Source organism: Phyllobates terribilis, unplaced genomic scaffold (genome assembly GCF_046119375.1).
Source record: "Phyllobates terribilis strain yellow unplaced genomic scaffold, ASM4611937v1 Scaffold_49__1_contigs__length_9717188, whole genome shotgun sequence".
Taxonomy (NCBI): Eukaryota; Metazoa; Chordata; class Amphibia; order Anura; family Dendrobatidae; genus Phyllobates; species Phyllobates terribilis.
Genome location: NW_027362809.1, coordinates 7,533,134 through 7,598,665, shown reverse-complemented (window position 1 = coordinate 7,598,665; position 65,532 = coordinate 7,533,134). Strand labels below are relative to the sequence as shown.

Below are 65,532 nucleotides of genomic sequence, written 5' to 3'. Positions count from 1 at the left end.
CGCTTCTGTTGATGAGAGACTTCTTCCGGAGACCATCTTACTCGTCACAGAGCCTGTAACCCTTCAGGTGGGAATGCTGCACTCGGAGAAGATCTCCTTTCATGTGCTGTCCAGTCTTTCTCACTCCCTCTTGCTTGGTCTTCCTTGGTTACGGAGACATGAACCCGTCCTGAATTGGAGTTCAGGTGAAGTGCTCCGTTGGAGGCAGGAATGCCATGAGTCCTGCCTGGTTCCGGTTCGTCCAGTTCGACCCCCATCTACCCCGGCTAATCTACCTGGTCTGCCGGCACCTTACTGGTCCTATGCGGACGTCTTCAACAAGAAGGAAGCAGAGACTCTACCACCTCATAGGCCATATGATTGCCCCATCGACCTGGTACCTGGTGCTTCTCCTCTCCATGGGCGAATCTACCCCTTGTCGCTGGATGAGACCCGGGCCATGTCTGTGTACATAGAGGAGAATCTTGCTAGGGGATTCACCCAGAAATCTACCTCCCCGGCTGGAGCAGGATTCTTCTTTGTTAAAGTGGCTCTGACCGGAGGGGTTGAAGGCGATTCAGCGATTCCTGGGCTTCGCAAATTATTACCGCCTCTTCATCCCACATTTCTCCTCCCAGACCGCTCCCATGTCCACGCTCACCCATAAGGGAGCAAACCCCAGGGAGTGGACTTCCGAAGCGGAGGAGGCCTTCGTCTCCCTGTTTCTGCCGGTTGTACTGTCATTTGGGTGGTCGCTGACCGCTTTTCTAAAATGGCCCACTTCATCCCTCTGCCTGGTCTCCCGTCTGCATCTGTGCTCGCTAAGGACTTCATCCATCATATCTTTCGTCTCCACGGCCTACCCCTCCACATTGTGTCTGATCGCGGGGTCCAGTTCACTTCGCACTTCTGGAGAGCTACGTGCAAGCTTCTGGATGTCTCCTTGGATTTTTCCTCTGCTTATCACCCTCAATCCAGTGGTCAAGTGGAACGTATCAACCAGGTCCTTACCAGCTTTTCTCGGCACTTCGTCAGCGCTCACCATAACGATTCCGTTGAGCCCCTACCCTGGGCCGAGTTCTCCTATAACAATCATGAGAGCGAGTCTTCTTCCAAATCCCCGTTCTTTGTGGTCTACGGTCAACACCCCGAGATTCCGTTTCCCATCTCTTCTTCAGTGGACAATCATGCTGCGGAGTCTCTGGTCAGTGAATTTTCTGCTATTTGGGAGGACACTAGATCTGCACTTCTTCAGTCCTCTGAGTGGATGAAGAGACATGCTGATAACAGACGTCTGGATCCGCCCCAATTCCGTCCGGGAGACAAGGTCTGGCTCTCCTCTAAATATGTTCGTCTCAAAATACCATCGTACAAGTTGGGTCCGCGGTTCATCGGCCCGGTCGAGGTTTTGAACCAAATCAATCCCGTGGCTTACAAGCTAAAACTCCCGGCCACCCTACGGATTCCCAACTCCTTCCACGTATCTCTCCTCAAACCAGTTGTCCTTAATTCTTTCTCTGACGATCCAGGTACCACCCCAGCCCTGGTCTCCGCTGACTATGTCTGTGAGGTAGAGAACATTTTGGCCACCAAAAGGGTAAGAAGAAAAACCTTTTTTCCGGTGGATTGGAAGGGGTTTGGCCCAGAGGAGAGGTCTTGGGAACCCAGGGAGAACATCCATGCCCCTCACCCTCATCTTCTTAAAGAATTTCTTGCGGGCCTAAAGAAGAGGGGGCGTAAAAGGGGGTACTGTAGCATCGGCGTCTCTACCCCCTGCCAGGCAGAGATGCCATCCTCCTTACCGCCGCGGTCCTGGTCCGGCGTCTTCTGGTCTCCCTGCTGCTGCTGGTGCACGCAGCTTCCTGGGCACGGTGCATTGGCCGGGGACTCTTTAGGATGGCGCATGCGGCCGTCCTAAAGAGTCCCCGGCCAATGGCCGGAGGACTTCCCATATATAAGGCACCTCCTCCAAAATGGAGGTGCCTGTGCAATGGTTGGTCCGTATGCTAACACTTGCTTCAGCCCTCAGGTCCCGCTGCCTGTCAGTCCTGCCCACCTGTCAGTCCTGCCCACCTGTCCTGCTAGCCTGTCTGTCCTGCTCGCCAGTCTGCCCGCTAGTTACCTGTTGTGCCCGCCTGCCTGCCTACCTGGAAGCACCTGGCAGTTCCCTGTCGTGCCCACCAGCCTGCTTACCTGGAAGCACTTGCCTGTTACCTGTCGTGCCCGCTAGGTTGTCCACCCGTACCACCCGTCAGCCTTCCTGCCGTGCTCATCTGCTGTACCAGTCAGTTCCTGCCATCTGACCCGTGGGAGTCACCTGCTCTCATACAAGGTCGGTCCCAGAGTGGCACCTGGCCCCCCAGCTTGGTCCCTCCCCGGTTCACAGGAGTCGATTGAGCCGCCGTGCAACCTTGGTCAGGCAGAGTAGGTACTTAGTCACGCCCCTCTGGTCCCTCCTTGCACAGAGGTTCCACCACCCGGACCCGCAACATTAACATAATGTGCATACAATTATTTAAATTAGAGTCCCATTCAAGCGTAAACGTATTTTCATTAGGAAATGTTTGTAGAACTGTTCATGTCCATAATGGATCCTTCTGTTTGTCTAATAGTTTGTAACATGAGCCGTTCCCTTGATGATAGTCGATTGTAAAAGTATTCCATGATGTAGATATATAGACAATTCCCTCTGCAGCCGGGATCTCCTTTGACAATTGCCAGACCGGGAGCCGATTCCAATGTACTGCTGCTGTATCCAAGATAAAACACTAGGGAGAAAGTAGCGCAAATAGGGTCTTACCCAACAAACATTTAAGAGTATTTGTATCAGATTGTGCTAACCTGATCCGTATTCTTTTCTTTGGCGTTTTAAGTTTGATGTTCAGCTGCTGCAGATCCATGGGTTTGTCAAAAACCGATGAATATCAGGATGTGGAGAAATTTGTGGATAATTCCTGTGCGGATGGTTTATTGAAGACGTCAATTCAGAAAAGTTTATTAAATATAATAATTGAATATGGAACGTGCAGATCTCTCAGATGTTTTTTTATATCAATTAATCTGTCTCTTTGTTTCTGCACTTCTATAGAATAATCTGGAAAGATCTAGATTTTGGACCCATTGATTGTTACATCTGGGTGATCCCTTGCCTGTTGCAGGATAATATCTCTGTCCAGGTAGTGTAAAACTTTAGCCAGCACAGGTCTTTGTGGAAGCCCAGGAGGAAGATGAGCACCCTATGAGCTCGTTCTACAGCTTATAGGAGGATTAAGGTTTCAAGCCTGATTATTAATTTCAGCCAGTTTTCAAAGAATTCAGTAGGAAAGGAGCCTTCTATATTTTCAGGTACACCAATAAGTGGTATATCATTGAGCCTTGACCTATTTTCAAGATCATCTGTTTCTGCCAGCTGTGCTGATATTTGCTATTCTGCAAGCCTGTTCTCCTTGCTTGCATTGGCTATCTGGTCCTCAATGGCGCTGAATCTGCCTTCCACTGCCCCTGCTCTATTTTCTGCAGTTTGTGTCGCATACCTGCTATCTCATCTTTAAGACCACCAAAATGTACATTGAAAGCAGATGGAGAGAATTTACAATGTACCACTGCAATGAAAACGTCTTTTAAAGTAGGTTCCTCAGGTACATGTATGTCCCATTGGTGCAGATTAGGCCATCGGGGATGAAAAGACCACATGCAATTTTGTGGTCTTTTCATCCCCTTCAATGTGGCTGCCTCTCCCATCTCCTGCACACCCAACTCCTCTACTTGGAGCCCGTGCACAGGTGTGGGGTAGCTGCTATAAGAAGGCCACTGTCACCTGATGAGACCTGTGTTTCTGTTCAGGAAAATTGCTACAGCCTGGCCACCACTTCCCTCTGCCTCGTCTCCCCTGCTCAATCTGTCTCCAGCGTGACAACCGTGGTGTCATCTTTGAGCGGAGAGCCTGCTTGTCCCACAGTCTTTATGTGGCTTTTCCTGGTCATTTTTTTCCCCTGTAGCAAAGTACCTCCACACTCAGAAAGTTAACTGGTAGATGTATGACGATTTTCAGGATGGTCGTCAGGTCTTATATAGGATAAATAGCTAGATGCTCATCAGGAGCTCTGTCTGTGAGGAGCTGCCCACTTTCTAAAGACTAATACTTTTCCAGCAATGAACCACCATTTTTGTTAATATTATTATTGTGTATTAGTGATTTTCTTGTTATATTTTATATAGTTCTGCTGACTTGTCAGTATGTGCACTAGATTCACTTGTAAAATGTCCAGCATTCCACTAATCTCATCTTTATCTCAGGAGTCCATTGTCTCAACAGCCAATAATCTGATTAGGTGAGTGTAGATTGAGACACAGTGGAGTAGTCATCACAGGGGGTCTTACATGCAGTCTCAGATGAAGGCTTCTAGACTATTCTTCAATGTTTTTAGCTAACAGTGAATGTTTAAGGGGGAGGGTGTGATCACTTCTGACCTGGGAGGGGACTGAGCCCAGTGGAAGAAAGGACATTTTTTAGGGAGAGTTGTGTGGAAGAATTGAAAGGAAGAGGATGGAGACCGTGGACTTGGAAGGATGAATGGATAAACATGTTACCATTATGGATTATGTCGTTTGGATTTACACTTTCTTACAAGGACTGCTGCTACGAGATACGCGTGCTTTCATCGTTTTATCTGCCGTCTAGAGGATCATGAACTGTGGCTACAGACTATAGTGGCTGGAGATACGAAATCTGTGGGCCAACCAAAAGTTGGGAGACAGTGAGTATGGCCTTATACAAAGGCAGTGGAACTACTGAACCCAGATTGGGAATTTGAGGACTGAGAGAACGGTACTTTGGCAATTTACTTGGAATTGCTTTGTTACCGTGGCTGTGATCCATAAAATATTGTTGCATCGTTAACATGTCAAGGTGATTACTTACAACCAACAAACTCAGATCTTTACAAGCTCCTACATCTGCTTGTCCACATATGTCATCAGGGTTGTTGCATGAAAGTACTGCTGCTTTCCGTGTAAGTGGGATAGTCATGCAAGAGAATATTGCTACAAAAAAAAGGGACTGGCCTCTCTGACATTCACTTCAGAAAGGGAGTAAACTGTCCTGCATCCAGAAATTGAGGACCCACCTAGGCAATGGTGGTAACAAAATCTTATTAAGGTGGGCCTAATGAAGAACTTTGAAAAGGCTATGGATAAAAATGTAAAAGCATTCATGCATCTGATTGATAACTTTCCAAGGTTAAGTGAAGCAAATATAAAAGGAGTCTTTATTGGACTTCAGATTTGTAAGTTTTTTCAAGATGAGGAGTTTCTTCAGTTGTTGCAGGGCAAGGAAAAGGCTGTATGGTCTAGATTTGCATTTGTGGTAACTAACGTTTTGGGAAACTCAAGGGCAGATACAGAAACTATGAAGAGTTAGTGTTATTTCTCCTCAAAACATATAAGGATCTTGGCTGTAACATGTCCTTAATGATTAATTTCTTACATTCTAGACCTTTCTTACACCAAACTGTGGAGTAGTGAGAGACAAGGATGGTGAGAGATGTAACCAAGATATTGCAGCTATGGAGAAGAGATATCAAGGAAAAAGGAAATCCATCAATGCTTGCAGATTACATAATTTTAATAGATGATCCAATACAGGAGTACAAGAAACAAGCAAAAAACAGTTGTCACTGAATGAGGACTAATTTTGTAGTGCAATTTCTGTAACTGTTCAAAATTCGCAATAAGGTTTAGACAGGTTTTAGTTATTTGAATTTTTCTAAGTTTTCTCTAAATAAATATCAGAAAAGTGGCATAACAAAATATTCTGCATCTCTATATTTACAAGAATAATAATGTTTCAAAGTACTGAAACTTTTATCATTAATTATATGTAGCAGTAAAAGGAAAACTCAATTGTTCAATTTGAATTCAGGAGGTCAAACTCATTAAGAAATGGCTCAGTTCATAGCGGAACCTGACAACTTTTAAAAATATGTAAAACAGTGTTACATAATCTGAAAGGTCATTGAGCTAGGTTCTTCAGCTGCTCAGTCAGGATGTGCAGCCTCTGTACAGGTCCTGGTACCTTCCTCTCCTATGCACCAGTCAGATAAGTGTGGGGCTGGAGGAGAGAGCAGTTCTCTCACTGATCAGGAAGGACACCGTCTCATTGTTCTCGGTCACAGGAAGCTACCTCCAGTCTATAGGACGCACTCATTTATTAGCAAGATTTTTTCTGGCTAAAAGTGTGTCTTTTCAAGTAAAACATTTTCCACATTAAGGATATAAAAAAAGGCTTCTCCCCTCTGTGACTTCTCTGATGTCCATCAAGATGCGCTTTCCGGTTAAAACATTTCCCACATTCTGAACAGGAAAAAGGCTTTTCCCCTGTGTGAGTTCTCTGGTGACTAAGAAGATTTGATTTCTGGTTAAAACATTTCTCACATTCTGTACATGAAAAAGCCTTTTCTCCTGTGTGAATTATCTGATGTCTAGCAAGAGCCGATTTGTTGTTAAAACATTTCCCATATTCTGAACATGAAAAAGGCATCTTCCCGGTGTAAGTTCTGTGATGTGTAACAAATGCGCTTTCCAGAAAAATCATTTCCCACATTCTGAACATGAAAAAGCCTTCTCCCCTGTGTAAATTCTCTGATGTGTAACAAGATCTGATTTCGGGTTAAAACATTTCCCACATTCTGAACATGAAAAAGGCTTCTCTCCTGTGTGAGTTCTCTGGTGCTTAACAAGATTTGATTTCACTGTAAAATATTTCCCACATTCTGAACAGGAAAAAGGCTTCTCCCCTGTGTGAGTTCTCTGATGTGTAACAAGATCTGATTTCTGGTTAAAACATTTCCCACATTCAGAACATGAAAAAGCCTTCTACCCTGTGTGAGTTTTCTGATGTCTATCAAGATGCGCTTTCTGGGAAAAACATTTCCCACATTCTGAACAGGAAAAAGCCTTCTCCCCAGTGTGAATTCTCTGATGTCTATCAAGATGCGCTTTCTGGAAAAAACATTTCCCACATTCTGAACATGAAAAAGGCTTCTCCCCTGTGTGAGTTCTCTGATGTGTAACAAGTTCTGATTTCTGGTTAAAACATTTCCCACATTCTGAACAGGAAAAAGGCTTCTCCCCTGTGTGAGTTCTCCGATGTGTAACAAGATCTGATTTCTGGTTAAAACATTTCCCACATTCTGAACATGAAAAAGCCTTCTCCCCTGTGTGAGTTCTCTGATGTCTATCAAGATTCGCTTTCTGGAAAAAACATTTCCCACATCCTGAACAGGAAAAAGCCTTCTCCCCTGTGTGAATTCTCTGATGTCTATCAAGATGTGCTTTCCGGAAAAAACATTTCCCACATTCTGAACATGAAAAAGGCTTCTCCCCTGTGTGATTTCTCTGATGTGTAACAAGATCTGATTTCTGGTTAAAACATTTCCCACATTCTGAACATGAAAATGGCTTCTCCCCTGTGTGAATTCTCTGATGTTTGATAAGACTTGATTTCTCTGTAAAATATTTCCCACATTCTGAACATGAAAAAGGCTTCTCCCCTGTGTGAATTCTCTGATGTTTGATAAGGCTTGATTTCTCTGTAAAATATTTCCCACATTCTGAACATGAAAAAGGCTTCTCTCCTGTGTGAGTTCTCTGGTGAGTAACAAAATTTGGTTTCAGTGTAAAACATTTCCCACATTCTGAACATGAAAAAGGCTTCTCTCCTGTGTGAGTTCTTTGGTGACTAAGAAGACTTGCTTTCTTGTTAAAACATTTCATACACTTGAAACAAGAAAATCTATTCTTTGCTGTGTGAATTTTTTGATGTTTAAGAAAAAACTTTTTGAGGGGAAAACTATTTCCATATTCAGACCGTGCAAATCGCTTCTTAGCTTTGGGAGCAGTTAGTTTTTTAATGCTTATTTTGTGACTTTGATTTTCCTTAGTAGTTGGTAATGAATCAGAAGATAGGACCTGTTTCAAAGGATCAGATGACACATCTTTGCTGTAAAGGGATGATGGTATATTTGGAGTAATAGCATTCCCTTCAATTGTATCCTGTGAGATCTCCAGCTCATCTGTTTTGAAAATTGAAGATGTCAGCTGTCCCTCTGATCTCCTAGTACAGTCATCTGCTAAGTAAAAAAAAATATATTTGAATAAAATATTCTTGAAATTTATATTTTTGAACATTTCTACTTAAACTGTTGGTACAAATGGCAAGTTATGTAAAAATATTAAATTATTCACCAAGACAATGACAGTTGACAGTCTAATAGAAAACCTCATAGCATGAACCATTAGAGTTTGGTGTTCAACTGTTTGTTCATTCTGCCTCCCAAATATGAAATATGTGAAAATTATACCAATAAAAATTTCTACTCATATCACAAAAAAACAAGCCTCCTCTCAGGTCCATCGTCTGTCAATGGAAAAACAGAGGTTTCCACATCATTAGTGGCTCAAAAACTCTTGAAAAGCAACATGGCTTCCATAAACCAATCCAGAAATATCCGCTCTTCTAAAATGAAATATACTCCCTACTTAACTCAAATGGAAAGCACCACACCCTACTAAAGCTCATGCATAATGCCGGAAGCTGCCGATATAGCCTTGTTCTCCGCTGGTTAAGTCCTCTGTGTTCAGCTATCGTGTTGTGTATTTTCTTCTTAGTTTCTTCTTGTGATCCCTGCCAGTTTACTGACTACTATTGTGTCTTCTGATTTTGTATTTTCTCTGCCCTCCTGGCTCTGATCCGGCTACCTGACTATTCTTCTTGTCATCTCACACCACAGAACAGCAGGCAACACTAAGTCCAATCCTAGGGGTCTTTGTGTACGTACAGATCCATGTAGAGGGGTTAAAGGGTGATGGGCAAAACTTTGACTATAAACAATAACACATCTAATGAAAAGATCAAAAAACAAAAGAGAGAGAGAGTAACTAGTGGTGAAACCTCTCTGGGCTAAATAGAGTATGCTTCTTGGTAGCTCCTGGCAATTTAAACTATAGTAAGGGCCAATATTTTCTGTCAAATAAGTCTCAAGAAGAAATATACATTTAATAAGAACATTTTATAATAGTGCAGAGCTGAGATGTCTTAAATTTAGAACTCGGGCATTTGGAAGAGACAATGGAGACCTTTTTTGAAAGAGTACCAGGGAATTACAGAGTTAAGTGAGGCAAGCCGATCCCACCACAATCAAACTATCATACAGAATTAACCTGTAAAAAAAAAAAAAGACAATAGAAAAACACGTTATATCCTCAACAAGAATGTATGTTTGGGGAGGGGGGGGGAGGGGAGAACTCCAACACTAAACCAGAGTTGCACTTATTTATGGTAGACCGTTGGAGCTACTATGAGTCCTGACCAGAAGAGTAGAGAAAGTATTAGTGCCCCCATTTCAGGATAAATTGTATCTAAATTCTTTACGATCGATAATATAATTTATGACGTGGAGTGAATCCATGAAACCAGGGCTTGAGTCATGCCAACATATCTCCTGCAGCCGTGAATAAATGTATATTACAGCCATCAGCCACTCACAGCTTAGAGATATATCATGGCACAGGTGTAATGTTTTTTGTATACTTTATCTATTTGAAGTTATTTGGTTTAAAAAGAAATTGAAAAGTCAGGGTAAAGGGAAACTCCGTTGTTATTATACAGATATTCACACTAGGCCCTCACTGCACGTTTAATGTTGCCGATCATAAAAGCGAGTTTTGGTCATAAAGACTGGACCTGGTCTTGTAGGAATCATATGAGCACATTCAGTAGCACAGAAGGGAGAGAAGGTAGATTCATCTAATAAGATATCAGGGATCTAGGAAGCCAATAGCATCATTACCCTCCGCTTTCTCTTACAGATCCATCATAATATTTTTCTTCAAGTGATTTTTTAACTTGTCAGCACTTTCTACATGTGCTGTCATTTGGATTGGTAGTTTACAGATCTGGACAGGTAAGAGTCAGGATCTTCTAATTTCAGTTGGTAGTTGGATCTTCCAGGTTGTAAGTTCTATAGAAAAGGAGTTTCAATGTCCAAAGTCATTTGAACAGTTTTTGGTGGAGGACAATGTTTTGGTCTAGATGCAAAATGGTGATCACACGATCGTGATACAGCTGGACTACTTGACCGGTAAACCAGCCACAGCCTGTGACTGAGAAGAATCTGTGACTTCTCTGCATTTAGTGGTTACTACTCACCTGGACGGTTATCTTTAGGAATCTCCTCTTTACACCGCTCATCACCCCTCACATATGTCTCTGTAGTATTAATATGGGTCAGATCTTCACCCTGAAAGAAATATTGTACAAGTCACAGACAAATGGAGAAGTCACATCTATGATCAGTAGTGATGAGCGAGTACCGTAATATTCGTAATCGCTATACTCGTAAAGAGTACTTTGTAATATTCGCGTATTCGTTCCGAATAGCGAGTACAATGTAAGTCAATGGGAAATGCGAGTTACTTTCTGCTGGACCCTAAAAAGAGGTCTGGGGGCCTGAGGAAAAGGCTCAAATGGATGGGAAAGTGATGAAACAGAATGGGAAGAGCCTGGAGAATGAGCCTGCATGCATTTCTGACTCACATATGGTTTCTGGGAATAAGTTTGTCGCAGTATTACGCCACTTTTACAGACACACAAGAACAACTACCAAACCTAACCTAAATTGCATTTATCAGGCCAAAAAGGTTAAGAAACAGTTTTTCCTGCACAATCACTTGTATATAAGGCTAAATAAACCAGAGAAACCAAACAATATCCATTTTAGCCTTTGTTCACACATACTGCTGTGGCTTTTTTTTGTCACTTTTTACAATTGGGAAGGCCTTGACTTATTCATTTTGAAGGTCCCTCTGTCATACATCATTTTTCAGTTCGCTATTCCCCAGCACTTTACAAGCACATCTAGAACGTACTAACAAAAGACAGGAATGGAGCTTTACAAAATGCAAATAGAAAATAAATTTTATTATTGGTATAAATACATTAAAAGATACATATAGGATCCATAAGAGGGAATATGAATCATGATGTGTGCAAAAGGAGCAGAAAACCCCCCCAAAACAACAGGCCTCAGGTAGGCATCATAAAATGCAAGATATGATGTACAGCAAGTAGTAGACATTAAGCACACCCAACCACTCAAGACATGAACAGGGGAGCAAAGAATATTGCTACAGTACCCCATAATCTATACAAAATCTAGAAGCAATAGTGGGCAAAAGGCTTTCTCTTGAAAGCAACGCATTGTCCACGCGAAACGCGCGTTGGGTAGGTGTTTTTTGCACTTTTTGTACTCTCCCTTTCCCCATTCGGGGAACTTTCAGCCCTTGGGTTAGTGCCTTGACTACTTTTTTGATGTTTCATTATTCAGCCTTATGTGTATCCACTTGTATTGCCTTTTGCCCACTATTGCTTCTAGATTTTGTATAGATTATGGGGTACTGTAGCAATATTCTTTGCTCCCCTGTTCATGTCTTGAGTGGTTGGGTGTGCTTAGTGTCTACTACTTGCTGTACATCATATCTTGCATTTTATGATGCCTACCTGAGGCCTGTTGTTTTGGGGGGGTTTTCTGCTCCTTTTGCACACATCATGATTCATATTCCCTCGTATGGATCCTATATGTATCTTTTAATGTATTTATACCAATAATAAAATTTATTTTCTATTTGCATTTTGTAAAGCTCCATTCCTGTCTTTTGTTGTCCATGTGTTCTGGAGCTATGTTGCTGGTTTGACACGTGTGTGCTTGTGGATTTCCATGGGCACTGGCGTGCCTCCAGCAATAATGTTTTTGGGTTTGATTTTGCATCTAGAATGTACTAGTAGGTATGTTGATCCTTTGAGAGGCCTCAGGTGGCTCTGTAACATGCGTTTTGGAGGGACAGCTGTTCCTTAGACATTTGGGCGGTCCCTCCATCATTGACACTCAGATAGTGGAATACATATTCAATAGCAGTTTACAATGTGGCCATTGCAGCGTTGGGCTTGACCCTCCTCCTCCACCACCATGTGATACTGCGACCCTAAATTCAAATGTTCAGAGGTCTTGCAGTAGGCAAGGAAAGCTGAGTTTTGTGAGAGCCCTCGTGTGGCCCTGTAACATACATTTTGAAGTGCCCTACTCTAGAGATTTTGGAGGTCCCTCGTGTACATCTGAGAGTGCCCTCACTTACTCATATTGTAGGGCCCTCACTGTATTATTTAACTCATTTAGGGGCAGAGACTACAGAGAAAAAAGCCAAGAGACATGGAGTACTAGAAGGTAGCAGTGAGTACGGCCTCCAATCCTCAGGTATGGCTGAACTCCGTGAACCGGAAAAACAAAGCTGCACAGGTATGGCTGAACTCAGTGAACCGGAAAAATAAAGCTGCACTAGTCAACTGGATGATGAGCTCAAATATATCACTTGTGCAAGTCAATGGTCAAAGGATTTATGGTGCTCCCCTCCAGGATGGGTTGGTGAAGCTTCCCCAAATGGCTCCGAGGTTTTGATTGTCAATATTCCCCAGATTATATAGGAAGAGAAGACTTCTTGATATTGTACTACTTGGTCCAGTGCAGAATGTGCATCGTACTTCCAAAAATTACTCCTGGGGGCTGTGTCATAAGTGCAGGGAGATTCCTTGACAAGGGCCTCCCGTGTCAAACATTATCTACGATGGAGTACTGTAGTAGTTGTGGCCCTCAATTCAAATTTTCAGAGGGCCATCAGTCGGTCATCAACAGTCAGTGTAAATTTCTATTGAATATGTATCCCCTATCTCAGTCAAAATGTGGCACAACCTGTGACAAGGGCCTCCAACGATAAATATTAGTTTGGTAGGACCACTGTACATTACAGATTTGTCCACTGCACAATGTGCATAGGGTTTGTAAAAATTAGCCCAATGGGCTGAGTCATGGTTGACACAGGAAGCCACCATCCCAAGGGTCTCCAATCACAAATAGTAGTTAGGCTGGAGTAGGAATACTGTCCTGGTTTGTCCACTGTACAATGTGCATAGGGTTTGAAAAGATTAGCCATATGGGCTGAGTCATGGTTGACACAGGAAGGAATCTTGTTTTAATGGAAGGGGGTGACTTTAACAGCAGTAGCATGAATCTGCATTTTTGGTGAATTTAGGTTGGCTTGCTTTCATCTAGAGGGATTGCGAACTGTGGATATATCCAGTCCTTGTTGAATTTAATCAGAGTAAGTCTCTCTGTATTTTCCGTGGAGAGGCGTGTGCGCCTATCAGTGATGATTGCCCCAGCGCAAATGAAAACACGCTCTGACACCACACTAGCAGTCAGGCAGGCCAGCACCTCCAAGGCATATAAAGAGAGGTCGGGCCAAGTGTTCAGCTTAGACACCCAATAATTAAAGGGAACTGAAGTGTCAGAAAGGACACACGTATGGTCACTTAAAGTAACCCTTGACCATGTTCTGCAACTTATCCCTCCTGGGCATTTTTAAAGGCACAGATAGCCCTTGCTGTTTTGCTGGTTTATTGAAAATTGCCCAATTTGGGCACATTTTCCCCCCACCTCCATTGGAGCTGGTGTTCGTGTCTCTCCCCATTATCCCTTGGTGTTGAAAAGAGCTGGTACCTCTGCCACCAGCATTATCTGAGGGTGATGTTTTCAGCAACTGATCTACAACGGCCCTCTTAAACGATTCCATTGTACAACCCCTGGCAAAAATTATGGAACCACTGGGCTCAGAGGATGTTCATTCAGTTGTTTAATGTTGTTGAAAAAAAGCAGATCACAGACATGGCACAAAACTAAAGTCATTTCAAATGGCAAATTTAGGGCTTTAAGAAATACTAAAGGAAATCAAGATGAAAAATGTGGTACCCAGTAAGAGTAATTTTTTTCAGACCAAGCAGAGGGAATCACTCAATTCTGAGGAAGAAAAAATGGAATCACCCTGTAAATTTTCATTTCCAAAACTAACACCTGCATCAAATTAGATCTGCTCGTTAGTCTGGATCTAAAAAGGTGTGATCACACCTTGGAGAGCTGTTGCACCAAGTCAAGTCAAGTCAAGTCAATGGAAACAAATAGGTGGATTGGACAACCTTTCAGAGTAGGATCTGGTGTCCGACATGGCTGTCCTCTTAGCCCTTTGCTTTATGCCTTTGCAATTGATCCCTTCCTCAGAAGGATCGATTGTGGATCGTTGGCAGGGGTGCGGATGGGCAGGGTGGCGCCGGAGGCTATCCTGAGGGTAGTGGCCTGCCTACGTGGATGATGTCACCGTCTTTATTTATTCGCAAGAGGAGGCAATGGTGGTGATATCAGAAGAGGAGCGCTACTCGGAGGCATCGGGGTCCAAGGTCAACCAGGATAAGTGTGAAAGTCTCTGGCTGGGAGGCGGAGATCCCGGGTTTGATCTTCCAGACACCCTCCCCGAACCCCAAGAACACGCCAAAGTCCTGGGCACTGAATTCGGCCAGGGTGATTACCCCATGAAAAACTGGGAAGGCAGAATCAAAGGTGTCGCCCAAAGAGTGGACCAATGGAAGGGTTGGTCTTTGAGTCTGAGGGAAAGGGTTGGCCTGTGCAAAGCTTTCCTGCTCCCCTTGCTAATCTACCTGGGCAGCGTCTGTGTCTTTCCAAAGCCTCTCTGGACACGGGTCTACAGTCTGTTCTTCCAGATGTTATGGGGGAATAGACTGAACCTAGTCAAGCCGGAGGTCAATTACCACATGAGGAGCCTAGGGTGGTTGGATATGGTGAACCCCGTCGTGTTCCTAGTGAACACCTTCTTGAAAGTTAACGTGGCAAACCTCTGGAAGGAGAGGGCTCCTCAATGGGTATTATCCTGCAAGGGATGGTTTCAGCCATCAATCTTCAGGGGGAAGATTGAAAGATCTTCGCACACTGTATGGGCATCTCCCTGCTTATGTTACCCCGGTTCTGAAAATGATCCACCGGTGGGATCTGGGAATGTGGGAGGTGAGGTCCCTCCCGAGGAAACTCCTCGATAGGAGGGTCTTGCTTTCTCATTTTCAGAGTCCATTGGTCCTCAAGGACTGCCCACGGCGGGATCTGGAGGTTGGGGTGAGTTTGTTAAATTCTAGCAGGATCCCCAAGAAGTACTGGGACTTGACTTGGCGCTGCTTCCAAGGTAAGCTGTGTGTAAGGGGCAATTTGAAGTACAGGAGCTCCGAGGACAGGATTTGCTCCCCGTGAGGCTTGCGCTAACATGCTGGAAAGCATGGAACACTTCCTTCTTCATTGTCCCTTTAATACAGAGGTGTACAACAGGGTGGGAGCTTCCATTGGTTGGCCATGGCTGGCTACTCTATCCTATGCCGGGTGGGCCTATGGAGCGTTCGGAGACCTTGGGAGAAGGGACCGAACCACTTTATTCATACTAAGTGTAGTGGTCAGGTATTTCACGTGGAATGCACGAGTTTTAGTTTCGATGCAGAGCAAAATCCTAAGTGCAGATGAAGTTTGTAGGAACATCCTAGGTGACCTGGTGAAGGCACGTTCTCTGGAGTATGAAAGCCTGTCTCTGGAGGGGTTTTCCTTCTGGGTGCCTTAGTCCGGTAGTACTCCTATATCCTGGTGGTGGGCTGATGTCTTTTGTTTTGTATTTATGTCTCCTGAATAGGTTTGCAAGCATCGAACTTGAGCCTTGGATGGTGAGCATGTAGGTTGCCTTTGCCCTGGCTCCAGATGCTACAGACTACAATGTTTTTCTCTGAAGGACTTTCTGAAAAAAAATAAAATTCCACACAGCAGCTGAAAGCTCCCTTCCCCTTACTTGGCGCACAGCGGGGGTGCTCTTGGGAACAGTTGACCCAGTTCTCACTCTGGGCAAACCACGACTCCTTGGTGCCTGTTTTGGTGTTACACATCCATCTTCCTCTGTGTTGATGTCATGGCTATGCATGCCAACAGTCCAGGTCGGATCAGTGGACTCATCATTGACTACCTCGTCTTCCATCTCATCCTCCTTCCCAGGTGACATTGTAGGCTGACCTGATTGCAAACGTGTCTCATCATCATCAGCCTCCACCTCTGGAGACAAAAAATTATGTTCTGCCAAGTGTCTTTCTTCTGGCCATAGGTCCTCAAATACATAAGTATCAATGCACGCCACCTCCTCTTGTCCCTCTTCAATGCTGCACAGTGATAGTCCAGAGCCAACCAAAGGATACGTACTAAACAGATCCTCAGAGTGGCCAAGCTTCAGGTCATATGTCTCCTATGACTGATAATGGTTGCAGGAAGGAGAACCAGCTTCAGGATTGGATGGGCCAGCCTTCTGTGTATCCACAGTAGACTGTGTGGTGGAAGATTTGTTGCTGCTTGACAAATGCGTAGAGGCCTTGTCTGCTATCCAAGACAGAATCTGCTCTCGCTCTTGTGGTTTCCACACACGTTTAAATTCCAGACCGGGAAATTTTTCCAGGAATATAGTGGATGCATCAAGCTTCTTCTGACCTGACACAGACTGAGTGCCTTCTCGCGCACCACTGACACGTCCCTTAACAACAGTCTTTTTTGACATTTTGGGTTTTGTTGACAGAATTTCAGATGTTGATGGCACAAGTCAAGCTAGCTGTCACAGCCAAAATAGTGGTTAAAATGGCCTGGTGCGTGCTTTGTACCAGGCAGTAGGAAATGATTGGACTACTGCTTTGTGTAGGGCACTCAATGATTTTTTAAGCGGACTAATATGGACAGAAGGCAGGCTCTGACCCCTAAAACAGCAGGGAAAATAGAACGGTGCTAAAAAAAAAAAGGCAGCACAAAATGCTACTTCTGTGTGTGCTGGAAAAATATTGCTTTGCCTCTGACAAGAGCTGTTTTAATATGGACACTGGAAGAACACACAATCTCTCCCTCCTTGTACTATGACTTTGTTGTGTGTCTTCAGCTCTGAAAAGAGCTATTTTTTTAAGGTATTATGGAGCTAGTGAGCGGCTCCTTTAAACACAGAACTAGTATACACGGCAGGTAGCCCTTAAAAGGGCTTTTGTTTTATCAAGAGGCCTAAACACTCTCCCTAGCAGCTCAGAAATCTCTCCCTATGCTTATAGAATGCAGGCTCCAGAAGCAATGTGCACAAAATGGCGACGACAGGGCTTAAATAGACCCTATGAAGCTGGGTGGCCAGTCAATCACAGTAATGCCACAACCAAGATGTCTGAAGCATTACTGCGTTTGGTTAAGAAGCCCAGCATGTTTAGTGGCTGCAAAGGAGGCGCCAAAACTGCAGGGCGGGACATTCGAATATAGCGAGGCGAGTACACAAACACTAGCAATATAAAAAGTAACCCGAATACCGTACTATCCGTGCGAATAGTAACGAATACACTCGCTCATCACTAATGATCAGCTCTAATCCTGCCATCTCCACCATTCTCATTATATAAGTATAAACCATATAATTCTGGTGGGTAAAACAAGACTGAACACAAGACCTTCACAGCCGTATACACATCACAGGAGACATCTCATGACACCTTCTCTCCATCTACCTGATGATCCTGAGGAATATTGGGATCTTCTTGTTTACAGTCCTGTGGAAGAAGAGGACGGGGACATCTCTCTGGTGTTGTCCTCTTACTGGATAGATCTGGAGGAAACACATACAGGGACTGAATTCATTCTTTACATACAGATAATTATAGGCCGTGTGTATTTAGTCTTGTCTATTACCTGGTGATGTGAGGGACTGGGGAACCTCCATCATGACCTTCTTATACAGATCTTTGTGTCCTTCTAAATACTCCCACTCCTCCATGGAGAAATAGACAGCGACATCCTGACATCTTATAGGAACCTGACACATACAATGATACAGTCACCCCCCTGATCCCTTCATAGCTTTACTATAAAATGTTGCAGCATTCCTCATTCCTAGCAGTGTCACCTCTCCAGTCAGCAGCTCAATCATCTTGTAGGTGAGATCTAGGATCTTCTGGTCATTGTTGTCCTCATGTATCAGGGGGTGAGGTGGAGGCCCTGTGATTGGGCTTAGGGGTCTTCCCCATCCCTCAGGCACAGGGTCCTGACAGCGCTCACTAGAGGTTTTCTTCACTACTGTGTAATCCTGGTTATGGAGAGACACATTCATAAACCTTACTACAGACATTTTCAGAGTCCTCACCTCTCCAGTTCAGTCCATCCGTTATTTCCATACATAAGAATGATGTAATGTGACGTCATCAGAATCTCTCACCTCTCCAGTAAGCCGGAAGAGGATCTCTAGGGTGAGGTGTAATATCCTCTCCGCCATCTTGTCTCTGTCCATATCCATCTTTGATGCGTAATTCAGGAAAATTCTCTTATATAGAAGATCTTCACTGAGAGGATTCGATATTGTAGAGACCTGAATGTGAAGTTGAGCAGATGTAACGTCATAAAAATCCTGTGTAATAATACAATTACTGGAGATAATAAGGAAACATTTGAGGAGATTTAGGTTTTACAGTATCTAGTTTTCTTCTTTACATCTAGTAATAAAACCTATATATTTTAGGCCACAGACAACAAGCAGTTTCTTCCTCAGAATCTGCAAGTGAATACGTTTCTCATAGACTCATCTTCCTTATTGCTAATTCTAATCTCATTTACCAACACTGGAATCGCTATTATCAATACTGCAGGAGATATTGATTACATGTGACATGAGAAATAACAACTTCATGATGAGGACAACATCTTCATCTACTACGGCTCTAGAAACATATTTGGCCAGAGTCCGTCACTGACTACATCACCACCGGCCGTCTATATGTTTCTTGTCTTCACCGGACTGTCATCTTCTATCACGTTAGAGCTCAGGTCTGATTCACACTCAGAAGTTTGAGGCATTTATAAAAGCTTGTTTGTAAGAACACCAAGACGGAGTTATTTGATACCAAAATTTCCATGTACAGTGTTTTATGGGGTTTCAAAACAAAGTGTGAATCTCAAATTGAAATCATTGTTGTTGAGATTTTGTGCAAATTTCAACGCCTCCTCCTGTGTGTCTCCCCACATCAGGAGGAGGTCGTCGATAAATCGACCTTACGATATGATTTTTTGGGCTATAAATATTGCTCTCATGGTAAATGTGTTGCTCCTCCCATTGGACGAGAAAATTTGCTGCCCATACTTACTCCCTTACTTTGTAAAAAAAAAAAATAAAATTGATTGTCAAAGCAGAAATAATTATGATCCAGAAGAAATTTAACTGACATGATAATGAAATCTTATTTCTACTGTATACGTGCTATAGGTATCCAAGTAATAGCTCAGGCTAGTTAATGCTACACTGTGTGGTATGGATGAATATAGAGCTACACATGTGGTCAAAATTGTTAGTACCCCTCGTTTAACCCCTTACTGGCCTGGGGCATATTAGTACGCCCCAGGCCATCACCCCCGGTTCAGCACAGGCTTCGGCGCTGAGCTCGCACTGAACCGGGCACATGTCAGCTGATTCTTACAGCTGACATGTGCCCGCAACAGCCTCGGGTGGAATCGCGATCCACCCGCGGCTGTTAACCAGTTAAATGCCTCTGTCAATCTCTGACAGTTGCATTTAACAGGGCCGCGCCGGAAGTGTGTCACTTACCCCGCCCATCAGTGACCCCGTCATGTGATCGCGGGTCACTGATGGGTGGGCATGGCAACCCAGGGTCTGCAGCAGACCCCAGTGGTTGTCATGAAAAGATTGCTATGAGCGCCACCTAGTGGTCAGCGCTAATAGCAAAGGAGCATTTCTGCTACATAGAGGGGGATCTGCTCATCGCCTCTATGTAGCAGAGGCAATCAGACAGTTGCTGCTTCTAGTCTCCTATGGAGACTATAGAAGCAAGCAAAAAGTGTAAAAAAAAAGTTAAAAAAAAAAAAAAAATTAAAAGTATAAAAGTTTAAATCACCCCCCCTTTTGCCCCATTCAAAATAAAATAATAAAAAATAAACCCCACACACACATTTGGTATCGCCGCGTTCATAATCAAATAATTAATCCGATCGGTAAACGGCGTAACAAGAAAAAAATTCCAAACACCAGAATTATGTTTTTTTTGGTCGCTGCAACATTGCAATAAAATGCAATTATGGGCGATCAAAACATCAGATCGACTCCAAAATGGTATCAATAAAAACGTCAGGCAAAAAATAAGACCTCGCCCGGACCCAGATCCCGAAAAATGGAGATGCTACGGGTCTCAGAAATTACGCCATTTTTTTGGGAATTTTTTTTCACCACTTAAATAAAAAGAACCTATAAATGTTTAGTGTCTACAAACTCATAATGACCAGTTTTAGCATTTAGTGAACGTGGAAAAACAAACAAAACATAATTGTGGAATTGCATTTTTTTTACAATTTCACCGCACTTGGAATTTTTTTCCCTGTTTTCCAGTACACGATAGGGTCAAACTAGTAATGAAGTTTAAAAGTACAACTCGTCCCCCAAAAAATAAGCCCTCGCATGGCCATATTGACCAGTCATGAAGGGGTTAATGAAAGAAAAACCCACAATGGTCACAGAAATACCTTGAATCTGACAAAAGTAATAAATTAAAAATCTCTGAAAATTAACAAATGAAAGTCAGGCATTGCTTTTCAACCCTGCTACCACAGAATTTAAAAAAAAATTAAACTTATGAAATCGGCCGGGACAGAAATGATGGTTCTTCTTCTTAACTTAATATTTTGTTGAACCTTTTGAGGCAATCACTGCAATCAAACGATTTCTGTAACTGTCAATGAGACTCCTGCACCTTTCGACAGGTATTTTGGCCCACTCCTCATGAGCAAACTGCTTCAGTTGTCCCGTGTATGAAGATTGCCTTTTCCAGACGGCATGTTTCAGCTCTTTCCAAAGATGCTCAATAGGATTTAGGTCAGGGCTCATAGAAGGCCACTTCAGAACAGTCCAATGTTTTCCTCTTAGCCATTCTTGGGTGCTTTTAGCTGTGTATTTTGGGTCATTATCCTGTTGCAAGACCCATAACCTGGACTGAGACCAAGCTTTCTGACACTGGGCAGCACATTTCTCTCTAAAATCCCTTGATAGTCTTGAGATTTCATTGTACCCTACACATATTCAAGACACCATGTGCCAGATGCAGCAAAGCAGCCCCAGAACATAACAGAGCCTCCTTCATGTTTCACAGTAGGGACAGTGTTCTTTTCTTGATATGCTTCATTTTTCCGTCTATGAACATAGAGCTGATGTGCCTTGCCAAAAACTTCCATTTTTGTCTCATCTGTCCATAGGACATTCTCCCAGAGGCTTTGTGGCTTGTCAACATGTAGTTTGGCAAATTCCAGTCTGACTTTTTTGTGATTTTCTTTTTCAACAATGGTGTCCTCCTTGATTGTCTCCCATGAAGTCCACTTTGGATCAAACAACGACGGATGGTCCGATCTGACACTGATGTTCCTTGAGCTTGAAGTTCACCTTTAATCTCTTTTTAAAAGTTATCCTGGGCTATTTTGTTACCATTTGTATTATCCGTCTCTTTGATTTGTCATCAATTTTCCTTTGCTTGTCAAATCTGTCCTTTGCTTTCTCTAGTCCATGTTGAGTGTGGTGCACAGCATGTCACCAAGCAGCACAGTGAGTATCTGTAGCCCTATATACAGGCCCACTGACTGATTACAAGATTGTAGACACCTGTGATGCTAATTAGTGGACACAACTTAATTTAACACGTCTCTTTTGTCACATTATTTTCAGGGGTACCATCATTTCTGTCCAGGCCTCCAGGCTTCATTTTCATAGATTTTTAATTTATTATTACTTTTGTCAAATTCAAGTTATTTCTGTGACCATTGTGGGTTTTTCTTTCATTAAACGAGGGGTACCAACAATTTTGACCACGTGTGTATAACATCGCATGATAGCCAGTGATAATTTTCTTGCTATAGAAAAATCTTCAAATACAGTAGCCACAAATTTAGAATCCCTAATGTAGCTGGGAATTTCATGTACTAGTGGTTGAAGATAGAAATCTATCCACACACCCAGTCTCTCTCCCATGGAACCTAAGCCCGCTACTATTGGTCTGAGTGGTGGTGGAAATATGTTTTTGTGGATCTTAGGAAATTAATGATATATACAGTACAGGCCAAAAGTTTGGACACACCTTCTCATTTAAAGATTTTTCTGTATTTTCATGACTATGAAAATTGTACATTCACACTGAAGGCATCAAAACTATTAATTAACACATGTGGAATTAGATACTTAACAAAAAAGTGTGAAACAACTGAAAATATGTCTTATATTCTAGGTTCTTCAAAGTAGCCACCTTTTGCTTTGATGACTGCTTTGCACACTCTTGGCATTCTCTTGATGAGCTTCAAGAGGTAGTCACCGGAAATGGTCTTCCAACAATCTTGAAGGAGTTCCCAGAGATGCTTAGCACTTGTTGGCCCTTTTGCCTTCACTCTGCGGTCCAGCTCACCCCAAACCATCTCGATTGGGTTCAGGTCTGGTGACTGTGGAGGCCAGGTCATCTGGCGTAGCACCCCATCACTCTCCTTCTTGGTCAAATAGCCCTTACACAGCCTGGAGTGTGTTGGGGGTCATTGTGCTGTTGAAAAATAAATGATGGTCCAACTAAACGCAAACCGGACGGAATAGCATGCCGCTGCAAGATGCTATGGTAGCCATGCTGGTTCAGTATGCCTTCAATTTTGAATAAATCCCCAACAGTGTCACCAGCAAAGCCCCTCCACACCATCACACCTCCTCCTCCATGCTTCACGGTGGGAACCAAGCATGTAGAGTCCATCCGTTCACCTTTTCTGCGTCGCACAAAGACACGGTGGTTGGAACCAAAGATCTCAAATTTGGACTCATCAGACCAAAGCACAGATTTCCACTAGTCTAATGTGCATTCCATGTGTTCTTTAGCCCAAACAAGTCTCTTCTGCTTGTTGCCTGTCCTTAGCAGTGGTTTCCTAGCAGCTATTTTACCATGAAGGCCTGCTGCACAAAGTCTCCTCTTAACAGTTGTTGTAGAGATGTGTCTGCTGCTAGAACTCTGTGTGGCATTGACCTGGTCTCTAATCTGAGCTGCTGTTAACCTGCGATTTCTGAGGCTGGTGACTCGGATAAACTTATCCTCAGAAGTAGAGGTGACTCTTGGTCTTCCTTTCCTGGGGTGGTCCTCATGTGAGCCAGTTTCTTTGTAGCGCTTGATGGTTTTTGCAACTGCACTTGGGGACACATTCAAAGTTTGCCCAATTTTTCGGACTGACTGACCTTCATTTCTTAAAGTAATGATGGACACTCGTTTTTCTTTACTTAGCTGCTTTTTTCTTGTCATAATACAAATTCTAACAGTCTATTCAGTAGGACTATCAGCAGTGTATCCACCAGACTTCTGCACAACACAACTGATGGTCCCAACCCCATTTATAAGGCAAGAAATCCCACTTATTAAACCTGACAGGGCACACCTGTGAAGTGAAAACCATTTCCGGTGACTACCTCTTGAAGCTCATCAAGAGAATGCCAAGAGTGTGCAAAGCAGTCATCAAAGCAAAAGGCGGCTACTTTGAAGAACCTAGAATATAAGACGTATTTTCAGTTGTTTCACACTTTTTTGTGAAGTATATAATTCCACATGTGTTAATTCATAGTTTTGATGCCTTCAGTGTGAATGTACAATTTTCATAGTCATGAAAATACAGAAAAATCTTTAAATGAGGTGTGTCCAAACTTTTGGTCTGTACTGTAGGTATGAAAGGATGTTCCACATAGAGCTGTTCTGCCAGTTTTTTTTATCCAAGGCTCCTGTACTCAAACCTTTTTGTAGCAATATATATAATTCCATATTGAAATAATTGGTGGGGTCTCAGGTTAGTTCCAAATACACATCCGTGTTTCTTGTTTCTTAAATCCATCAAATTGAGCTTGAGCTAAATAGAATGTAATTCCACTATTGTGCCCCACTTGTCTGCTTGTCGCACTGTCAAATTCATATTAGTTTTGAGTTCCCTCAGGGCAATTTTTTCTTTTCTAGTTACTTTGTTATTTTTATTTCCTTTATGAGTGATTTCATTTGTTTAGAGAAACCAAATCCTTTTCAATAAGATCCTGAAACTGGTCTAAAAAGATGGAACGTGATTGAAGTGGCTTAAAGGATGGATTTCCCCTATGAAACAGACCATTCAGAGAGGTATCAGATTTCATAGATTCCCTCTCCAATGATTTCAATTGTAATAAAACCTTTTGTTCTGGAAAAGATTTGTTAGGAGTAATATCAGAACTAACTGTTGCAACATCAGTAATATTTTCAACATCATTATCAGAGCTATCAAAATGATATTTCACAGTAAGGGTCCGCGCCAGTATATTAACATCCAAAATTGCTCTAAATACAGCAAACTCGTTGGTAGGGGCAAAACTTAGGCTTTTCGCTAAAAGTGATAATTGTTCCTCTGATAACACAAAACTGGTCAAATTCCAAAATCGATAGCTCTAATAGCGGCGGTTTCTGTTCCGGGTGGTATATCTGTTTCCGCTTGTGTTTGTGGCCCCCCTTCCTCTGTTTTTTGGCATGCTAGTAGATGTATTTTGTGGATGTTCAGAATAAAATCTTCCATCTTCCCTAAGTTAGCTTTCAGTTTCTCATTATGGCTAGTGAAATCCTTGTTGTGCACAAATGTTTCCAATGAGGATTGGATACAAAAACTAAAACAGAAATAGTAAGTTCCAGCTCCTCATATTTCAGGATTAACCCATCAACTTCAATGAACAATCGTTAAGGATCCAGTTCCACTGTTTGAAATCTCATTATACAGGGCTGTGGCCATTTTTTTTAGCCTTAATCCCATTGGTATCATCTCCTTTTTCACATACATTTCTAATCTTCTAATAAGAAAAAAACATGAAAAAAAGCACAAGACACATGTTAAACATTTGTTTTAAAAGAAATTAACTCTTTTGAGCACCAGAACAGATGTCCACAGTAGGGATGGCACAGGTACGGCTGCTACATAAACCCTGGCAGTCTAACCACTTGCTGCTGTCAAATGCAAACATGGCATCTAAGAATGTTTGACAGAGTTCAGCTCAATGCCCCTCCTCCCCAAGTACTCAATAGTATAGGGCTGCCTAGTTACTAGGATACTTAAATGCCTAATAATGGTGTCTGGGCCTGCAATGTACAAAAGTCTATTAACACATTAACACGCCTCCAAACACATTAGACTAAAACACACACCCCCAGGAAGAAGCAGGTGCAAAACGTGCGTCGGGGCTTCCGCCTACTCAGTGGCTGAGACTATCCTAGGTACTAATCCTATACATGTATCTATGCTCTTATATTTTTATATGGTAGTTCTTTTAACCCCTTCAGCTTTTTAGCTGGTATGTCTATTGCACGCAAGGCACTTTATGCATTTATTTATATGCTGTATTATAAGCATTTACTTATTAATATATACATATTCCTTTATAGATTTAATTCTGTTTTTTGTTACTTAAACTACTCTAGTAGTGCATGATCTATTGAACTGGTACCATTGTGGGTCTGATTCATTTTTATATATTTCATTGCACTAGGAATATGTTGTAATAGAACCACATATTATATACTATCCACTTGGTGGCTACGATATAAATTATTTATTATTTTTATATCACATAAATTTTTGTTATTGTGACATACTCAGGGGTACCATTTCTAATTTATACTGGGTGAGGTGTCACACTGTCTTGTATCCCCTCCTCTTGAATTTTAATATATTTTTGTCTTTGTAAAGTTCTATTAATAAAAATTTACGTTTTACTCTATTGGGTTTATATAAGCTCTGTCTTTTTGGATGTCTATGTAATTTGGCAGTACCCATTTAATGTACCGGTATGTGGTCAAATATAAGCACATAGACTGAAGTTGAATGAAAGCACTGATTTCGGGGGTTTGGTTGACTATATAATGTATTTGGGGGCCTCCTGACAGATGATGTCAGGGCAGAGAAGGATCTGGCATCCTGAATTTCACATGTTAATCTGTTTGTTCTTCCTGTAGAAAATCCTCCACTAGAGGAGTCTTGAGGCGACCCTCATACAGATCACATAAAAGCTGGAATATTTGTGTGTATGGAGGAGTCTGGAGAGATAGCCGTCTGCCAAATGACCATTCAGCCAACACTTATGTGTATGGGGCCGTTAGTATTACATGACAGGCAGTGATAGTATACAGCACTACAGTAGTACAGTGCATTATCTGAGCAATCAGAGGCTTGTATGTTGTATGATCGCACTAAAGAGAGTTGTTTAACCCCTTAGAGCCAATTTTGACCTTATTGACCAAGCCAAAGTTTACAATTCTGACCAGTGTCACTTTATGAGGCAATATCTCTGGAACGCTTCAATGGATCTTACTAATTCAAAGATTGTTTTTAGTGACATATTGTACTTCACGATAGTGGTAAAATTTATTTGATATGACTTACATTTATTTGTAAAAAAATGTAAATTTGGTGAAAATTTTGCAATTTTCAAACTTTGAATTCTTATGCCTTTAAATCAGAGTTATGTCACATGCTTCACAGGAACTGAAGCAACGTGGAAGGAAAAAATAAACATTTAACTTTTTTCACAAAAATTTTACTTCAGACCCAATTTTTTTTTATTTTCACAAGGCTAATAATAGAAAATGGACCACAAAATGTGTTGTGCAATTTCTGCTGAGCATGCAGATATCTTATATGTGGGGGAAAACCACTGTTTAAGCGCACAGCAGGGTTCGGATGGGAAGGAGCATTGTTTGACTTTTTGAAAGCAAAAATGGCTGGAAATAAGACCGGAATCCATGTTGCGTTTGGAGAGCCCTTGATGTGTCTAAAAATAGTTGAAACCCCCCATAAGTCCCCCCATTTTGGAAACTACACCCCTCATGGAATGCATCTAGATATGTGGTGATCACATTGAACCCCCAGGTGCTTCACAGAAGTTTAGAGCGTAGTGCAGTGAAGATAAAAAATTCAACTTTTTCAACAAAAATGTAATTTTAGCCCCAAATTTCTTTGTTTTCACAAAGGTAACAGAAGAAATTGAAGCCCAAAATTTGTTGTTCAATCTCTCGAGTACGCTGATACCCCATATATAGAGGAAAACTATTGTTTGGGCGCATGGCAGGGCTCAGAAAGGAAGGAGTGACGTTTTGGAATGCAGACTTTGATGAAATAGCCTGCGGGTGTCATTTCACGTTTGGAGAGCCCCTGATGTGCCTAAACAGTGGAAAAGCCCAACAAGTGACCCCATTTTGGAAACTACACCCCTCAAGGATTTTATCCATGGGTACAGTGAGCATTTTGAACACACAGGTACTACACATAATTTGATAACATTAGGTCGTCATATGGAAAATTTTAATTTTTTTCACGAAAATATTGTTTTAGCCCCAAATCTGTAATTTTCACGATGGATAATAGTTGAAAATGGATCCCATAATTTGTTACATAATTTATTCTGAACGTGATGATACCGTATATGTGGTCAAAAACTTCTCTTTGGGCACACGGCAGGGCTAGGAAAGGAAAAAGTGCTATTTATCCGGAATAAATTGTGAATGCCACGTCGCATTTGGAGAGCCCCTGACATGCGAAAGCAGCAGAAACCCCCTGAGGTGACCACATATTTGAAAATTTACTGCCTAAGGAATTAATCTAGGGGTGTAGTGAGTGTTTTGAACTCATAGGTGCCTCACAGAATTTTATAACACTGAAACATGGAAATGACATTAGTGGTAAAAATATAATTATTGTATTTGCTGCAAATTTTCAGGTACACAAGGGTTAATAGGTGAAAATGGACCCCATAATTTATCGCACAATTTCTTCCGAACACGGTGAGCCCCATATGTCATCAGAAATTGTTTTTAGGCCACACGTCAGGGCTGAGAAGAAAGGAGAGCTATTTGGCTTTTGGAGCACAGATTTTGCTAGAATAGTTTGCGGGCGACATTTGCGGAACCCTGAATGTGTCAGAACAGCAGAAAAACCCCAAAAGTAACCCCAATGTAGAAATTGCACCTCTCAATGAATTCATCTACAGCTACAGTGACTATTTTGTAACATCCACTTCAGGCTTTTTCTGGAGAATTACAAATCTGCCAGTTTAATGCCCACACATTATGTCCCCATACAGTGTAGTGCCCCCATATATTGTAGCGTCCTCATGTAGCATCGGAGTCTCTGCCCCCTGCCAGGCAGAGACGCCGTCCCCCTTATCGCCGCGGTCCTGCTCCAACGTCTTCCGGCCTCCCTGCAGCTGCTGCTGGTGCACGCAGCTTCCCTGGCTCTGTGCTTAGGGCGCGCGCGCACGCTCCCTCCCGGTTTGCACGGGCCATGGAACCCGGTGGCCCCCAGGCTCCTTCGCTTGCTGACCTGTACCAGGAGGTTTCTCGTCAGAGATGCCAACAGGAAACCATCCTGACCTACCTGCGGTCTGTCAACTCCCGCCTGGACATGCTGTCCGTCCCACCTGTGTCCGCCTCGAGCCGAGCGGCACCAGCTCTGGCGGCGCCTCAGCCTACTGGTGCCATGGCATCCAGCTCTGGACCACGGCTCTCTGCGCCTTGTTTTGGGGGTGACCCCGTCTTATGTCGGGGTTTTCTGAACCAGTGCACGCTGCACTTTAAACTCCTGGCACATCAGTTTCCCTCCGACTGGGCCAAGGTGGCGTTCATCATGTCTCACCTCACTGGGGAAGCATTGGAATGGCTAAACCCTTTATGGGAGAGAGGGGATCCCCTGGTGTCAGATCTTCCGGCTTTCCTCAATGCCTTCAGGAAGGTCTTCGATGAGCCTGGACGAAGGACTTCTACTGCCTCCTCATTGCTCTGTCTCCGCCAAGGGAGTCTCACCGTGGGCCAGTATGCCATACAGTTCCGTACCCTCACATCTGTACGGAAGTGATTAACCAGAGCAGAGTCAGCATGGGTTTGAAACTAACAAGTCATGTCAGACTAACTTAATTTCCTTCTATGACAGAATCACTGACTGGGTGGATCAGGGAAATGCTGTAGATATAGTATATCTTGACTTCAGCAAAGCATTTGACAAAGTATCTCACACCTTCCTTATTGAAAAAATGACCAAGTATGCAATGGACCAGGCAACTGTTAGGTGAATTCATAACTGGCTTAGTGATCGGACTCAAAGGGTGGTTGTAAATGGCTTCACATCCAGCTGGATGAATGTCTCAAGTGGGGTACCACAGGGCTCCGTCCTGGGACCTGTATTGTTCAACATCTTTATCAATGATTTAGATAAAGGAATTGAGGGTAAACTGATTAAATTTGCTGATGACACAAAGCTAGGAGGGATAGCTAATACTAGAGAAGAGAGAGAGAGGATTCAAAAAGACCTAAATAAACTGGAGAAGTGGGCAGCAACCAACAGAATGGTTTTTAACAGGGAAAAATGCAAAGTACTACATCTGGGCAATAAAAATGAAAAAAGCATATACAGAATGGGAGGAATAGAGCTAAGCAACAGTACATGTGAAAAAGACTTAGGTATACTAATAGATCATAGACTGAACATGAGTCAACAGTGTGATGCAGCAGCAAAAAAGGCAAATACAATTCTGGGATGTATTAACAGAAGCATACAGTCTAGATCACGTGAAGTCATTATCGGTCTTTACTCTTTGGTCAGACCTCATCTGGAATACTGTGTACAGTTTTGGGCACCACATGTTAAAAAACACATAGACAAACTGGAGCAAGTTCAGAGAAGAACGACCAGAATGGTGACTGGTCTGCAAACCATGTCCTATGAGGAACGGTTGCAGGATTTGGGAATGTTTAGCTTGCAAAAAAGAAGACCGAGAGGAGACTTAATAGCTGTATACAAATATGTCAAGGGCTGTCACATTGTAGAAGGATCATCTTTATTCTCATTTGCACAAGGAAAGACTAGAAGCAATGGGATGAAACTAAATGGGAGGAGACACAGATTAGATATTAGAAAAAACTTTTTGACAGTTAGGGTGATTAATGAGTGGAACAGGCTGCCACGAGAGGTGGTGAGTTCCCCTTCAATGGACGTCTTCAAACAGAGGCTGGACAGACATCTGTCTGAGATGATTTAGTGAATCCTGCTTTGAGCAGGGGGTTGGACCAGATGACCCAGGAGGTCCCTTTCAACTCTACCATTCTATGATTCTATGATTCTATGATTCTATGATCTGAGCTTGCCTGGAACAACAAGGCCCTGGTGTCCACCTTCTGGGAGGGTCTTTCCGGACGGAGCAAGGTACGAGCTAGCTGGCCGGGACATTCCTACCACCCTGCATGACCTGGTGTCACAAGCTACCTGGATTGACATCCGTTTCCTGGAACGAGCTAAGGAGACTACCCGGGAGAGAAGATTTCCCCATCTTGCTTCTGTTTTCCAGAAACCTGCCTCCCAACCAGCAACTCCCCGGGCACGCTCGCCCGAACCCATGCAGATCGACCAGACCAAGATGGTCAAGTCTCGCCAAGAAGCACGCCGAGCCGAGGGGAGTTGTTTTTACTGTGGTAGTAAGGAGCATCTGATTCGTTCCTGTCCGGTGAAGGCGGGAAACTCCAGCGTCTAGGACCGCTCGGAGAGGTCGTCCTAGGCAAGAGTAAATCCACTCTGCATTTTCCGTGGAGAGGCGTGTGCGCCTATCAGTGATGATTGCCCCAGCGGAACTGAAAACACGCTCAGACACCACACTAGCAGCCGGGCAGGCCAACACCTCCAAGGCATATAAGGAGAGGTCGGGCCAAGTGTTCAGTTTAGACACCCAATAATTAAAGGAAACTGAAGGGTCAGAAAGGATGCACGAATGGTCACTTAAGTAACCCTAGAGCATCTTCTGCAACTTATCCCTCCTTGGCATTGTTACAGGCACAGATAGCCCTTGCTGTTGTGCTGGTTTACTGAAAATAGCCCAATTTGTGCACATTTTCCTCCACCTCCATTGGAGCTGATGTTCGTGTCTCTCCCCATTATCCCTTGGCGTAGAAAAGAGCTGGTACCTCTGCCACCAGCATTGTATGAGGGTGACGTTTTCAGCAACTGATCTACAACGGCCCTCTTGAACGATTCCATTGTAAAACTCTTTGGTGACTCCAAAAGGAGAGAAGGAAATTTCTCCTTGTACCGTAGATCGAGAAAGGTGGCCAAGCAGTATAGGTTGTTGGATAAAATGTGAATCATGTGAGGGTCTTGCCACAGACACTTACGCATGAACTGTGCCATGTGGGCCAAGCTGCAAAAAGGCAAATGTTCTGTGTCCCCAAAAGTACCCATCCTCTCCTCACGCTGACTCGCCTTCTACTCCACCTCCTCGTTCTCCTCTCCAGCCCATCCAGCCTGGACAGACATGAAGCTTGTGTTGGGTGTCCACTCTGTAGCATTACAAGTCCCCTCGGTAGCACAGAAAAACAAAGTCCTCTCCCTCCTCATCTTCCTCCTCATCACCCATTGTTGCCTCAGAATATTGAGTGGGCTGGGTAGTAACACCCATTGGGAAATCTGGCATCCCATAGCACTTCTCAATGTGAACAGGAAGATTTTGGCTAAGATACTTTTCAACAGGCTGGTGAAGTTTGCACCCTGGCTCCTTTCGAAGGCTCAGCACTGTTGCGTTCCTGGCCGTAGAACTTTTACTGCTGTTGTTGTTGTCCAAGAGGCCATGGAGCAAGGTAGGGCAGGCCTTTGGAAGGGGTTCTTGCTGACCCTGGATGAGGCAAAAGCCTTTGATAGGGCTAACCATGAGTACCTCTGGTTCACTCTTGAGGTATGGTCAGCCTGGAGGGTTTGTGGACTGGCTTAAGACATTGTATGCAGGGGCTGAGACTTTCCCTCTGGTAAATGTGTGGATTGGACAAACTTTCAGGGTAGGATCTGGTGTCCGTCAGGGCTGTCCTCTTAACCCTTTGCTTTACGCCTTTGCAGTTGATCCCATTCTCAGAAGGATCGATTGTGGATCGTTGGCAGGGGTGCGGATGGGCAGGGCGGCGCCGGAGTCTATCCTGAGGGGTGGCCTACGCGGACGATGTCACCGTGTTTCTTCGCAAGAGGAGGCAATAGTGGTGATGTCAGAAGTGGAGCGCTACTCGGAGGCATCCAGGTCCAATGTCAACCAGGATAAGTGTGAAAGTCTCTGACTGGGAGGCGGAGATCCGGGGTTTGATCTTCCGGACACCCTCCCCAAACACCAAAAACACGCCAAAGTTCTGGGCACCGAATTCAGCCAGGGTGATTACCCCATGAAAAACTGGGATGGCAGAATCAAAAGATGTCACCCAAAGAGTGGACCAATGGAAGGGTTGGTCTTTGACCCTGAGGGAAAGGGTTGGCCTGTGCAAAGCTTTCCTGCTCCCCTTGCTAATCTACCTAGGCAGCATCTGTGTCTTGCCAGAGCCTCTTTGGACACGGGTCTACAGTCTGTTCTTCCAGATGTTATGGGGGAATAGACTGAACCTAGTCAAGCGGGAGGTCACTTACCGCACAAGGAGACTAGGGTGGTTGGATATGGTGAGCTCCGTGGTTTTCCTAGTGAACACCTTCTTGAAAGTTAACGTGGCAAACCTCTGTAAGAAGAGGGCTCCTCCGTGGGTATTATCCTGCAAAGGATGGTTTCAGCCTTTCTTCCAGGAATGAGAGACAGGGGGAAGATTGATGGATCTTCGCACACTGCATGGGCATCTCCCTGCTTATGTTACCCCGGCTCTGAAATTGATCCACCGGTGGGGTCTGGGAAAGTAGGAGGTGAGGGCCCTCCCGAGGAAACTCCTTGGTAGGAGGGTCTTGCTTTCTCATTTTCATAGTCCATTGGTACTCAAGGACTGCCCAAGTCGGGATCTGGAGGTTGGAATGAGTTTGTTAAATTCTAGCAGGATCCCCAAGAAGTACTGGGACTTGACTTAGCGCTGCCCCCGTGAGGCTTGTGCTAACATAATGGAAAGCATGAATCACTTCATACTTCATTGCCCCTTTAATACAGAGGTGTACGACAGGGTGGGAGTTTCCATTGGTTGGCCGCGGCTGGCTACTCTGTCCTATGCCAGGTGGGCCTATGGAGCGTTCGGAGACCTTGGGAGAAGGGAAAGAACCATTTCATTCATAGTAAGTGTAGTGGTGAGGTATTTCACGTGGAACGCACAAGTTTTAGTTTCGATGCAGAGTAAAATCCTCAGTGTAGATGAAGTTTGGAGGAACATCGTAGGTGACCTGGTGAAGGTACGTTTTCTGGAGTATGAAAGACTGGGTGCCCGGAAGGCGGCCCATCTCTGGTGGCGCTTTTCCTTCAGGGTGCCTTAGTCCGGTAGTACTGCTATATCCTGGTGGTGGGCTGATGTCTTCCCACCCTAGATTTTTGTTTCGTAGTTATGTCTCCTGAATAGGAGGTTTTCAAGCATCGAACTTGAGCCTTGGATGGTGAGCATGTAGGTTGCCTTTGCCCTGGCCTCTGCTCAACTTGGTATGGCAGATGCTACAGACTACAATGTTTTTCTCTGAAGGACTTTCAGAAAAAAAATTCCACACAGCAGCTGAACGCCCCCTTGCCCTGACTTGGCGCACAGTGCTCTAGGGAACAGTTGACCCAGTTCTCACTCTGGGCAAATCACGACCCCTTGGTGCCTGTGTTGGTGCTACATATCCATCTTCCTCTGTGTTGCTGTCATGGCTATGCATGCCAACGGTCCAGGTCGGATGAGTGGACTTATCATCGACTACCTCGTCTTCCATCTAATCCTCCTTCCCAGTTGACATTGTAGGCTGACTTGATAGCAACTGTGTCTCATCATTAGCCTCCACCTCTGGAGACAAAAAATGACGTTCCGCCAAGTGGCTTTGAGCATCAACGCACGCCACCTTCTCTTGTCCCTCTTCAATGCTGCACGGTGATAGTCCAAAGCCAACCAAAGGATACGTACCAAACAGATCCTCGGAGTGGCCAAGCTTGGGGTCATATGTCTCCTGTGACTGATAATGGTTGGAGGAAGGAGAACCAGCTTCAGGATTGGATGGGCCAGTCTTCTGTGTATCCACAGTAGACTGTGTGGTCGTGGAAGATTTGTTGCTGCTTGACAAATGCGTAGAGGCCTTGTCTGCTATCCAAGACAGAATCTGCTCTCGCTCTTCTGGCTTCCACACACGTTTAAAATCCAGACAGGGAAATTTTTCCAGGAACATAGTGGATGCATCAAACTTCTAACCTGACACAGACAAAGTGCCTTCTCGCGCACCACTGAAAACACCAAGTCCACGTCCCTTAACAACAGGCTATTTTGCCATTTTGGGTTTTGTTGACAGATTTTCAGATGTTGATGGCACAATCCAAGCTAGCCGTCACAGCCAAAATAGTGGTTAAAATGGCCTGGTGCATGCTTTGTAGCAGGCATTAGGAAATGTTTGGACTACTGCTTTGTGTAGGGCACTCAATGATTCAATGATTTTTTAAGTGGACTAACATGGACAGAAGGCAGGCTGACACCCCAAAATAGTGGTTAAAATGGCCTGGTGCATGCTTTGTAGCAGGCAGTAGGAAATGTTTGGACTACTGCTTTGTGTAGGGCACAAAAAGCTTTTTTAAGTGGACTAATATGGACAAAAGGCAGGCTCTGACCCCCGAAAACAGCAGGGAAAATAGATCAGTGCTAAAAAAAGGGCAGCACAAAATGCTCCTTCTGTGTGTGCTGGAAAAATATTGCTTTGCCCCTGACAAGAGCTGTTTTAATATGGACACTGGAAGAACACTACCTAATACACTCCCTACCTAATGCACAATCTCTCCCTCCTTGTACTATGACTTTGTTGTGTGTCTTCAGCTCTGAAAAGAGCTATTTTTTGGTGGTATTATGGAGCTAGTGAGTGGCTCCTTTAAACACAGAACTAGTATACATTGCAGGTAGCCCTTAAAAGGGCTTTTGTTTTATCAAGAGGCCTAAACACTCTCCCTAGCAGCTCAGCAATCTCTCCCTATGCTTATAGAATGCAGGCTCCAGATCCAATGTGCACAAAAGGGCGGCGGCAGGGCTTAAATAGACCCTATGACGCTGGGTGGCCAGCCAATCACAGTAATGCCACAACCAAGATGTCTGCGGCATTACTGTGATTGGTTATGAAACCCAGCATGTTTAGTGGCTGCAAAGGAGGCGCCAAAACTACAGGGCGGGACAACCGAATATAGCGAAGCGAGTACACAAATACTCGCAATATAACTAGCAACCCGAATACCGTACTATCCGTGCGTATAGCGAATAGTAACGAATACACTCGCTCATCACTAACGATCAGCTCTAATCCTGCCATCTCCACCGTTCTCATTATACAAGTATAAACTATATAATTCTGGTGGATAAATCAAGACCGAACACAAGACCTTCACAGCCGTCTACACATCATAGGGGAGGTCTCATGACACCTTCTCTCATCTACCTGATGATCCTGAGGAACATTGGGGTCTTCTTGTTTACAGTCCAGTGGAAGAAGAGGACGGGGACATCTCTCTGGTGTTGTCCTCTTACTGGATAGATCTAGAGGAAGCAAATACAGGGACTGAATTCATTCTTTACATATAGACAATTATAGGCCATGTGTATTCAGTCCTGTCTATTACCTGGTGATGTGAGGGGCTGGGGAACCTCCATCATGACGTCCTTGTACAGATCTTTGTGTCCTTCTAAATACTCCCACTCCTCCATGGAGAAATAGACAGCGACATCCTGACATCTTATAGGAACCTGACACATACAATGATACCGTCATCCCCCTGATCCCTTCATAGCGTTACTGTATAATGTTCCAGCATTCCCAGCAGTGTCACCTCTCCAGTCAGCAGTTCAATTATCTTGTAGTTGAGATTTAGTATCTTCTGGTCATTGATGTCCTCATGTATCAGGGGCTGAGGTGGAGGCCCCGTGATTGGGCTCAGGGGTCTTTCCCATCCCTCAGACACAGGGTCCTGACAGCGCTCACTAGAGGTCTTCTTCACTACTGTATAATCCTGGTTATGGAGAGACACATTAATAAATCTCACTCCAGACATTTCCAGAGTCCTCACCTCTCCAGTTCTGTCCATCTGTTATTCCCATAGATAAGAATGATGTAATGTGACGTCATCAGAATCTCTCACCTCTCCAGTAAGCCGGAAGAGGATCTCTAGGGTGAGGTGTAATATCCTCTCCGCCATCTTCTCTCTGTCCATATCCATCTTTGATGGGTAAATCAGGAAAATTCTCTTATATAGAAGAAATTCACTGAGAGGATTCGATATTGTAGAGACCTGAATGAGAAGTTGAGCAGATGTAACATCATAAAAATCCGGTGTAATAATACAATTACTGGAGATAATAAGGGAAACATATGAGGAGATTTGTTTTACAGTATCTAGTTTTCTTCTTTACATTTACTAATAAAACCTATATATTTTAGGCCACAGACAACAAGCAGTTTCTTCCTCAGAATCTGCAAGTGAATACGTTTCTCATAGACTCCTCTACCTTATTGCTAATTCTCGTCTCATTTACCGACACTGGAATCGGCATTAGCAATACTGCAGGAGATATTCATTACACGTGACATGAGAAATAACTACTTTATGATGAAGACGAAATCTTCATCTTCCACTATGGCTCTATAAACGTATTTGGCCAGAGTCCGTCACTGACAACATCACCACCGGCCGTCTATATGTTTCTTGTCTTCACCGGACTGTCATCTTCTATCACGTTAGATCTCAGGTCTGATTCACACCCAGAAGTTTGAGGCATTAATAAAAGCTTGTTTGTAAGAACACAAAGACAGGAGTTATTTGATACCAAAGTTTCCATGTACAGTGTTTTATGGGGTTTATTTCTGGCCTTAGGCTTTCCTATAATACAAGAAAAACTCCATAAAAAAGCAGATATTAACCCCTTAAGCCCCGCGGGTGGTTTGCACGTTAATGACCAGGCCAATTTTTACAATTCTGACCACTGTCACTTTATGAGGTAATTACTCTGGAACGCTTCAACGGATCCCCCTGATTCTGAGATTATTTTTTCATGACATATTGTACTTCATGATTGTGGAAAAATTTCTTCGATATCACTTGCGTTTATTTGTGAAAAAAAAGGAAATTTGGCGAAAATTTAGAAAATTTTGCAATTTTCAAAATTTGAATTTTTAAGCCCTGAAATCAGAGCGATATGTCACACAAAAGAGTTAATAAATAACATTTCCCACATGTCTACTTTACATCAGCACAATTTTGGAACCAAAATTTTTTTTGTTAGGGAGCTATAAGGGTTAAAAGTTGACCAGCGATTTCTCATTTTTCCAACAAAATTTACAAAACCATTTTTTTAGGGACCACATCACATTTGAAGTCACTTTGAGAGGTCTTTATGACAGAAAATACCCAAAAGTGACACCATTTTAAAAACTGCACTCCTCAAGGTGCTCAAAACCACATTCAAGAACTTTATTAACCCTTCAGGTGCTTCACAGGAATTTTTTGAATGTGGAAGAAAAAAATGAACATTTAACTTTTTTCACAAAAATGTTACTTTCGACCCAATTTTTTTATTTTCACAGGGGTAACAAGAAAAAATGGACCCCAAAATTTGTTGTCAATTTCCCCTGGGCACGCAGATACCCAATATTTGGGGAAAAAACACTGTTTGGGCGCACGGCAGGGCTCGGAAGGGAAGGAGCGCCATTTGACTTTTTGATTGTAAAATTTGCTTGAATAATTAGCGGACGCCATGTTGTGTTTGGAGAGCCCATGTGTGCCCAAACTTTGGAGCTCCCCACAAGTGACCCCATTTTGGAAACTAGACCCCCCAAGGCACCTTTCTAGATGCATAGTGAGCACTTGGAACCCCCAGGTGCTTCACAAATTGATTCGTAAAAATGAAAAAGTGAAAAAAAAAAAACACTTTTTCATTTTTATGAATCAATTTGTGAAGCACCTGGGGTTCCAAGTGCTCACTATGCATCTAGATAGGTGCCTTGGGGGGTCTAGTTTCCAAAATGGGGTCACTTGTGGGGGAGCTCCAATGTTTGGGCACACAGGGACTCTCCAAATGCAACATGATATCCGCTAACAAATTGAATGGAAAATCGGCTCAAATTGTTAGCGGACACCACATTGCGTTTGGAGAGCCCCTCTGTGCCCAAACTTTGGAGCTCCCCCACAAGTGACCCCATTTTGGAAACTAGACCCCCCAAGGCACCTTTCTAGATGCATAGTGAGCACTTGGAACCCCCAGGTGCTTCACAAATTGATTCGTAAAAATGAAAAAGTGAAAAAAAAAAAACACTTTTTCATTTTTATGAATCAATTTGTGAAGCACCTGCGGTTCCAAGTGCTCACTATGAATCTAGATAGGTGCCTTGGGGGGTCTAGTTTCCAAAATGGGGTCACTTGTGGGGGAGCTCCAAAGTTTGGGCACACAGGGGCTCACCAAACGCAACATGGTGTCCGCTAACAATTTGAGCCGACAATTTGTTAGTGGATATCATGTTGCATTTGGAGAGTCCCTGTGTGCCCAAACATTGGAGCTCCTCCACAAGTGACCCCATTTTGGAAACTAGACCCCCCAAGGCACCTATCTAGATTCATAGTGAGCACTTGGAACCCCAGGTGCTTCACAAATTGATTCATAAAAATGAAAAAGTGTTTTTTTTTCACTTTTTCATTTTTACGAATCAATTTGTGAAGCACCTGGGGGTTCCAAGTGCTCACTATTGTTAGAACCTTGCTGTTAGGTTTTTTTTTCCTTTGCTGGTCACATGACCTTGTTGGCCTATTTAATCCTGCTCCGCCCTTCTGGCTTTGCTGGACTTCATTGTATATCTACTTTCTAGCTAGCCTGTGCTCTGTATCTAACTCTGTTAGTTTGCTTGGTCTACGGACCTCTAGGTTCTATCTATTTTGTTTGTTCGTCTGTCTGCTACTATTTCTGTTAGGAGGTGTCCCATATTCCTCCCAGTCCTTAGTACTTCTAGGGATTCCCTCCCCAAATCTATAGGTCTCCGTACAGACTAGATTAGGACTTTAGCAGGTCTGATCGCAGGATCAGGTTCCCTGTTACATCGTAGGGATTCAGCTGAGTCTTATAGTAGGGACAGATCTCCTCTCTTTCCTTAGCTTTGGTAGCAGAACATAACAGTAAGTCCAGCCTGTAAATTCTCTAAGGAAAGATTTTTTTTTTGTTCCATCATGGTGTCGGTTCAGGATTTGGCTAAACACCTGCAGGGACTCTCTCTGGAAGTGGCCGAGCTCCGTCAGCACGTGAGTAACTGTCCTGGAGCATATTTCTTGGAGCCTAAGGTATGTTTGCCGGATTTATTTTTTGGTGAACATCGAGAATTTTTTTCATTTAAAAATGCTTGCTTATTGTATTTTCGTTTGAGACCCAAGTCCTCTGGGGATGAATCCCAGCGCGTAGGGTTCATAATGTCACTTTTGCGCAAAGAGCCTCAGGAGTGGGCCTTTTCTTTGCAACCTAGTGATACATGCTTCAGATCAGTGGATAGTTTTTTTTCTGCTTTAGGACTATTATATGATGATCCTGACCGTGTGGCATCAGCTGAGACTGAGTTGAGACGTTTAAAACAAGGATCAGGTAATATGGAAAAATATTGTACACATTTTCGTCGTTGGTCCACTCAAACAGGGTGGAACGATTCTGCTCTGAAAAGTCTATTTCTTGCTGGGCTCAGTGAAAAGGTTAAAGACCTGCTAATTGCTTATCCTACACCTGAGGATTTGCAACAGGCTATGCAATTAGCTATACGGGTGGACAGAAGACTGCGTGCTAGGGTTAATGAGAGCAAATCCTCTGCTATGTCAGTTTCTGGTTATGATAATGTGTGTACTAACAGTGGTGAACCGATGGAGATTGGATCGGTGGCACCTCGCTCTCAAGAAAAACACCGTCGTTTTTCAGAAGGCTTGTGTTTCTATTGCGGGAAATCTGGTCATTTGATTAAAGGCTGTGAGCTTCGTATGAAGAAAGAAAAAAAAATGGTCAGTCACGCCCGTATTGCCTGTTTAAATTCCAAGGGTATATTTTTAGCTGCTTCCACGATTGCTCAGGAAAAATTAATGGAATTTCGGGTGTTTGTTGATTGCGGGTCTACACTGAATGTTATTGATGGGGGATTCGTGGAAAAACTCAATTTAAAACCTGAACCTTTATCATCCCCCATTGCTGTGGTTTCTGTGGATGGCTCCCCTTTGAAGAATATTACTCTCAAGGTCAGTGAATTTCCTCTCACTATTAATGGTGTTCACCATGAGAAATTGGATTTGGTAGTGTTGAATAACTTGCCTTCTCCAGTAATATTGGGTTTGCCCTGGTTAAAATTTCACAATCCTGTACTGGATTGGTCTACCAGTGAAATTAAATCCTGGAGCCATAAATGTTATGACAAGTGTTGTAACGGGCGTATTGCAGCTTTGGATAGGGGAGAATTGCCTGTTCCTATTCAGGATTTTTGGAGAGTTTTTTCTGAGAAAGAATCGCAGGTTTTGCCTCCCCATAGAGACTATGATTGTTCTATTGAATTTGTCCCTGGAGCGACTCTTCCTAAAAGTCGTTTATTTAACCTTACTATTCCTGAGAGGAAGGCTTTGGAGGAATACATACAGACAAGTTTGGCCGCCGGTCACATTAGGCCCTCTAAGTCTCCTGTGGCAGTTGGATTTTTTTTTGTAAAAAAAAAGGACGGCGGTTTACGTCCTTGTCTGGATTTTCGTGAGATTAACAAAATTACGGTACGCAATCCTTACCCACTGCCATTGATTCCTGATCTGTTTAACCAGTTATTGGGGGCCAAGTGGTTCTCTAAAATTGACCTTAAGGGGGCATACAATCTGTTGCGCATGAAGGAGGGTGATGAATGGAAGACTGCTTTTAACACTCCTGTGGGTCATTTTGAGAATCTGGTTATGCCTTTTGGTCTTACTAATGCTCCTGCATTTTTTCAGAATCTGATTAATGACATCCTTAGACCTTTGATCGGTAAAAATGTGGTTGTGTATTTGGATGACATTTTGATTTATTCGCCAGATCTGGAGTCTCATTGGCGGAGCGTGCGTGAGGTATTACAGTTATTAATGGACAATTCGCTTTTTGCTAAGCTGGAGAAATGTGAGTTCGCTGTACAGAGAATTAGTTTTTTGGGCTACATTATCTCCAGCAAAGGTTTTGAGATGGATCCGGTTAAGGTTCAGGCTGTGCAGGAATGGCCTAGGCCTATTGGTTTGAAATCAATACAGAGGTTTTTGGGTTTCGCCAATTACTATAGAAAATTCATAAAAAATTTTTCTAGTATTGTCAAACCTCTGACTGATCTCACCAGGAAAGGTGCTGATGCGGTTCAGTGGTCTTCTGAGGCCATTGAAGCTTTTGTGTATCTCAAGGAGAGGTTCACCTCTGCTCCCATCCTTATGCAGCCTGATGTTACTAGGCCGTTTTTGGTTGAGGTTGATGCTTCCTCTGTGGGGGTTGGCGCAGTATTGTCTCAGGATAACGGGGATGGATTACATCCCTGTGCATTTTTTTCAAAAAAATTTTCGGAGACTGAATTGAATTACGATATTGGTAATCGGGAATTATTGGCTATTAAACTCGCATTTGAACACTGGCGCCACTTCTTGGAAGGTGCGGAATTTCCCGTTCAGGTTCTTACGGATCATAAAAATCTGATATATCTTGACGCTGCCAAGCGCCTGAATGCCCGTCAGGCTAGGTGGGCACTGTTTTTCTCGCGGTTTAATTTCTCCGTTACTTACATCCCTGGTACTAAGAATGTTAAGGCGGATGCCTTGTCTCGCAGTTTTTCTCCCATAGTCGGTGCTGAGAAAGAGGAAAACATTTTACAAGAAGGTGTTGTGATAGCTGCTTTAGACTCCGTTTTGGAAGATGAGATTCTTAAAGCTCAGGAGAATGCCCCATCTAACACTCCTCATGGGAGGTTGTTTGTGCCTGGGACCTTTAGGAGAGATTTGTTTGTTGAGTGTCACGAATCTCGGTTGGCAGGTCATCCCGGAATCTCTGAGACCAAGAGACTGGTGGGTCGCAGTTTTTGGTGGCCTGGATGGCAGAAGGAAGTCATTAAGTGGGTGCGCCAATGTACTATATGTGCTAGATCTAAGTCCTCACATACTCCTGCTGCGGGGTTGCTTTGTCCTTTGGAGGTCCCCAGTGCTCCTTGGACACATTTGGCTATGGACTTTATAACTGACCTTCCCCCCTCTGAGGGTTTTACTGTCATCTGGGTGGTCGTGGACCGTTTTAGCAAGATGTGTCACTTGGTTCCCTTCGTCAAACTGCCCTGCGCTAAAACTCTCGCTAAGGCCTTTGTCAAGGAAATTGTCAGACTTCATGGCGTTCCTACTGACATTGTTTCTGATAGGGGTCCTCAGTTCGTGGCTCGTTTTTGGCGTGCCTTTTGTGACAGGTTGGGAATTCATTTGTCGTTTTCGTCCGGATATCATCCTGAATCTAATGGCCAGACAGAAAGGAAAAACCAGGATGTTGAGCAGTTCTTGCGTTGTTTTGTGGCAGACAATCAAGAGGGGTGGTCTGAGTTTCTGCCACTTGCCGAATTTGCTCTGAACAATCATACATCTTCTTCTGCTGGTTGTTCGCCTTTTTTTTGTTGTTCTGGGAGACATCCGTCGTTTGGGTCGTTCTCCAAGTTGGGATCTGCCGTGCCTGAGGAGGAGAATTTTTCCGGTGATTTGGAAAGAGTTTGGACGGATGTGCGTGGTAATCTTCAGGAGGCCAACAGAAAATCTAAAGACTACTTTGATAGGAAACGACAGGAGGTTTTGTTCGCTGTTGGTGACATGGTTTGGTTGTCCTCTAGGAATCTGCGGTTGAGGATTCCTTCTAAGAAATTGGGTCCCAAGTTTGTAGGGCCCTTTAAGGTGCTTCAGGTTGTCAACCAATCTGCTGTTAGGTTGGAGGTTCCTACCTCCTGGAGAATTAATCCGGTCTTTCATGTCTCTCTGTTAAAAAAAGCTGTTGTGTCGGATGGTGACGCCTCTGCCTCTGTTCCTCCGGTGGTGGAGGACGGGGAATATGAAATTTCTCGCATCCTTGACTCTAGACGGTATAGAGGTAGTTTGCAGTATCTTGTGGCCTGGAAAGGTTTCGGACCCGAGGATAACTCTTGGGTGAGGTCAGATGATGTTTCCGCGTCCAGACTTATCAGAGCGTTTCACAGGAGATTTCCTGATAAGCCTGGTCCTAGGGGATCCGGAGGATCCTCTTAGAAGGGGGGGTACTGTTAGAACCTTGCTGTTAGGTTTTTTTTCCTTTGCTGGTCACATGACCTTGTTGGCCTATTTAATCCTGCTCCGCCCTTCTGGCTTTGCTGGACTTCATTGTATATCTACTTTCTAGCTAGCCTGTGCTCTGTATCTAACTCTGTTAGTTTGCTTGGTCTACGGACCTCTAGGTTCTATCTATTTTGTTTGTTCGTCTGTCTGCTACTATTTCTGTTAGGAGGTGTCCCATATTCCTCCCAGTCCTTAGTACTTCTAGGGATTCCCTCCCCAAATCTATAGGTCTCCGTACAGACTAGATTAGGACTTTAGCAGGTCTGATCGCAGGATCAGGTTCCCTGTTACATCGTAGGGATTCAGCTGAGTCTTATAGTAGGGACAGATCTCCTCTCTTTCCTTAGCTTTGGTAGCAGAACATAACAACTATGCATCTAGATAGGTGCCTTGGGGGTCTAGTTTCCAAAATGGGGTCACTTGTGGGGGAGCTCCAAAGTTTGGGCACACAGGGGCTCACCAAACGCAACATGGTGTCCGCTAACAATTTGAGCCGACAATTTGTTAGTGGATATCATGTTGCATTTGGAGAGTCCCTGTGTGCCCAAACATTGGAGCTCCTCCACAAGTGACCCCATTTTGGAAACTAGACCCCCCAAGGCACCTATCTAGATTCATAGTGAGCACTTGGAACCCCAGGTGCTTCACAAATTGATTCATAAAAATGAAAAAGTGTTTTTTTTTTCACTTTTTCATTTTTACGAATCAATTTGTGAAGCACCTGGGGGTTCCAAGTGCTCACTGTGCATCTAGATAGGTGCCTTGGGGGGTCTAGTTTCCAAAATGGGGTCACTTGTGGGGGAGCTCCAATGTTTGGGCACACAGGGGCTCTCCAAACGCAACATGGCATCCGCTAACAATTTGAGCCGATTTTCCATTCAATTTGTTAGCGGACACCATGTCACGTTTGGAGACCCCGTGATGTGCCTAAACAGTGGAGCTCCCCCACAAGTGACCCCATTTTGGAAACTATACCCCTCATGGATTTTATTAAGGTGTATAGTGAATATTTTGAACCCAGAGGTACGGCACAGAATTTGTTTACATTAGGTCATCATATTGAATAAGTTGTCATTATTCTTGAGCGCAAGTGCTCGCTACTTGAGTTTGCATCGGGTACTCAGGTATGCACCATGTACAGCGTGTGCTCGAATGACATGCTCGAGTCCCTGCTCCGCATGTTTCACGGTTATTAGACACCCAAAAAAAACATGCGGGGATCGCTCGTGCATGGCAGGCATACCCTGTAAAGTTTTTTGGCCGCGAAGCATATGGGGCAGAGACTCGAGCATGTCACTCAAATACCCACGATACTCAATGCATACCAGAGCACCCGATGCAAACTCAAGTAGCGAGCACTTGCTCTCAACACTAGTCGCCATATCGTCATCTTTTTTTCTTACTTTTGAAAAAAATCCCAACCCCAGCCCTATCCCAAGCACAACCCTAACCATAGCGCAACCCTAGCCCTAGCACAACCCTAGCCCTAGCACAACCCTAGCCCTAGCACAACCCTAGCCCTAGCACAACCCTAGCCCCAGCACAACCCTAGCCCCAAACCCAGCCCTAGCCCAATCCTAACCCAAGAGTTTATTTTTGCCGCCGTTCCTTGTGCGGTATAAGTGATTAGACGACTTTATTCTTCGGGTCGGTGTGATTACAGCAATGCCAGAATCATATGGGGTTTTTATGACTGACAGCTGTCACACACTAAAAGACACATTTTTTGTAAAATCTAGTTTTTGCATCGCCATATTTTGAGAGCTATAATTTTTCCAGATTTTGGCAGACAGTCATGTGACGGCTCGTTTTTCGCGAGATGACTTGACGTTGTTATTGGTACCATTTTCAGGCACGTGAATTATTCTATTCCGATTTTTGGGAGGCAGAATAAACAAAAACCAACAATTCAGGAATTGTTTTTTTTTTTTTTTTTTAATTCTGTTCCGCGTGTGGTAAAATTGATAAGGCAGCTTAATTCTTCGGGTCAGTACGTTTACAGCGGTACCACATTTGTATAATTTTTCTATGTTTTGGCGCTTATACACAATAAAAGCTATTTTATAGAAAAAAATATTTTTTAGCATCGCTTTATTCTGAGAGCTATAACTTTTTTATTTTTCGGCTGATGGAGCTGTATGGCGGCTTGTTTTTTGCGGGACGAGATGACGTTTTCAGCGGTACCATTTTTATTTATATGCGTCTTTTTGATCGCGTGTTATTCCACTTTTTGTTTGGCGGTATGGTGATAAAGCATTGTTTTTTGCTTCGTTTTTTTTTTTTTTTAACCGTGTTCACTGAAGGGGTTAACTAGTGGGACAGTTTTATAGGTCAGTTTGTTCCGGACGTGGCGATACCAAATATGTGTACTTTTATTGTTTTGTTTTGTTTTTTTTTATAATAATATTATTGATGGGTACATTATATTTTTATTTTTGGTGGATTATTTTTTTTATTTTTTTTTAATATTTTTGCAAATGTTTTTTGTTTTTTTTTCCACTTTCACACAGTTTATACACTTTATTACTTTGTCCCACTCTGGGACTTTCACTTTTTTTTTTCTGATCGCCTGCATGGCACAGGAATGCAGCACCATCCCTATGCCATGTAGGCTGTCAGCGGTGCACAATGTGAAGATTGCTTGGAGATGCACTGCGCATGTCCAAGCAATCTTCCTGCTCTCTGGTGACCCGGATGTTGTCATGACGACATCGGGTCGTCATGGCAACACCCGGGAAGCCTTTGCAGACTGCGCTGGAAGCCGGAAGAGGAGGTGAGTATCGCCGATCACCTCCCCTTGCCCTCGCAATGCCGCGATCGATTTCGATCGACTTCGATCGCAGCATAGCGGGGGTTAATGTGCTGGGAGCGGTGCAGGACCGCTCCCTGCACATAGTACCGGGTGTCAGCTGTGACAATCAGCTGACACCCGGCGGCGATCGCCCCCGCACAGCCTGTGTGCGCGCGCGATCGCCATGACGTACTAATACGGGTCTGGGTCTTAAGTCCCAGGGCACAGACGCGTATTAGTACGTCAGATGTTGTTAAGGGGTTAAAATCAGAAAAAAGGAGGAATGACCCAGCTTATCAGGATATAAACTTGAATAAAACAGCTTTTATTGAGCCATTAAAAAATGCTGCTGCCACCATAATAAGTCTTAGTGCACACAAAGATCACAGCTATCTCGACCTATGCGTTTCGACTTGCAGTCTTAATCATGGTCTGTCTGAACTGTGGACTAGTGAGCATATAAAGGTAGGCTGTAATTAAAGATGATAGTTATCATGTGCTCACTAGTCTCTGAGGTCAGTATGATTAGCATGGACAAAAGGGAAATAAAAACGTTAGTGACACACATATTATCCTCTAAAATTAATATCATTGACATGTAGAAAAAATAAAAATATTTGTGATTCAAATATAGAATAAATATAAAAACTAGCGCTATACCATGTCCAAGGTGTAAACATAACTGTCATTAATATTGTAGTATTAGATCCTGCCTGAGATTCAATCCAAAGGGTACTCGGGTTTCTAACATAAAAATCCAATATGGTTCCCTATTTAGCAGTTTGCGTCTATGGTCTCCCCCCCGGATAGGTCTATACACTCTTTCTATGCCTTGAAATTTCAGTGCTGAAACTTCTCATTTATGGAACGTTCGGAAGTGTGTTGACGCTGCTGAAATATTTGTGGCCAAAGGATTAACCGCATCAGATATGTGTCCTCTAACCCGTAGTATTAAAGGGCCGGTAGTACAACCAATGTATTGGATCTTACAGGTAATACATTCAACAAGGTATATAACCCAGAGTGTGCTGCAATTAATAAAGTCATGTATTTTGTATATACGATTAATATGCAGTGAGGTAAAAGTATCCTTTGTCACTGTGTGTGAACACGCTTTACAGCGGCTCGCTCCGCATTTGAAAAAAACACTAAGGTTCAACCAGGTAGTAGATTCAGAATGCCTATGCTCCTCACTCAGGAAAAGACTGGGGGACAGGGTGGTACCACAGCCACAAACCGAATATCCTTGGTAAGAATATTATTAAGCCCCGGATCCTGGTGTAACATTGTATGTATTTCTTTATAATGGACACCACTTTGTTATACTGAGGACTATAAGCTGTACAGAATGTTACACTGGAAGTTTCACATCCCAAATCTTTTTTTCGCTCCTTATTTTTGAGAAGATCCTTCCGTTCTAGGCTCGATACCATTTTGTATGATTTTATAAGATTCCAATCAGGATAACCTTTTTTGCCAATCTGTCACAAACTTCACTGGCTTCCATATCAAACGCAGTATTATCCGTACAATCCAGTTTCGCCCAAATTAATTCCCCATATGGAATATTGTGCTTAATATGCAGCGGGTGGTAAGAATTGGCCTGCAGAATACTGTTACTGGGAGTCTCTTTTCTATAGGGTGTTATTTTTACAGTATTGAGATATTTGTCACCGTTCAATTTAAGATCCAAAATATGTATTTCTCTGGGATCAAAACAATGTCTGCAAGTGGGTAGCTAACTGGCTAAAGGATAGAAGGCAGAGGGTGGTTATAAATGGAATATACTCAGATTGGGTAAGCGTCACTAGTGGGGTACCACAGGGGTCTGTACTAGGCCCAATGTTATTTAATATCTTTATTAACGACATAGTCAACGGGATAAATAGTAAAATATCAATATTTGCAGATGACACAAAGTTATGTAAAACAATTAATACAAAAGAGGACAGTGCAGACCTACAGAGGGATTTGGATAAGCTGGGTAGGTGGAGCATTAAATGGCAAATGAGGTTTAACGAGGAGAAATGTAAGGTCATACATATGGGAAGGAAAAATGGAAGTCACCAGTACTCACTGAATGGGAAATCATTGGGGAATTCAGAGATGGAGAAGGACTTGGGCATCTTGATTGATAGCAAACTAAATTGGAGTGCCCAAAGTCAGGCCGCTGCTGTAAGGGCAAACAGGGTAATGGGATGTATCAGAAGAGGTATAGCTGCAAAGGATGAGAACATTGTTCTTCCACTGTACAAAGCACTGGTCAGACCACACTTGGAATACTGTGCTCAGTTATGGGCCCCAATATATAGAAAGGATATAAATGAGCTTGAAAAGGTACAAAGGAGGGCAACAAAATTAATAAAGGGAATGGAGGGACTGCAATACCCAGAGGGGTTGGCAAAACTAGGACTATTCAGCCTGGAAAAGAGAAGGTTGAGGGGGGACATAATAAATGTGTACAAATATGTTAGGGGACAGTATAGAGACCTTGCCCGGGATTTGTTCAAAAGGAGGGATATTACGGTAACAAGAGGGCATTCACTAAGACTGGAAGAGAAAAGGTTTCAGCACCAGCATAGGAAGGGGTTCTTTACGGTAAGAGCAGTGAGAATATGGAATTCACTGAGTGAGGAGACGGTAATGTCGGATTCACTACACCAGTTCAAGCGGGGACTGGATGCTTTTCTAGATATCAGGCAGATTTCTGCATATACTTAAAAATAAAATAAAATAGTAGGTTGATACAGGGATTTATTCTGACTGCTGGTTTCAGAGTCGGGAGGGAATTTTTCCTCAGGTGAAGATTGGCTAAATCATTTGGGGTTTTTGCCCTCCTCTGGATCAACTTTAGCAATTACAGAACTAACAGGTCGAACTTGATGGACGCAAGTCTTTATTCGGCTTTACAAACTATGTAACTATGTAATGTGTGAATCTCAAACTGAAATCATTGTTGTTGAGATTTTCTGCAAATTTCAACGCCTCCTCCTGTGTGCCTCCCCACATCAGGAGGAGGTCGTCAATAAATCGACCGTACCATATGATTTTTGGGCTGTAAATATTGCTCCCATTGTAAATGTGTTGCTCCTCCCATTTGGACATTAATCCAATGACAGTGAAAATTTGCTAACCATACTTACTCCTCTTCTTTGTAAAAAAAAAATTGATTGTCAAAGCAGAAATAATTATGATCCAGAAGAAATTTGACATGATAATGAAATCTTTTATTTCTACTGTATACGTGCTATAGGTATCCAAGTGATAGCTCAGGCTAGTTAATGCTACACCCTGTGGTATGGATGGATATTGAGCTACACACGTGGTCAAAATTGTTGGTACCCCTCGTTTAATAAAAGAAAAGCCCACAATGGTCACTGAAATAACTTGAATCTGACAAAAGTAATAATAAATTAAAAATCTTTAAAAATGAACAAATGAAAGTCAGACATTGCATCTCAACCCTGCTTCCACAGAATTAAAAAAAAAAATTAAACTCATGAAATCGGCCTGGACAGAAATGATAGTACCCTTAACTTAATATTTTGTTGAACAACCTTTTGAGGCAATCACTGCAATCAAACGATTCCTGTAACTGTCAAGGAGACTCTTGCACCTCTCGACAGGTATTTTGGCCCACTCCTCATGAGCAAATCAGTTGTCTTGTGTTTGAAGGTTGCCTTTTCCAGATGGCATGTTTCAGCTCTTTCCAAATATGCTCAATAGGATTTAGATCAGGGCTCATAGAAGGCCACTTCAGAATAGTCCAATGTTTTCCTCTTAGCCTTTCTTGGGTGTTTTTAGCTGTGTGTTTTGGGTCATTATCCTGTTGCAAGACCCATGACCTGCGACTGAGACTAAGCTTTCTGACACTGGGCAGCACATTTCTCTCTAGAATCCCTTGATAGTCTTGAGATTTCATTGTACCATGCACAGATTCAAGACACCCTGTGCCAGATGCAGCAAAGCAGCCCCAGAACATAACAGAGCCTCAACCATGTTTCACAGTAGGGACAGTGTTCTTTTCTTGATATGCTTCATTTTTCCATCTGTGAACATAGAGCTGATGTGCCTTCCCAAAAACTTCCATTTTTGTCTCATCTGTCCATAGGATATTCTCCCAGAAGCTTTGTGGCTTGTCAACATGTAGTTTGGCAAATTCCAGTTTGGAATTTTTATGATTTTTTTTCAACAATGGTTGTTCTCCTTTGGCATCTCCCGTGAAGTCCATTTTGGAGTAAAACAATGATGGATGGTGTGATCGGACACTGATGTTCCTTGAGCTTGAAGTTCACCTTTAATCTCTTTAGAATTATCTTGGGCTCTTTTGTTACCATTCGTATTATCCGTCTCTTTGATTTGTCATCAATTTTCCTCCTGCGGCCACGTCTAGGGAGGTTGGCTACAGTCCCATGGATCTTAAATTTCAGAAAAATATGTGCAACTGTAGTCACAGGAACATCAAGCTGCTTGGAGATGGTCTTATAACCTTTACGTTTAACATGCTTGTCTATAATTTTCTCTTTCTAATCTCCTGAGACTACTTTTTCCTTTGCTTCCTCTAGTCCATGTTGAGTGTGGCACACTCCATGTCACCAAACAGCACAGTGAGTATCTGTAGCCCTATATACAGGCCCACTGACTGATTACAAGATTGTAGACACCTGTGATGCTAATTAGTGGACACAACTTGATTTAACATGTCCATTTTGTCACATTATTTTCAGGGGTACCATATTTTCTGTCCAGGCTTAGTTCATGAGAATTCAAAATTCTGTGGAGGCAGGGTTGAAAAGGAATGTCTGACTTTCATTTGTTCATTTTCATAGGTTTTTAATTTATTATTACTTTTGTCAAATTCAAGTTATTTCTGTGACCATTGTGGGTTTTTCTTTCATTAAACGAGGGGTACCAACAATTTTGACCACGTGTGTATAACATCGCATGATAGCCAGTGATAATTTTCTTGCATTAGACAAAATTTCAAATACAGTAGCCACAAATTTAGAGTCCCTAATGTAGCTGGGAATTTCTTGCACTAGTGGTTGAAGATAGAAATCTATCCACACACCCAGTCTCTCTCCCATAGAACCTAAGCCCGCTACTATTGGTTTGAGTGGTGGTGGAAATGTGTTTTTGTGGATCTTAGGAAATTAATGATATATAGGTATGAAAGGTTGTTCCACAAAGAGCTGTTCCGCCAGTTTTTTTATCCAAGGCCCCTGTACTCAAACTGCTCAAAAAAATAAAGGGAACACTTAAACCACACAATGTAACTTGAAGTCAATAATACTTCTGTGAAATCTACCTGTCCAGTTATGAAGCAACACTGATTGTGAATCAAATTCTAGTGCTGTTGTGCAAATGGAACAGACAACTGGTTGCAATTAGCAAGATAACCCATATAAAATTAGTGGTTCTGTAGGTGGTGACCACAGACTATTTCTCTGTTCTCATCCTTTTTGGCTGTTGTTTTGGTCATTTTTTCATTTTGCCATTGTTCTCACCCCTAGAGGTACAGTAGTATGAGGCGGTGTCTACAGTACAACCCACATAAGTTGCTCAGGTAGTGCAGTTCATCCAGGATGGCACATCAGTGCAAGCTGTGGCAAGAAGGGTAGCTGTGTCTGTCAGCGTAGTGTCCAGAGCATGGAGCAGATACCAGGAGCGGTGGAGGGAGCCATAGGAAGGCAACAACCCAGCAGCAGGTCCGTTACCTCCTTTGTGCAAGAAGGAACAGGAGGAGCACTGCCAGATCCCTGCAAAATGACCTCCAGCAGGCCACAAATGTGCATGTGTCTGCACAAATCGTTAGAAACCGACTCCATGAGGGTGGTATGAGGCCCGACATCCACAGATGGGGGTTGTGCTCACAGCCCAACACCGTGCAGGACGCTTGGCATTTGCCATAGAACACCAGGATTGGCAAAGTCGCCACTGCTACCCCGTTCTCTTCACAGAAGATAGCAGGTTCACACTGAGCACATGTGACAAACGTGACAGAGTCTGGAGACGCCGTGGAAAGCGATCTGCTGCCTGCAACATCCTTCAGCATGACCAGTTTGGCAGTGGGTCAGTAATGGTGTGGGGTGGCAGCCCTTTATGTGCTCGCCAGAGGTAGCCTGACTGCCATTAGGTACCGAGATGAGATCCTCAGACCCCTTGTGAGACCATATGCTGGTGCAGTTGGCCCTGGGTTCCTCCTAATGCAGGACAATGCCAGACCTCATGTGGCTGGAGTGTGACAGCAGTTCCTGCAAGATGAAGGCATTGAAGCTATGGACTGGCCCGCCCGTTCCCCAGACCTGAATCCGATTGAGCACATCTGGGACATCATGTCTCGAGAGAAACAAGAGTGTGAAATAAGAGAGTGAAAGTTCTCCTTGTAGCGGGGGTCTAAAAGTGTCACCAACCAGTAATGACTATCACCCAACATTTTGACAACGCGAGGGTCACGGTTAAGGCAGCGTAACATAAAGTCAGCCATGTGTGCCAGACTGGTAATGGGCAAGACTTCTGTGTCCTCACCAAGATGACGACTGACCATGCTCTCCTCCTCCTCCTCCTCCCTGTCCTCAGGCCACCCACACTGAACCGACGCTATGACAGTTGTACAGGTACTACCGTCTACAGCGCATGATAACAGCTCCTGTTCTTCCTCCTCCTCCTCCTCTCCCTCATTGTCCCCCAATGCACGCTGGGATGAGATGAGGCTGGGCTGTGTGTAATCGCCCGCTAGGGCTTCTTGATCCATCTCATCATACTCTGGCTGCAATGCATCCTCTTTAATTCTCTGCAGAGAGCATTGCAAAATACAGACAAGTGGGATGCTGACACTAATGATGGAGTCATCGCCACTCACCATCTTGGTGGACTCCTCAAAGTTTGTCAGTATGGTACATACAGTGGTGGCCAAAAGTATTGGCACCCCTGCAATTCTGTCAGATAATACTCAGTTTCTTCCTGAAAATGATTGTAATCACAAATTCTTTGGTATTATTATCTTCATTTAATTTGTCCTCAATGAAAAAAACACAAAAAGAATTGTCCTAAAGCCAAATTGGATACAATTCCACACCAAACTTAAAAAAGGGGATGGACAAAAGTATTGGCACTGTTTGAAAAATCATGTGATGCTTCTCTAATTCGTGTAATTAACAGCACCTGTAACTTACCTGTGGCACCTAACAGGTGTTGGCAATAACTAAATCACACTTGCATCCAGTTAACATGGATTAAAGTTGACTTAACCTCTGTCCTGTGTCCTTGTGTGTACCACATTGAGCATGGAGAAAAGAAAGAAGACCAAAGAACTGTCTGAGGACTTGAGAAACCAAATTGTGAGGAAGCATGAGCAATCTCAAGGCTACAAGTCCATCTCCAAAGACCTGAATGTTCCTGTGTCCTCCGTGCGCAGTGTCATCAAGAAGTTTAAAGCCCATGGCACTGTGGCTAACCTCCCTAGATGTGGACGGAAAAGAAAAATTGACGAGAGATTTCAACGCAAGATTGTGCGGATGGTGGATAAAGAACCTCGACTAACATCCAAACAAGTTCAAGCTGCCCTGCAGTCCGAGGGTACAACAGTGTCAACCCGTACTATCCGTCGACGTCTGAATGAAAAGGGACTGTATGGTAGGATACCCAGGAAGACCCCACTTCTTACCCCGAGACATAAAAAAGCCAGGCTGGAGTTTGCCAAACTTACCTGAGAAAGCCTAAAATGTTTTGGAAGAATGTTCTCTGGTCAGATGAGACAAAAGTAGAGCTTTTTGGGAAAAAGAATCAACATAGAGTGTACAGGAAAAAAAAAGAGGCATTCAAAGAAAAGAACACGGTCCCTACAGTCAAACATGGCGGAGGTTCCCTGAAGTTTTGGGGTTGCTTTGCTGCCTCTGGCACTGGACTGCTTGACCGTGTGCATGGCGTTATGAAGTCTGAAGACTACCAACAAATTTTGCAGCATAATGTAGGGCCCAGTGTGAGAAAGCTGGGTCTCCCTCAGAGGTCATGGGTCTTCCAGCAGGACAATGACCCAAAACACACTTCCAAAAGCACTATAAAATGGTTTGAGAGAAAGCACTGGAGACTTCTAAGGTGGTCAGCAATGAGTCCAGACCTGAATCCCATAGAACACCTGTGGAAAGATCTCAAAATGGCAGTTTGGAGAAGGCACCATTCAAATATCAGGGACCTGGAGCAGTTTGCCAAAGAAGAATGGTCTACAATTCCAGCAGAGCATTGTAAGAAACTCATTGATGGTTACCGGAAGCGGTTGTTCGCAGTTATTTTGGCTAAAGGTTGTGCAACCAAGTATTAGGCTGAGGGTGCCAATACTTTTGTCTGGCCCATTTTTGGAATTTTGTGTGAAATGATCAATGATTTGATTTTTGCTTCATTCTCTTTTGTGTTTTTCCTTGCAAGCAAATTAAATGAAGATAATAATACCAAAGAATTTGTGATTGCAATCATTTTCAGGAAGAAACTGAGTATTATCTGACAGAATTGCAGGGGTGCCAATACTTTTGGCCACCACTGTATGTCAGACATCCAGGTCCACTCCTGAGGTCTTATTTGTGCAGTCTGACCTGAATATCAACGGCCTTGTTGCAGCTGGTACTCCACAACTGCTCTCTTCTGCTCACAAATCCTTTGCAACATGTGGAGGGTAGAGTTCCAACGTGTGGGGACATCACACAGTAGTCGGTGTGCCGGAAGCTGCAAACGCTGCTGCAACACAACAAGGGCGGCGGAAGCTGTAGCCAACTTCCGAAAATGAGCTGACAGGCGGCGTACTTTGAGGGTATGTGCCCACGTAGCGTTTTTCAAGCGTATATGCTGTGGAATTTCCGCAGCGTAAACGCTTGTGAAACGCTATGTAATCCACCCCCCATGGTCCCCAAGGGGATTCCACAAGTTCAATGCCCAATGTTTATGATGTGTGGGAAAATCCGCAGCATGTCATTTAATTTTGCGTTTCCGCAAGCGGAATTGCCCTTGCAATGCAATAAAAAACGCAAGGCAATTCTGCATGTGGAAATCGCGCGATAAATGCACGATAAACGCGTGCAGAATTCCGCATGCGTTTATCCAGGAGAGAACATGCAGAAATGAAGCAGGAAATTTCTGCTTAATTTCCGCAGCGTGGGCACATATAGCCTGACGAGCAGATCTGGCAACTCGTCGTACGATTTAAGAAACCTCTGAACCACGAGGTTAAGCACATGAGCCAGGCATGGTACGTGTGTGATCTCGCATCAGAGCCGCCACCAGGTTACGGCCATTGTCACACACGACCATGCCGGGATGTAGGTTCAGTGGTCTCAGCCACAGATCTGCCTGCTCTTTCACAGCTGTCCACAACTCACAAGCAGTGTGAGGTTTATCACCTAAGCTTATGAATTTCAGCACAGCCTGTTGCCGCTTGGCGGAGGCGGTACTGCAATGCTTCCAGCTTGTAACTGATGTGGCGATATCTGAGATGGAGGCTGAACATGAGGAGGAGGAGGATGATGCGCAGGAGCTGTACACTGTGGGGGCAACTCTGACTGACATAGGGCCCGCAATCCTCGGTGTGGGGAGGATGTGTTCCGTCCCAAGGTACGACTGGGTCCCGGCTTCCACTATGTTTACCCAGTGTGCCCTCAGGGAGATGTACCGTCCCTGGCCACAAGCACTTGTCAACGTGTCCATTGTCAGGGGGACTCTCCCAGTAACTGCGTTGTTGAGGGCATGGCAGATGTTTTGGGACACATGCTTGTGTAGTGCGGGGATGGCACACTGGGCAAAATAGTGTCGGCTGGGCAGGGCCGGCTCCAGGTTTTTCTGTGCCCCGGGTGAGTTTCAGTGCGCCCCTTTAATACATACCACGATTCATGATGCACAGATACCGCAGAGAAATATATATATATAGTACAATGCAAAGATTTCACTTCTTACATTACATGAGCGATATCTATTGTAAATTCCACAATAGCTCAGAAACCGGCGAATCGCTCCACACAGAATACTTGCCCCAATATAAGGCCCCATACGGAATACTGGCCCCCACATAAGGCCCCATACGGAATACTGGCCCCCATATAAGGCCCCATACGGAATACTGGCCGCCATATAAGGCTCCATACGGAATACTGGCCCCCATATAAGGCTCCATACGGAATACTGGCCCCCATATAAGGCTCCATACGGACTACTGGCCCCCATATAAGGCTCCATATGGAATACTGGCCCCCATATAAGGCTCCATGCGGAGTACTAGCCCCCATATAAGGCTCCATATGGAGTACTGGCCCCCATATAAGGCTCCATACGGAATACTGGCCCCATATAAGGCTCCATACGGAATACTGGCCCCCATATAAGGCTCCATACGGAATACTGGCCCCCATATAAGGCTCCATACGGAATACTGGCCCCCATATAAGGCTCCATACGGAATACTGGCCCCCATATAAGGCTCCATACGGAATACTGGCCCCCATATAAGGCTCCATACGGAATATTGGCCCCCATATAAGGCTCCATACGGAATACTGGCCCCCATATAAGGCTCCATACAGAATACTGGCCCCCATATAAGGCTCCATACAGAATACTGGCCCCCATATAACGCTCCATACAGGATACTGGTCCCCTTATAAAGCTCCATACAGGATACTGGCCCCCATATATAGCTCCATACAGGATACTGGTCCCCTTATAACGCTCCATACAGGATACTGGCCCCCATATAATGCTCCATGCTGGCTGTTACCCCCCACATAATGCCCCATACAGGCTGTCCCCCCCTTATAATGCTCCATGCAGGCTGTTACCCCTCACATAATGCCCCATACAGGCTGTCCTCCCCCCTTATAATGCTCCATGCAGGCTGTTCCCCCCACATAAAGCACTATGCAGGCTGTCCCCCCCCTTATAATGCCCCATGCAGGCTGTTCCCCCCATTATAGTGCCCCATGCAGGCTGTCACCCCTCCTCTTTATAATGCCCCATGCAGGATGTACCCCCCTTCTTTATAATGCCCCATGCAGGATGTCACCCCCCTCTCTTTATAATGCCCCATGCAAGATGTCACCCCCCTCTCTTTATAATGCCCCATGCAGGATGTCACCCCCCTCTCTTTATAATGCCCCATGCAGGAGGTCACCCCCCTCTCTTTATAATGCCCCATGCAGGATGTGCCCCCCCTCTTTATAAGGCCCCATGCAGGCTGTCACCCCCTCTCTCTATAATGCCTCATGCAGGCTGTCACCGCCTCTCTCTATAATGCCCCAAGCAGGATGTCACCCCTCTCTCTATAATGCCCCATGCAAGATGTCACCCCCCCTCTCTTTATAATGCCCCATGCAGGATGTCACCCCCCCCCTCTCTTTATAATGCCCCATGCAGGATGTCACCCCCTCTCTTTATAATGCCACATGCAGGATGTACCCCCCCCTCTTTATAAGGCCCCATGCAGGCTGTCACCCCCTCTCTCTATAATGCCCCATGCAGGCTGTCACCCCCTCTCTCTATAATGCCCCATGCAGGATGTCACCCCCTCTCTCTATAATGCCCCATGCAGGATGTCACCCCCTCCCCCTCTCTTTATAATGCCCCATGCAGGATGTCACCCCTTCACCCCCTCTCTTTATAAGGCCCCATGCAGGATGTCACCCCCCCCTTTATAATGCCCCATGCAGGATGTCACCCCCCCACCCCATATTATGCCCCATGCAGGATGTCACCTCCCCATATTATGCCCCATGCCTCCATACATTAAAAAAAAAATCAAATACTCACCTCACTCCTCCTCACCTGCTGCAGCTGCTCGGGTCCGGACTCCAGCGCAGCCGGTACTTTCCCGCTCTGCGCTCCCTATGACGGCTCAGGGCAGCGCGCGGTGGAAAGACGTCACGGCACACTCTGACCTGAGACGTCACAGGGAGCGCAGCGCAGGAAGACAGCGGATCTGCGGAGGCACGGGGAGAGTAAAATATCCGGCTGCCGGGGTCCTGAGCAAGCGGGAGAGAAGGGCGGGCGCTGACAAAGCTCTCCTCCGCCCATAGCCCGGTGGGGTGCACGACCGCCAGTGGGCCCCTCTGCCTGCTCAGGGCCCCGGCACTTGCCCGGGTGCGCCGGGTGCTGATGCCGGCCCTGCGGCTGGGGACCGAGTACCGAGGGACGGCCACCGCCATAAGGTTGCGGAAGGATTCCATCTCCACCAGCCTAAAAGGCAGCATTTCCAACGCAAGCAGTCATGAAATGTGCGAATTTAGGACTGTGGCCTGTGGGGCATTGGCTGCAAATGTGCACTTTCGTTCAAAGGTCTGGGATATGGACAATTGAACGCTGCAGTGGGACGTGGACGTTGATGCTGTTTCTTGAGAAACTGCCATAACAAGTGAAGACTGATAGGAGGGGGCATCTTTGCATGCTGTATGAACAGGGGATTGCCTTGCACGTACAACAGGGGGTTCTCTTACATGAACAACAGCGGAAAAAGCAGTGGTGACACCCGCTGACACTGGTCGTGGACCCTGGGGTTCGCCCCACAAAGTCGGGTGCTTTGCTGACATGTGGCTGATCATGCTGGTGGTGGTCAGGCTGGTACTTTTGTCACCCCTGCTGATGCTGGCATGGCAGATGGTACAAATGGCCTTTTTGGGGTTATCAGCAGAGTCTTTAAAAAACTTCCAGACTCTGGAAGACCTACCGGTTGTACTGGCAACGTTCCTTGTGTTGCTGTTACGGGGAACGGTTGCCCGCCTTATGTCTGCGGCCTCCACACTGCTACTTCCTGCCTGTTGGGGTACTCTGCCTCCCTCCCCAGGTGTGCTGCTGGCCTCTCTCTGCGTGTCCTCCTGCCACATTGGGTCAGTTACTAGATCATCCACCATCTCCTCCTCTTTCACTTGCGCACCACGATCCTCCTCCTCACTTCATGGCAATGGTGTCTCGTCATCGTCCACCTCTTGTGACAAATTGCCAGCGTCGCCTTCCTGTGGCCGTGGCTGTTCAAATATTTGGGCATCGCTACATGGGATCTCCTCTTCCACCACTTCAAGAGGAGCAGGCGAGGGGCACAAATATGGAAATGGACCAGTGAACAGCTCTTCAGAGTGTCCAACTGTGGGATCAGTTGCTGTCTGATGACACTCGGCATGGTGGGAGGAAGGAGCATCAGGGTGAGGAGGAGTATGTGGTCGAGACTCACGGCTACTAAAACTTGACCGTGTGAAAGACAGACCGGAGGTGGTGGTGCCCAGGTAACTGGAAGTATTATCTGCTATCCAATTAATAACCTGTTCACACTGATCAGTTCGCAATACTGGTGTTGTTGTGTGCTTCCCTAGTAATTCGGTCAAGAAATGGGAGCGAGAAGATAAGGCTGTGGGTTGTGGTACATTTTCACCTTGGCCACAGCCCCGTCCTCTACACGCACCATCACCAGAACGTCCAGTTCCACGTCCCTTGCCACGCGCCTTGCCCATTGTAAATGAAGTAAAATAGCTTACACTCGCACTATCAATGGCAAAAGGGTAATCAAAAGCATATTAGAACCGTGGAAGAGGAAAACCACAGTTCTAGTTATCTGGCCTACACCAGAATCTTTTAAACAGATATATTTGTGTCTGAACAGTCAGTGAGACACTATTACTGTTTTTTTTTACGGAAAAAAGGCAAAAAGCAGGATAATACAGAGATTTGAACCATGGAACTGGAAAACCACAGTTATAGTTATCTGGCCAACACCAGAATCTTTTAAACAGATATATTTGTGTCTGAACAGTCAGCAGCACACTATTACTGTTTTTTTTTTTACAGAAAAAAGGCAAAAAGCTGGATAATACAGAGTTTTTAACCGAGGAATTGCAAAACCACAGTTCTAGTTATCTGGCCTACACCAGGATCTTTTGTGTCTGAACACTCACAGACGCACTCAATTTTTTTTTTTTTTGGGGACGGGGGGGGGGGGGGGGACACCAAAAGGTTAATAAGACGGGTATTTGGACAGTCTGACTGAGGAAAAAAAAAAAGAGGATTTAGATGAAAAAAAAAAAGGATTTTTCCTGGCCCCCGACACCTGGAGCTAAGTCCAGCAATTTCAGCAACAGGAGCACACAGGACTGTAATGCAGCGTTTGCTGGTATAGCCACTGCGTCTCCTATACAGCCTGCCTGCCTGATATCTGGGATGGATATTAGTCCTGAGAAGGACTGTTTGTTTGATTTGCAGGCTTTAGAGACCCTACACTAACTATTTCGCACTATATATCTCTCGATAACTCAGCAGCACTGGCCCTACACTGTCTGATCCCGGGCGATTGTGTCCAAGATGGCGGCGCCAGGTCAGATATAGACCTGATGACGCTGTGCAGCCAGCCAATCACTGTAATGCCCACAAACAACATGGCTGCAGCATTACAGTGACTGGCTGGCAATCCCTGTGTGGCACCCCAGGGATCTGGTTTCCACAGTAACAGCAATGTTATGTCTGAGAGCAGGTGGGAGGTCTCTTGGTCAGGAATCCTATGCATGCCACACCTCCTGCCCAGTCCTGGGAGGGGAAGAACTTCCCCTATATAAACCTAGGGCTGAGGCAGGGTTAGTGAGTAGAGAAGAAGTAGAGACAGAGAAAAGAAGCAAATATAGGAACAGAACATCAGGAGCTCTGTGGGAGCAGTGTTACAAGGAGTCAGGGGCTGACAGCTGCAGAGCTCGCCCTGACTGAGAAGATTTCTTACCGGACCCGGAGTCAGAGGCTGTGGGGACTAACTCCTACCCAGCAGCAGAATCCGTCAGGCAGGGGATTCCAGGTCCTCTGGCCAAGAAACCCGAAGGCACGGTCACACGCATGGGACCAGCACCGCCGTCGTGGAGCGGAAGCTACTAGAAGGCCCCGAGTCACCGGCCATACGGGTGAGCACCACACAGTACACTCAGGGACGTGGGCTACTTATACCCGCCTCTAGCAAGGTAGCCAGAAGAGTACAGTTAGTTTGGGAGGCCTACAGCTCCGCCTGGCCAGGGGAGATCCCATCTGCTCAAGGACTGACCAGGCCCCAATCGCTAGCCAGTACTCCGGGAGGGTCTATCTTTGTCACCAGTAAAGACCCTGAACTACACCGTACCGTCTCCGAGTGGTTCCTGCTACCCCCATCATCCACGTCGGCTGCCCTGAGGCCATACCCCTCCCGTTGGGGGTTATACTATCACGCTGCACAATCCTACCACCGGCCTCAGCGGTCTGCCCTGCAGCAGCAGCTCCTTAGCTGTACTCAACGGGTGGCGTAGTCGTCCAACATCTACCGCTGATACATCGCCGCTCAGTTTGACTCCCTGGGCACGGACCGGGTCACCGCCACGAGACTACAACCCTCAACAGATCCGGCTCCGTTTAAGCTCCCGCGTGCGCAACGCAGCGCGACACAGGCCCAGGGGCGCGTCAACTTTTGGCGTAGTCGGCAGGATTTCGTGCCCGCAACCACCGGGTACTGCGTGCCTGAAAGAGACTGTTCAAACTTACCTGTGGTGAAGATTCCCGCCATCCGGCGCCATCTTCAGCCTTCTTCCCGCCATCGGTGAAGATTCCCGCCATCTGGCGCCATTTTCAGCCTTCTTCCCGCCTTCCGTGGAGTTTTCCCGCCGTCTTGAAGATGTCGCGCGGGAAGAAGAGGGGCGTGGACTCCGAAAGCGCGCGAGAACTGAAGCCTCACGTCCGGACGTCGCGTAAGGTCCTGGAAGGAGCCCAGCAGACGCCGACGTCACAGGAGCGCGACGGAAGGTCCTCAACCCTGACGATCTACTGCGGAGCCGCGGCCTACGGAAGAGGATCATCGCAAGGTAGGCCACGGTCCACTAGGGGGGAGGAGGATGTCGGATACGGAGGAGAGCTTCACTGCCTCAACCCCCGCCAGCGCCATCGCTGCTGCAGTCATGCCTTTCACCATGCCCTATATCCCGGGAGCGGCCTGGCTACCCGAGTACTCAGGGGAGTCACATACCCTGCATGACTTTAGAGAAAAGCTGGATAGCCTCTTCCAGGTGTACCCCCTCACAGAAGAGCAAAAAGTGAGCATCCTGGTGGCCCAATTAACTGGGGCAGCCCGAAGGGAGGTAAAGTCCTGGCCACCTGGGGGGAGGACTGTCGCAGGGATACTAACCCGGCTGAGGGACACCTTTGATACCCGCACCTCAGCCGAGATCAAGCTTAGATTCTACGGGTGCAAACAGCGGGCACATGAGAGTATAAGGAACTATGCCCTGAACCTACAAGAGGCCCTGAGAGCCATTAAGCAGACCGACCCTGACGGCGTGGGAGACGAGGACAGGCTGTTGACTGAACAATTTATAGAGGGTTTATATTGCAATGCCCACCGAACCCAGTTGCGGGCAATGGCCTTACAGGACCCTCATCTGGGATTTGCACAGTTCAAGGACAGAGCCATCCGGGTGCTCCGAGAACCGGCACCAGGTGGCGTTGTGACCCACAGACGCCCCACTACTACTTACCACCAGGAGGCGGCGCCCTTGTCGGCAGGGCCTGTGGGAGCTGATGCGCAGGCTTTGAGCAATGACCCGGCTCCAGACCTGCACCATCAGGTCCAAGAGCTAGCTAAAAGCGTTGCTGCGCTAACCCGAACTGTGCAGTCTTTACAGGTTTCTACTCCAGGGAAGATCCAGCTGGCATCCGGACCGGAGGACATCCCGTGGCGTCGACCAAGGAGGACCCCACCGGCCAGAGGAAGACCCAGCGACCGATACAACGAGGACGGACGACCCATCTGCCGCCGCTGTAATCAACCCGGACATATGGCAAGGTACTGTCCTTTAAACTGGCACAACCTAGGGTAGAGGGCCAACCCCTAGGAAAAAGATCATCAGGCCCATCGAACTGGCGCGACAAATATGTGGGAGGACGTCCAGTCTTGCCTGTGGTACTGGATGGCATTCCTATGAGTGCCCTACTGGACACCGGGTCACAGGTCACCACCATCCCGTACGTGCTCTTCAAGCAGTACTGGAATGACTCGGATATAACCCGCTACCCTGACGACGACTTGAGTATCATCGCCAGCAATGGTCAGCCCGTGCCACAGATCGGATTTAAAGAGGTGACCATTAAAATTGGTAGAGTTGAACTGGCAGCACAGGGACTGATCATTGTAGACATTGACAAACACGAGAGTCACCCAAAGATAACTCTAGGAACTAATGTAATTGAAAATTGTCTTGCAGAGGTGATTTTCCTTTTACAGCAGGTTGCCAAGAACGCCAGCTCCGGCGAGCAGCGAGTGCTCCAAAAAGAGATCCGGGCACTGATGCGACGGCAACAGGTGGAACTCTCCGGCGGTGAGATTGGTAGCGTGAGAATGTGTGACCCTTTCCCTATTGCCATGCCCCCAAAAAGTGAAATGATGATTTGGTGCCGGGCAGCTATTGGTCTGAGAGGTAGAGATTACCAGGCAATGGTAGAACCAGTTTACTCAGACAGTAGGCCCACCATCTTGACAGCACGGGGGGTGGTTAATGTACGCCATGGGAGGGTGCCCGTTCGCATAATCAATATCGGGAAGAGGGAAGTGTACCTGCCCCGGTATGCCACGCTAGCCAAATTATATACCATTAACCAAAATGCTATACAATCTGTGGAACCCTTGCCTCCATCTCACCCGGAGGAAGGTAACGGCTCTAAGAAAACAATGGAGGACTGGTGTCAGCAACTACATTTGGGTACTGACTCAACTCCCTCACACCAGAAACAGGGAGTCTATCGGGTGGTTCAAGAGTACGAGAGAGTGTTTAGTAAACACCCGTTAGACTTCGGGCGAGTCAAGGGGGTAGAACACCACATCCCCACGGGAGACCATCCTCCCATAAAAGAGAGGTATCGACCCGTACCCCCTGCACACTACCAACACGCCAAGGGGATGCTTAGAGACATGAAGGAGGCTGGGGTGATCAGGGATAGCTGTAGCCCCTGGGCAGCTCCACTAGTCTTAGTCAAAAAGAAAGACAACACCATGAGGATGTGTGTAGATTACCGGAAAATCAACCGTATCACACACAAGGATGTGTACCCCTTACCAAGGATAGAGGAGTCTTTGGCTGCTTTAAGATCTGCTAACTTCTTCTCTACCTTGGATCTCACTAGTGGGTACTGGCAGGTTCCTGTAGCAGAGGCGGACCGGGAGAAGACCGCATTCACCACCCCGATGGGACTTAGCGAATTTACCTGCATGCCGTTCGGACTCTGCAACGCACCAGGAACCTTCCAACGATTAATGGAGTGCTGTCTGGGCCACAGAAACTTCGAGACGGTCCTGTTGTACCTGGACGATGTCATCGTATATTCTAAGACTTATGAGGACCACCTGAAACACCTGGCGGAAATGTTCGAAGCTCTGGCAAGCTACGGCCTAAAGGTGAAACCCTCCAAGTGTCACCTCCTGAAACCAAAGGTGCAGTACCTGGGACACGTGGTGAGCGCTGACGGAGTGGCTCCCGACCCTGATAAGATCACCGCAATTAAGGAATGGCCAAGTCCCTCCAGTGTAAAGGAAGTGCGGCAGTTCCTCGGGTTGGTAGGCTACTACCGCAGGTTCATCCCCGGTTTCACCAAAAAGGCAGCTCCTATGCAGGACCTCCTGATAGGCCAGTCCCGGAAGGCCAAGAACCAGAAGCTGCCCTTCAGATGGGAGAAGTTGGAAGAAGAGTCCTTCCGCCAGCTGAAGATGGCCCTCACGGGGGATGAAATCCTGGCGTACCCGGATTACAGCCAGCCCTTTATCCTCTACACCGACGCAAGTAACATCGGGCTAGGAGCCGTGCTGTCCCAGATCCAGCAGGGGAAAGAGCGAGTAATCGCTTACGCCAGCCGAAAACTGCGACCCACCGAAAGAAACCCTGAGAATTACAGCTCATTTAAGCTAGAGTTCCTGGCAGTGGTGTGGGCAGTCACCGAACGCTTTAAGCACTACCTCGCTTCTTCCCGGTTCGTCATGTACACGGATAACAACCCGTTGACACACCTGGACACGGCAAGACTCGGTGCCCTAGAGCAGAGGTGGATGGCCCGCCTGTCCAACTACGAGTTCACCATCAAATACCGGGCAGGACGCTCCAATACCAACGCGGACGCCCTGTCCAGGATGCCAAACCTACCGGACGTAGGAGAAGATCCAGAGGGACTGGAAGAAGTCGAACTCCCCGCGTTTCACCGTCATGGGACTATCCAGTATTCCCATCGGGTAAGGAGTAAGCAAGGCGCTACGCTTAACCCCTTACCTCACTACAACTGGGCGGAAACGCAAGACAGTGACCCTGCTGTCCGGCTGGTGAAGGAGATGCTGACTCAGCCAGAGGCTCGCCTTGACCCAGACGCTCCGGAGGAAGCCAAGCAACTGTGGGCAGAAAAGAGTAGACTGTTCCTTTACAAGGGGAAGTTGTGCCGCAGGATGGTTAACT

At 45.0% G+C, this 65,532-nt stretch overlaps 1 protein-coding gene across 1 annotated transcript; it reads right to left on the bottom strand.

Moving 5' to 3' along the window:
• Window positions 1–6,852: 6,852 nt before the first annotated feature.
• LOC141191683 (uncharacterized) lies at window positions 6,853–36,230 on the bottom strand. Its single transcript, XM_073661625.1, has 9 exons — window positions 35,776–36,230; window positions 35,569–35,692; window positions 35,388–35,485; window positions 18,184–18,333; window positions 17,875–18,054; window positions 17,661–17,784; window positions 17,480–17,577; window positions 10,187–10,277; window positions 6,853–8,105 (listed from the first exon to the last, which is right to left on the bottom strand). The coding sequence occupies exons 1-9, from the start codon at window positions 36,028–36,030 to the stop codon at window positions 6,853–6,855; spliced, it is 2,373 nt and encodes a 790-aa protein (XP_073517726.1). The 5' UTR covers window positions 36,031–36,230.
• Window positions 36,231–65,532: the final 29,302 nt, after the last annotated feature.

What these genes read in the sequence shown, in the direction of transcription:
- LOC141191683 (XM_073661625.1), bottom strand. Translation starts at nt 36,030, where the DNA reads ATGGACAGAACTGGAGAGGTGAGGACTCTGGAAATGTCTGGAGTGAGA. An exon ending in TTGAGCTGCTGACTGGAGAG is followed by an intron (nt 17,785 to 17,874) that starts GTGACACTGCTA and finishes TGTATGTGTCAG; the next exon opens with GTTCCTATAAGATGTCAGGA. An exon ending in CCAGTCCCTCACATCACCAG is followed by an intron (nt 17,578 to 17,660) that starts GTAATAGACAAG and finishes TGTTTCCTCCAG; the next exon opens with ATCTATCCAGTAAGAGGACA.